Source organism: Adiantum capillus-veneris, chromosome 17, assembly GCF_014529385.1.
Source record: "Adiantum capillus-veneris isolate H3 chromosome 17, ASM1452938v2, whole genome shotgun sequence".
NCBI lineage: Eukaryota > Viridiplantae > Streptophyta > Polypodiopsida > Polypodiales > Pteridaceae > Adiantum > Adiantum capillus-veneris.
Window position 1 is genome coordinate 88,879,508 of NC_140947.1, and position 71,921 is coordinate 88,951,428.

General features: G+C 43.1%; 2 protein-coding genes across 5 annotated transcripts; one reads left to right on the top strand and one right to left on the bottom strand.

The window, feature by feature from the left end:
• The first annotated feature begins 4,973 nt into the window (after positions 1–4,973).
• Positions 4,974–56,412, top strand: LOC147437666 (uncharacterized). 2 transcript variants are annotated; one of them, XM_086487161.1, is made up of 8 exons: positions 4,974–5,144; positions 53,223–53,268; positions 53,338–53,391; positions 53,477–53,622; positions 53,753–53,893; positions 54,593–54,845; positions 54,925–55,084; positions 56,100–56,412. In XM_086487161.1, the coding sequence occupies exons 1-8, from the start codon at positions 5,107–5,109 to the stop codon at positions 56,237–56,239; spliced, it is 978 nt and encodes a 325-aa protein (XP_086343287.1). In that variant the 5' UTR covers positions 4,974–5,106; the 3' UTR covers positions 56,240–56,412. The 2 variants fall into 2 exon arrangements, with proteins under 2 accessions (XP_086343287.1, XP_086343286.1); XM_086487160.1 differs by lacking the exon at positions 4,974–5,144 and adding an exon at positions 42,326–42,418.
• Positions 56,413–68,716: 12,304 nt separating this feature from the next.
• On the bottom strand, positions 68,717–70,857 carry LOC147437667 (F-box protein At1g10780-like). Of its 3 annotated transcripts, XM_086487164.1 has the most exons (4): positions 70,525–70,857; positions 70,376–70,451; positions 69,597–70,277; positions 68,717–69,163 (listed from the first exon to the last, which is right to left on the bottom strand). In XM_086487164.1, the coding sequence occupies exons 1-4, from the start codon at positions 70,602–70,604 to the stop codon at positions 68,885–68,887; spliced, it is 1,116 nt and encodes a 371-aa protein (XP_086343290.1). In that variant the 5' UTR covers positions 70,605–70,857; the 3' UTR covers positions 68,717–68,884. The 3 variants fall into 3 exon arrangements, with proteins under 3 accessions (XP_086343290.1, XP_086343288.1, XP_086343289.1); XM_086487162.1 differs by having other exon boundaries at positions 69,597–70,851; XM_086487163.1 differs by having other exon boundaries at positions 68,976–69,168; positions 69,597–70,855.
• Between the last annotated feature and the right edge of the window lie 1,064 nt (positions 70,858–71,921).

The following is a 71,921-nucleotide window of genomic DNA, read 5'->3' on the forward strand; positions in this document are numbered from 1 at the left end:
AAATCCAATGCACTTTTGACAATTTTATTGATGCGTCATTTGTGGTTTGTGGCCCATGTTGCTCCATACGAACAATATTCCTTAGGTAAACCCTAGCGGTAATCATATCTTTCTCTTTTATGAGATGGTCCGGGACCACAATAAAACTGCCCATATTCTTGAATATGTGCATCGGATCAAGTAAGTGATTTATTCTCAATCTTGTCCAAAAAGGCAACTCATACCATATTGAGAATCTCTTCATCCCTGGTGGAAGGCACCCTTCATACATCTCCTTTTGCTACCATTCTTGAGCAGACATCCTTACTAGCTCTCTTCTGAAAAAAAACCCTTGCATCTCATGGTTCCCTAGAAGATGCGTTTGATGACCTTTGTAATTTTTTTTCTTCAATGCTATCAAACAACGTGCAATGAGCCTTTGATCACACATGACACATGCATTGCAACTGCTACATTTATGTCCTATACATATCACAAATTATTTTACACACCGTAAACTGACAATCCTAAACCATGATTCATGGTTATCATGTGTTTCATGCCTACCTAAGCATTATCCAAAAACCAGGATAATCATGCATCGTCCACATTAGAATGCCTCTAATGAATGCATTACACCAACCTACATGTTGACTCATGTCAACTGTTTTTGTGTCTGTCTACAATTGTTGTAGCTCTTGAAGAAAGGAACAAAGATATACATTCATATTCTTCACTTTGTACCAACCCAACATAATCAAGCTTAAGAATAAATGTCCTTTCTTAGCTCCTAGCCATGGTGGAATATTTGTTGACAATGACAACTGGCCATACATTGTGAGATGTTGATCAATGTTTGAATGGGTTTACACCATCCATAGCCAAGCTGAGGCACAAATTCCTCAAATCTTGTGCAAAATCCAGCCACATGTCATCAATGTTCTTCCAAGCTACACTATCTTAGGAGTCCTTAGCGCACCACCTGAAGATTTATTCTCTTTATGGCATGATGCTAGAGCGATCATTAATTTGCATTGGAAGAAGTTCTTGATACGAGGTAAAAGAAAAAAATTCATGAGCGTCATTTGCTGCACTTTTGTTCCTTGAAAACTTTTCGATATCTATCTGCTTCACACTTAGGATATTTCTCCATGTCTGCATACTCTCCTCTAATTAGAATGCAATCATTAGGGCAAGCATGAATGGAATTATACTCCATCCCTAAAAATTTGTAGAAAATTTCTTGTATCATCTCTCAAGACTGGCATCACATTATTACATGGAAATATCTGCTCCCTTTAAGTAGCCTATATATAAAGAAGCATAAATGTACTTTTAAAAAAATCTTCACTACGTAAGTGTAGTTAACTTAGTGTAGACAATCACTTGAAAAGTTTTGTAACACTCGTGTCGCTCCATCCAACATTTTATTACATGTTGAGAAGAAGCTCCGTTATGCAATGGTATGTCAGCCTCATGTTTCATATCATCATCAACAAGTATTTATGAGTCCATAATTGTTTCGATCATCTCTTCAATTTTTGGCTCATACATCTCTTGGTCGGGGTGATGCTCTATGTTGTCACCCTCTGAGCTTGATGAAGCTTTAGGCATAGCCGTCACGTTTTTTGGTTGGGCGAATGGTATGCAAACACGCCTTGTGGGTTGCAAGATTGTTGCATGATGTCCATCGTTTGATTCCTTAAGAATTGAGGACTTACAATTTTCAATACAATGTAAGTGTAGTAAGTCAGAAAAACTGTTTACTACTATCTTCACACATATCGATGAATTGTAATTGGCAATGACTACTCAAACTTGCTATATTTGTGAATATGCGATTGTGCAATACATCGTGTTCAATCCATAGCCCATTTGTATTGATTGCAAGATAATGAACCATGGAGGAGAGAGAGGCATCTCAAGCGGACTGTCCCACAACGTCATCACTACTAATAATGCTTTTGTACACAACCCTAAACTGAAAGATAATTCCAAACATGTACTCAATTTGATAAACAGAACCCTAAATCTAAGCTAACCTTACAAAACACGCAAACGGACTTCAGAAACGACTTGTTCTTTATGTTTACCACTTCGCAAACGACTTGCTCAAATAATCAATAGGCACAAGGCTATGCCGTATATGAAGCAACAAGCACAATGGAAAGAGGGCAAGACGTTTATGAAATTTGTTTGTGTTTTTAGGATAAAAATGTAAGCGAAATTAAAAAATGGCTTGCACTGACGCTTCAAACACAACATACCTTTGTGACTATTAATGGTTACAACAAACCGTGTACAATGTGACAAGGAAAAAGGGCAAGTGGACAAGCTATTTCCAAAGTTCATTTGCATTTTTATATATACGAGGGTAAGCCGTGTGTGAAGTGGCAAGCACAAATGGCAAGAGGGCAAGCTGTTTTTGAAGTTCATTTGCATTTTTAGAGATAAGGGCAGCTAAAAAATGCAAACAAATTTCATAAACGACTTGCCCTCTTGCTGTTTGTGCTTGTCACTTCACACACGATTGATTGTATGTATTAATAGGTACAAGGGTAAGCCGTTTCTAAAGTCCGTGCAGGGACTTTAGAAACAGATTGCCCTCTTGCTTTTTATCCTTGCTGCTTCACACATGGCTTGCCCTTGTATCTATTCATGGTAACGACAAGCTGTATGCAAAGCTCCAAGTAGAAACGATAAGAGGGCAAGACGTTTCTAAAGTTTGTTTTGCATTTTTAGGATAAAAAACTCAAAAGGACTTCAAAAACAGCTTGCCCTCTTGGTGTTTGTGCTTGCCACTTCACACACGACATGCTGTAACCATTAATAGGCACAAGGGTAAACCGTTATTGAAGTCCCTTTGCATTTTTTAAGCCTTCTCTCTTGCCATTTGTCCTTGTCGCTTTGCAGATGGCTTGCCCTTGTGCCTGTTGAAGGTTATGACAATCCAATTGTAAAGCAGCAAGCACAAATGACAAGAGAGCAAAACGTTTTTGAAGTTTGTTTGCGTATTTTGGCAATTGGACTTTAGAAAAAACTTGCCCTCTAGTTGTTTGTGCTTGCCCCTTTGCACACGACTTACCCATGTATCTATTGATGGTTACTCAAAAAATGCAAACGGACTTTAGAAACGGCTTGTCCACTTGCCATCTGTGCTGTCGCTTGGCATACGGCTTGCCCAAACCGTTAATAGGGAAGTAGGCAAGCCATGTACAAAGAGGCATGCATATATTGAGAGTGGGTAAGCTATTTAGAAGACCACAAGCAGACTTCAAAACGGCTTACCTGCTTACCGCTTCGCACACAGCTGATGATTATGGCAAGCCGAACGTGAAGCGGCAAGCACAAATGACAAGAGGGAAAACCATTTTTGGAGCGAGTTTGCATTTTTACCCAAAACCTAAACTTTGAATCTGTTTGCGTTTTTACCCAAAACCTAAACCCAAATCTTAAATTTAAACTTAATCCCAAACCCAAATCTAAATGTAAATCTAATTCTAAATTTTTAATCCAAACTTTAAATCTAAATCTACACCTAAATGCAAACCATAAATTTAAACATAACTTTCAACTTAAATCCAAACCTTATATTTAAACATAAATCCAAAACTTTAAATCTAAATCTAAATTCAAAACCTAAATTTGAACTCAAAGATAAATTGAAATCCAAACTCAAATTTAAACCTAAATTTAAACTTACATCTTAGATATAAATCTAAATCCAAACTTTAAATTTAAACATTAACACGAAATCTAAACTTAAACCCAAACCCTAAATCTAAACATAAACATAAACCTTAAATGTAAATTCAAATATAACATTAAACTTAAACTTATCATTTAAACATAATCTTAAACTATAAACATAAATTTAAAATTACTATTTAAATTAAATCTTAAAATGTAAACTTAAATCTTTAAATTCAAATAATAACACAATTCGTAACATACATTTAAACCTTAGGTTTAAAATCTATAATTTAGATGTAAATAAAAAATTGAATCCTATATTGATACTTTAAATAGATATAACAATTAATATTTTTTTTCAAATTTATGAAATTTAAATTAATTTCACTAATTTAACAATTAATTGATTTAGTGTTGTGTCATGGGCCACCCGTGTTGAAAGTGCTTCTCGTTCCATGCAAGAACGATTCTACCAAACGTTTTTTTTCCCCATTTTAATTCTAAAGGGCTCTTGGGATTGCTTTTATGATAGTTAAAATTTGAAGTTGTACCTTGTGATGGTTTCCCCTAATGGAAGTATAGTGGCGCCTTCTTGAGCTAGAGGTCTTGATTTTAGGTTTTGCAATGCATTTTGAGCATAAAAGTACAGTGTGCAAATGCAATTGTTGTCAAATGTCATGAAGTGTGGAAGGTCTTACTAATTTTATGTTGTTTTTGGTAAATTTGAGTGTGTGGGCTCCAAAGATTCCCGAACTGTTTTAGAAACCCGTAGAAAAATGAGTTTTGGGAGTGGAAAAACATGGAGTTTTTGGTGAAGAAAAAGATGGCAAATCAACCCTAGCTGTAATGTAGAGTGGATGATTTGGGAAGCAGAGCAAACTTTGTGGTTATTTATAGAACTTGTAGAATTTTAATGGGGTGTGTCTGTCGTCTATGAGCTGATGGGTACATGTCCTTGCCTCTGCATATGGACCTCTCTTTTGCATGGCTTGCTTTGTGGAAGACATGTTGTGGAGTGCACTCTTTGCGCACCTTGTTGGAATGCAAAATTTTAAGTATAAACCTCTTTCTTTTGTCAGTATGAAAGAGTTTTCGTCCCCCATCTTTTGAATTTGAGTTTCCCTCTTGAAGCCCACGAGTTGTAGCTTCAAAAAATCAAAATTTCCGACTTTTTCTACTCTTTTATGTCTCCTTTAATAATTTGCAATCAATTTAGCTACCATGGTGTGTTGAGCGGTGCAGAGGGTAGCTACGAAATCGTTAGCGAGGGATGAGAAAAGATTACATATTTTCTTCATTGGTTGGGTAAATTCATCAAAACTTAATTCCTTGCTTTTGAAGCCGTTTTGAAACTTTACCTTTAGGCCTAGTGACAAACGCTCAACGTTTACACGTGTAAGAAATGTTGTGTGTGTGCTCCATGGAGCTTGAACGATGATGGACGCTCGCGATGGAATGACCACCCTGCACAGGTATTTCTCTCTTCTGATTCTTCACAGAGAGCGTGTGTGTGTGTGTGTGAGAGAGAGAGAGAGAGAGTGAGAGTTCTGTCCACGTCCTTTGGGGACCAAAGTGGACCCATAGAACCGGGTATCATGCCGTACATCCCATACAGGCATATATAAAGACGAAGAGGGTCAAAACATGCTACACTCGCTCTTAAGACTCATAAGAGTTATAGGTACAATGATTGCAAGGGAGAAAGGTAGCTGTTATATCAAGTCATGGGATATGTGTTCACTCCTTGGGGAAAGGCCATTCCATAAGAGAGAGGATTGCAAAAGGCCATTCACACCCATCAGACAAAGCCATGTGTAACGCTCATACAAGGGAGAAAAGTAGCTATTATATCAAGTCATGGGAAGTGTGTTCACTTCTTGGGGAGAGACCGTTCCATGAGAGAGAGGATTGCAAAGGCCAGTCCCACCCATCTGACAAAGCCGTGTGTAATGGTACCCATGACACATACTTGCATGTATGATGGTTGAAAGAGGAAAAACATACAAATTGTACACTGTATATACTGAGTCTGTAGCTTCGTCCCATGTCTCATGCATCCTAACCTGTAGCATGCTACATATATGTATATGAGCACACAACTATGGGGAAGCTATTGCACTGCCTTAAAGAGAAGCTAGGCTTCAGGATGAATAGCATCATAGGCAGAGATAGGGCCTTTATCAAGAGTGCTGAGAAAGGCATGTGATATCGAAGCTCCTCTCTATGTGGCACAAATCCCCCCCTCCCCCGGTGAGTGCAATGTGGGTCGTGATATCTATGGCCTTTGACGTGCTCTCATTGTTGTTGCTCCTGGTGTATCAAAGGCGAGTTTCATTGGTATTAGAGCGGAGACCTTCCTTACCATCAAGGTGATTGAAGGCGGTTTTGCTTCCATAAAGATGTCAAGCCACTTAGAGAAAATCAAAGCATAGTCAAGGGGATGCCCATTTTTGGGCTTCTCGTCAGAGTTACCGGGGAACGCCCCTACCAAGGCCTGGAACGCCGGAACGGCGTTCCGGTCGGTTGCAGGTGCCCGGAACGGCCAGGCGTTTCGACAGACCAGGGAATACCGGAACGGCAAGGGGGAACGGGGCCGGAACGTCTCGGAACGGCCCGGAACGGCCCGGAACGGCAGCAATGGTAAGAAAGCATAAAGGGGTAGATTTTGGGTGTGTGTTTCTCCTTATAAATTGCTCCCCCCTCACCCCTTTCCTTCCCAAATGCAACAAGCCTCAAGGCTCTCTCTCTCTTCCTCTACCCTCGCGCTCGGGCCTCAAGCTCTCAAGCTCTCTCTCTTGGGCTTGCCCTCAATTTTCAAGGCTTCAAGCTCTCTCTCCCTTCATCTCAAGAAGTGAAGCCTCTCTCAAGCTCTCTATCTCAAGCATGCATTGTGTCTGTTGTGAACGTACTATGACCGCGCATCACCACACGATGCAATCAAGCCATAATAAGGTGGAATGGTATGTTTTTTGTGAGTATTAGAGTCAAAGGACTCTAACACTACTTGTATTCAAAGTTCAAACACATAACGCTAAAAATTGCATTATTTGGGTGTTTTTTAATGCCTCCCGTTCCGCGCCGTTCCCGTTTCGGACCCCTTGCCGTTCCCCCGTTTCGCAGGGAGGCCTGTTGCCGTTCGCGTTCCGCGTTCCTGGTAACTATGCTTCTCGTCCCCACTTGCCGTCCGGCCCTCTTTTTTACACTAAAAATCCATTTGAGCCCCGTCCCCAATCCACGGAACATGTCCCTTGTGACTATGGATCAAAGTCAATGACGCACTCCAGTACTCGAAGGATTTCTCTTCCTAAAGAGGAGAATCCTCCTTCAAAAGTAGCAACGTGAGAAATCAACCCGCCAACAAAGAGAAAAGACTTCATCATCATCTCATGCTCACAACCATAGAGAAGATGGATCGATAAGAAGCTTCTTGAATGTATGAAAGAGATGGAGAAATTAGTGCCAGTTGAAGATTTTATTAAAAGTTCTGATCTTGGTGACCCAATTGTCTTTGCCAAAGAACATCTATTAAGGAAGGGCATCATCGACCTGGACTCATCCGGAAATTCCTTTTCCTTGGAGCCCTACACAATGTGACAAATTGTTTACGTGTCGACCTACTAAAGAACGGAGCTACTGTCCGAGGGGCCTAAACCCTAAGAAGAACAAGCAACAGAGGAAGTGTCACAGAGTGATGACGTGGTTGCCCGAGTGCAGAAAACCCTAACCCTAATTTCTGCCAGAAACCCTAATTCTGAAAACCCTAACTACTGAAACCCTAATTCTGGAAACCCTAACCCTAAAACCTGCAAACCCTAATTTTTGCAAGAAACCCTAATTATTGCAAACCCTAACCCTAAAACCTGCAACCCTAATTTCTGCCAAAAACCCTAACCCTAACCCTAAGGCAGCAGACAAATTCCGAAAATTGCGCTGACATGATGACGTGGCAGGCTGTACGGATTTCCGTAAATTGCGCTGGCAACTTTATCATTGCTTTTTGGACCAGAAGTTTTTGAAAACTTTTTATGTTTTTTTGGATGAGAAGCTTTTGAGTTTGAAAGCTGTTCATATAAACTGCTTTTCTGGCCAAGGGCCTTTAAATATGAGGCTAGGGCTCATTCTCTGGCATGCTTCAGTACGAAGGTGCAGAGTCTGGAGTACCGGCTTGTACTTTGATGATGCAATATAAAGAAATACCGAAAGGGGCGCCAAGGTTTGGGGCCAATACTCTCTGGGGTGGAATTCCGCCACTCCGTGTCGCGTGTCGTCTTTCTCTCTCTCTCTCTCTCTCTCAGTTCAGTTGTTATTGAAGTGCGAAGAGTTTGTTCAGTCTGTTCTTTTCTATTGGCACGTGGTGCCCGTCTTGTGACAGTGGTATCAGAGCATCAGGCGTGTGCTTTTCTGAAAGCATACCGGTCCTACAAAAGAGCAGACAGAGCTTTATTCGAGGATATCTTCGCCCTCCAACCCGGATTAAAGAGCAGACAGAGCTTTATTCGAGGATATCTGCGCCCCCCAACCCGGACTTATTAGCCACTCCCACCCTTACTTCATCGCGCATCGGGCGCGCTCCCGTCTTCACCGCAGTGTCTTACAGGGCATAAGCCAATTAAGATCACTTGCAAGAGAAGGATCCAGATTTGTTTCAAGTCACTGTTTTTCTCAGAAGCAGTGCTATGCAGATGTTGATTTCTACAGCTACCAAGCAGCATACTCCAAGTACTTGGGCAAGCTTTCAAGAAATTTTTTTTGCCCGAAGTTATATGGTTTCTGACATCTTCCTTCAGAGTGCAACTTCTGGCAGAGTCGGGTATCCTGAAATGCTTGCCATGGAAACCCTAGCAGATTATAACTTGAAGTTTCTCGACATCTCCCAGTAGATGTCTCTTCACGAGTAGATGAACTTGGAGAGCGAGTGCGATTGCTATCATGGGACTACCATCACTGCCAAAGAAACACTGTTTGTCCAAGAGCTGATGGACCATGCTGTGCTCGGCTATGACCTTATGGAAGAAACCTAACCCTAATTTTTGGTGCAGGTTTCAGGATGGAAAGTCAGTCGACTTTTCGAGCTCGATTGATGTCGAGATTGCTTTTTAAGTTTGAGTTCTGTTTGAGCTTGTTTGGTGATCCTGTTTGGAATTTGTTTGAAATGGATGGTATCTGTTTTGAACCTGTTTTGGTGCCGATTTGAATTGTTTGACTCTGGTTTGATACTGGTTTCAATGATTGGTGATTTTACTCTTGGGTGGAGAAGTGAGAAATACTGTTTTGGTATTGTTTGAACCTCGGAACGACGCAGGCCGATGCCTTGGGAGCGTTTCGTTGTATGTTTGAAAAACCTCGGAACGACGCAGGCCGATGCCTAGGGAGCGTTTGGTTGTATGCTTGTAAAATAATTGTTGTTGTGACTCTCGGCCCGGACCTGGATGGTTATGCGGGAGGAGTATTAAGAAGTCTGAGCAGTGGTTACTCTCAGCACCTCCAAACGACGCAGGCTGCGGTCTGGGGGGCGTTTGGTTGTAAAAGGCCTCTATATCTCCCGGCCCGGACCTTTTTAGGTTATGCGGGAGGAGTGATGAGGGAGTCGTTGAATATCTCCCGGCCCGGACCTTGTTAGGTTATGCGGGAGGAGTGTTCATCGGTGGCTTTATGTTTCTATGTCTTGTAACATGCATATGTGAGCATTTGTGTTGCATTGTGATGTGCCAACCAGTGAATATTCCTAATTGGATGAGATTGCCTGGGTATGTAATTTTAGTACATCAAGACACCCGAGGAAGATCAGTATACGGTCTGGGTGTGATGGCTAATTTTACTACGCCGGAATATCAAGAGTTCCGATCTGGACGAAAGGAGACGCTAACTCCTTGATCAAAACAGCCGATAGGAGCAACTAACTCCTTGATCAAAAGAGCAGAAAGGAGAACTAACTCCTTGATCAAAAGAGCAGAAAGGAGAAGCTAACTCCTTAATAAAAAGAGCAAATTGATTGTCCCTCTGAATGACCCTCGGAAATTTTTGAACTAACTTGAGTTGTTTTGCAGATATGCCGTAATCGCGGACGATTACTCTCTTTCAAGAAGGGGAGATGTGACAAATTGTTGACGTGCCGACCTACTAAAGAACGGAGCTACCGGCCGAGGGGCCTAAACCCTAAGAAGAACAAGCAACAGAGGAAGTGTCACAGAGTGATGACGTGGTTGCCCGAGTGCAGAAAACCCTAACCCTAATTTCTGCCAGAAACCCTAATTCTGAAAACCCTAACTGCTGAAACCCTAATTCTGGAAACCCTAACCCTAAAACCTGCAAACCCTAATTTCTGCAAGAAACCCTAATTGCTGCAAACCCTAATTCTGAAAACCCTAACCCTAAAACCTGCAACCCTAATTTCTGCCAAAAACCCTAACCCTAACCCTAAGGCAGCAGACAAATTCCGAAAATTGCGCTGACATGATGACGTGGCAGGCTGTACGGATTTCCGTAAATTGCGCTGGCAGCTTTTGGCATTGCTTTTTGGACCAGAAGTTTTTGAAAACTTTTTATGTTTTTTTGGACGAGAAGCTTTTGAGTTTGAAAGCTTTTCATATAAACTGCTTTTCAGGCCAAGGGCCTTTAAATATGAGGCTAGGGCTCATTCTCTGGCATGCTTCAATACGAAGGTGCAGAGTCTGGAGTACCGGCTTGTACTTTGATGATGCAATATAAAGAAATACCGAAAGGGGCGCCAAGGTTTGGGGCCAATACTCTCTGGGGTGGAATTCCGCCACTCCGTGTCGCGTGTCGTCTTTCTCTCTCTCTCTCTCTCTCTCAGTTCAGTTGTTATTGAAGTGCGAAGAGTTTGTTCAGTCTGTTCTTTTCTATTGGCACGTGGTGCCCGTCTTGTGACACACAACACTTTCTTCTCATCGAGTCATCGATCATCAATGGAGCCACGTACAAAGGAGAAGCTACTAGACGAATTGGAGGAGGAGAAGAATAAGAAAGGAGGAATTTAAGGAGATATTTACAACTCAATTTTTGCAAACGAAGTTCAAGAAGGTGTGCACAGACCAGGCTAAGCTGCCCAGAAAGAGGGAAATGTGCAAGGGTATATTGACCACGCTTGGAATACATATCTCAAGGCTGATCAATATATCAATGTGAGTGATCACGAAGTTATCCGCAAGTTTGAAGGTGGTCTACATCCACTTTTGAAGCCTCTTATACATGTCTCACGAAAGGAAACTTTGAAGGATTGCATGGAGTTAGTATTGAATGCAGAAGCTCGTGATATGAAATGGATGCTGAAGAGTTTTTCAACGGATGAAGGTTCATCAAAGAGAGCAAAGATTGACAAGTCTCAAGGAAAGAAGCCTTCAACGTCTTATAAACCATCAAGTTTAAAAATTAGCCCAAGCAAGAAAGATCGACCGACAACAACCTGTCAAAGGAAGAATTGGAAGACGAATCAAGGAAGGAAGGTGTTTTGAATGTGATGGTAGAGGACACACGGCATAGGAGTGCATGAAGAAGAAAGGCAACAAGAAGATTTCAAAGGAGCCAACCAAACGGAAGGTTGCTACCATCACTAACATCCAAGTTTCTGAGTGCATTATTGACGCTAAAGTAAGGCAACCATGGAAAGCTTAGAGATCTACCTTTTGTAGTTATGATTGATTCTGAATCAACTCATAAATTCATCTTTGAAGAAGCAACCGGATATATTGGCCTCACTAATGAAGAAAAAGGTAATTTGACAATAGTTGACACTCTTTGGACAACAAGCACAAGTGGCATATATGAAGGATCCATTGAGGATTCACATTGGCGGATATTTGGAGCATGTGGACTTTCTTTTAGGTCCTACATAAATATTCACACTACATTTAGTTTGTATGAATCCTTGGTTATGCCATTTGGTCTAACCAACGCACTAGCTACGTTCAACCAATTGATGGATTGCTTTTTTGTCCTCATAAAAAGTTTTTTGGAACTTTCTTTGATGACATCATCATGTTCTTATCCAATGAAGAAGAGCATGAGAAGCATTTGGCGATTGTGTTTCAAGACTTTTGGACTCACTTCTATTAGTTTGTATGAATTCTTGGTTATGCCAGTCAACCGATTGATGGATTGCATTTTTGTCCTCATAATTTTTTTTTTGGAACTTTCTTTGATGAAATCATTATCTTCTTATCCAATGAAGAAGAGCATGAGAAGAAAATTTGGTGATTGTGTTTCCATTTTGGACTCACAAACTTTATTTGCATGAAATAAAGTATTTTTGATACATCATCTATGATTTGAGTAGGTGTAAGGATCATGGATCTTGCCAAAGTTGAAGTCATCATGGACAACTCGGAAGGATGTTTATGAAGTAAGAAGTTTTCTTGGATTTTGTTCTTACTACAGGCAATACAATCGTGTAAGGTGCAGCGGAAGTGAACGTTGAGCTTTGCTCAAGATGAGTGCTCCGAACTGTGCTCAAGGGTTCCTTTTACTTACGGAAGGGAGAGCCTTTCGTTCCTTTAGTGAGAGAGTGCAAATGATCACAAACAAAATGGTAAACACTGTGAATGAAGGTGTTGAGATTGAGAGATAGAGAGAGAAGAATATGACACCAGAATATTGTCAAACCCTCCTCCAAAGGCCCCACTCTCTATGGCGAGAGCGGTCTACTATTGATTGCACAAATCTCTACAATGGTCTGAATGCAATGGTCTTGCCGATGATGTCGACGACGATGAGGACGACGACGAGACGCCGGGCTGAAAACTGAAAACGCTAAGGGCTGAAATTTGCAAATCTTGTATCTGCTGAATTCTGACTCTATGTCGGTGACGACGGCGATGACGACGATGCGCTGAAAAACGCAAATGCTGAAATCTGCGAATAGCGGGCTGAATCTGCAAACGCTGGCTGATCTGACCGTGTGGCAAGGATCTGCAGCGGGAAGGTGAGATCTGCGAGGTTCGGGACTTAATCTGCGGTGTCTTAAGTGCTGAAAACTGAAAACGTTGATGTTGTGGGCTGAACTGTCGCCAAGGAACTGCAAAACGCTAGATGATCTGCAACTCCAAAAACGCTAGGGCTGATGCCATATCTGCTGCAAAAACGCTATTGATTCTGTTGTCGCCAGGCTGATCTGCAACTTGCAAAACGCTGGGGCTGATCTGCATATGAAGAAAAACACTGGTCTTCGGTGGCTGAAAACGCTAGGTTGCCTGCCGGGGAGTCTTGTTGAGAAGGTGCACTGTTGGACACTCGGTCCCTGCTGCCTCTTCTGCCAGAAAGTGCTAGCGCTAGGTTTTCTTATATATCGCCTGAGTCAAATTGCCCTACCCAGTTTCCCAACAAACTCACTTTTTAATAATAAGTGAAAAATGGCTAAAATAGGGAATATAGGTCCATGCACTGTAAAAATGCTCCTGATGGGTTCTGATGGTAATTTGATGATCATGCTATGTGCAACCAGAGGATATGCATCTACTCTAAGTGCTTGGATATGCACGGTTTGCGGACAGACTCACAAAAGTGCCAGAACACTTCCTAAGCTAGGCTAACTAAATTGAACCATAGTCATTAAGTAGCTTGTCCACGTACTCATAGGGTTAGATGTGCACGTGACATCCCCTCCTTTTCAAAGTGAGGTACTAGTACCGAACTGTATGGCGTCCAGGGAGATCGCCAACAGCGTCTGGATGAATCCTAATCCTGGGAAGGACTCTTCGCCGGCCCACTCTGATGTGTGGGTCGTGCGATACTTGAGCTTCAGAAAGGTCTACAATGCTTGCTTCTTTGGGCTGCGGTGAAAGCGACAAAAGTCATATGTGGCTCCTTCAATGCTTCAACTTCGTCTACAGTCATGCGTCTACCTTCTTCAAGAATCTCCTAGGATAAAATTCCTGAAACCACTTTCAACACAAAAACATGAACATACCCATTCCATTTAAAGTGACTGGAAAAAAACTATTCTTTCAAAAAAACTGTGCATGCAATGTAGATGAACAAAGTGACGGAGTGCCAAACCGTTCATCAAACACACGCAAACCGTGAGATCGAATCTTGACTTTCTGATTTAAATCTATCAACTGTGGCAAATCACAATGGAAATGCCGATGCTTGATACTCAATCCTTCTTGTGCTCTTTTGGATACTGTGTCATGCCAAGGAAGAGACATGGAATGTTAATTCCTTGGGTGCAAACATTTCATCTTTTCATGAGTAATCCGCATACATCCGTGCTCATTCATGAGTGAATCGTGTTCATCGTACCATATGGCATGCCTATGAAAAGGGATCACATAAGGATGGCGACTAAAATACAGGAAACCATCACGAATGAAACACTCGAACAATGCGTGCTGACTAATCATGCGCACACATAATACTTCCTTTGTGGGGGTTCTTTGGACCTTGACTCGAGAGCCAAGATCGGTTCTTCGTGATTGATTGAATCTGCAATGAGGAGACAAAGTATCAACTAAACCATCATCCTTGTGAACAATCACATGCAAATCATCATGTTTGTGAATAATCACATCTTTATCATGCAAACCATGTGTGTCGTGCTTTGGAGAAGACAAGACTAAGAGAGTCTCCTTCTCCTGATTCTTTTCAATCTTCGCCTGCACATTAGAAATGAGAGATGAAGAATGAACAACTTGCTCCCCACGAATGACAATGGGAGAGTCACTCTTGGCATTGAAAGTGAAAGTATTAGCTGCCCAATCAATGAGAGGGCTATGCTCACGAAACCATCGAATGCCTAAAAGCATATCACATCCTGAAAGAGGAGAGACTACAAATTTTCTGCGGAAGGACGCTTGTTGAGCAGTGAACAAAACATCAAGGCACTCTTGCGTGACGAGAGAGTCCATACCGGGAGCAAAGCCCAACACCTTGAAAGGAGATGTCTTGCTAACCTCCAAGCGGGCTCTTTCGACAAGAGAGTCACTAATCACATCATGCATACTGCCTGGGTCGAACAATATGACAAAACGAATACCCTTCACATGACCATAACACTTAATGAGAGACTCATCAATGGGAGGATCATGAGAAACTTGGGTCACACTCCTGTTCTCATTTATTGTATTGATAAATGATGTGGGTTTTGTGGGTTCTTTAGATTCATTAGAGTCAAGCTTAGGACATGTTCTTTTTATGTGACCCTTGATGTGACAATGATAACATTGACCTTCCTTAGAATAAATGCTTTGTTCTTCCGACGTGATGTATCCTCCTAAAATTCCTTGTTCTACCTTTTCATATGGAGTGAGCTTAGGTTTAGCAATTGTGTTAGCTTTACCCTTAGGTTCATTTGGAGAGTTCTTTTCTGAGAGACTAGGGGAAGATTGGTTAGAAGAGTTACCATTCTTATCGTTTCTTACCATTCTGAGGATTCTGGGAGGTACTTTGAGACGACTTGTTCTCCTTAGGCTTTCCCTTGTTGTGCTTCATCTCTTGGGAGAGAGCAATTGCTACCGCCTTGTTGAGATCCGCGAGGTCGAAGACTTCTACATCAAACTTGATATATTCGTCCAACCCAAAAGGAAAGCCTCTTTGCGCTCATCATTAGTTTTGCGTAATTGGGTGCCGAGCTGCAAAACACGGTTAGAAAAAGACATGATTGGCATACCATTCTGCTTGAGATTGCGCCAATCTTCTTTCAACCGTGCTAGGTACTGAGGAGGCATAAACCGCGCATTGAGCTTGTCTTGGAAGTCTGCCCAATTGAAGGAAAAGGGCGCGTCTCCGTCGGCTTCCTCTAGGTGCACGACCAAGTGTGCCTCTTGCCATGCGTGGTACCAATTAATGGCATCACCGGCAAGGTACATGGATGCCGTTAAAACCTTGCTATTCCCCGTCTTCTTAGTTGTCGCAAAATAAGCATTAAATTGATGCAACCAAGAGGGAATAACACTAGCATCCATCTTATCGTCATACTTACTGAATGTGATCTTCTCAGTGACGGGGTTGTTGGAGTTTGAGCCTCTGCTACTTGATGAACTACCAACATCTTTGACCGGCTCAGGCTTCGAGGTAAGTACCTGTAGGACCAACTCTTGTATGCATTGATCCCTCTGCGCCTCACACTCTAACTCCAATGTCGCTCGTCTGTCTTCGGCCGCTATTCGTTGTGCTTCGCGTGCTTGCTTAGGCTCCAACTCAATAGCTGCCTTTCTTTCTTCGGCTGCCAAGCGCGCTTGCTCACACTCACGCTTCAAGGCTGCCCTTTTCTCTTCGGCCGCCAAGCGCGCTTGCTCGCGCTCACGCTCCAAGGGTAACCTTTGCTCTTCGGCTGCCAAGCGCGCTTGCAAGCGCTCACGCTCCAAGTCGGCCTTTCTTTCTTCTTTTCTTTCTTCGCGTTCGCGATCCAATTCTGCTTTTCTTTCTTCGCGCTCACGCTCCAAGGCAGCGCATTGCGCTTCTTGTTGTAACATCATGTCCATCATCGTCTTGACCAAAGCCTCCATAGGATTTGGTGCAATCCTTGGCATAGATGGGGAGGGTCAGAAAAACCTTCTGGTGGGGAAAATTCTTCTTTGCCACTTCCATGCTCATCACCTCCATGCGAAGTATCCATTCCGCTTCGGGTGATGACCATACACTGAAGTCTTGGGTTCTTAAGTTCATGAGGAACTTGGGTTCTTGAGGGTCTTGGGTTCTTGGGTTCTTAAGTCCTTGAGTTCTTGAGTTCTTGAGGTTCTTCTTTCGCTTGCAATCTGTGTTAGAGAAGGATCTTCTCTTACCCGAGCTCTACTCTTTCCTGCGGGCGCACCCCTTGGTGGCCTTGCGCTCACACCAAGGTTGCTTTTTCCTACCTCACGTCGATTGACTGGCCGCTAAGTGCACGGTCCGCTCTTAATGAGTGAAAAAAGAAACAAGGGGAGGCTGGACAAGCCCTTCTTTCTTGGGTTTCCTGTCACTCTTCAAAAACACGAATAGGAATCGACAAGCCCAAGAGGACTTGGGTTACGTGCGACCGCAACAAGCAAAAAAAATTCTTGTGGTTCTTTCCTTGAGTGATACAGAACACTGCCAAAGCACTGATACCAATGTAAGGTGCAGTGGAAGTGAATGTTGAACTTTGCTCAAGATGAGTGCTCCGAACTGTGCTCAAGGGTTCGTTTTACTTACGGAAGGGAGAGCCTTCTGTTCCTTTAGTGAGAGAGTGCAAATGATCACAAACAAAGTGGTAAACACTATGAATAAAGGTGCTGAGATTGAGAGATAGGGAGAGAAGAATACGACACCAGAGTGTTGTCAAACCCTCCTCCAAAGGCCCCACTCTCTATGGCGAGAGCGGTCTACTATTGATTGCACAAATCTCTACAATGGTCTGAATGCAATGGTCTTGTCGACGATGTCGACGACGACGAGATGCCGGGCTGAAAATTGAAAACGCTAAGGGCTGAAATTTGCAAATCTTGTATCTGCTGAATTTTGACTCTATGTCGGTGACGACGGCGATGACGACGACGTGACAACGATGCGCTGAAAAACGCAAATGCTGAAATCTGCGAATGGCGGGCTGAATCTGCAAACGTTGGCTGATCTGACCGTGTGGCAAGGATATGCTCTGGGAAGGTGAGATCTGCGAGGTTCAGGCTTGATCTGCGGTGTCTTAAGTGCTGAAAACTGAAAACTTTGATGTTGTGGGCTGGGCTGTTGCCAAGGAAATGCAAAACTCTAGATGATCTGCAGACTGCAACTCCAAAAATGCTAGGGCTGATGGGACATCTGCTGCAAAAACGCTATTGATTCTGCTGTCTCCAGGCTGATCTGCAAGTTGCAAAACGCTGGGGCTGATCTGCATCTGAAGAAAAACGCTGGTCTTCGGTGGCTGAAAACGCTAGGTTGCCTGCCGGGGAGTCTTGTTGAGAAGGTGCAGTGTTGGACACTCGGTCCTTGCTGCCTCTTCTGCCAGAAAGTGCTAATGCTAGGTTTTCTTATATCGCCTGAGTCAAATTGCCCTACCCAGTTTCCCAACAAAGTCACTTATTAATAATAAGTGAAAACTGGCTAAAATAGGGAAAATAGATCCGTGCACTGTAAAAATGCTCTTGATGGGTTCTGATTGTACTTTGATGATCATGTTGTGTGCAACCAGAGGATATGCCTCCTCTAAGTGCCTAGACATGCACGGTCTGCGAACACTCACAAAAGTGCCAGAACACTTCCTAAGCTAGGCTAACTGAACTGAACCCTAGTCATGAAGTAGCTTGTACACGTACACATAGGGTTAGATGTGCACGTGACAAATCGCTACTTTGCACACACTACAACACCTTTGCATGACTCGTGCAAAAAAAGAGCTATCTTATGTGGACACAGAAGAAAGAGTGAGCCTTCCAATGTTCGAAGGAAGAAGCTAGCAGGAATATTGTTCTTTATCCTCCCGATTTGAACAAAGATTTTGTAGTAAATTGTGATGTTTCAGATGTAGACATTGGTGTTGCCTTGGTGTCAGATGGAAGATCGATTGCCTTGCGAGAGTCGGAAGTTGTGGGATGGAGAGAAGGACTACTCCACCTACCAAAAGGAATTGCTTGCTGTGGTTCATGCATTAATCATGTGGAAAGTACTATTTTTTGGGCACTAAATTTGTGCTCAAAACCTATCACCAAAGTTTGAAGTATTTTCTCACAAAGAAGAAAGTTGTGGGGTGGAGAGAAGAACTACTCCGCCTTCCAGACGAAATTGCTTGCTGTGGTTCATGCATTAACCTATGGAAGCACTATCTTTAGGGCACTACATCTGTGGTCTAAATCGATCTTCAAAGCTTGAAGTATTTCCTCACATAGAAGAAGCTGTCACCTATGCAAAGCGGTGGACACATTTCTTGTCCATGTTTACTCTTGAAAACATGAAGGGTAAAGACAACATGGTGGTCGATGCTTTGTCAAGGAGACCTTAAATTGGAGCCATCACCATCAGATATGACTTCACAACCATGCGTGATTTATACAACAAAGATGAAGACTTGTTCACGTATGGTAGTGTTGGCCTTACTCAAATAAGAGAAGGTTTCTTGATGATGGAGGATTAGCTTTGTGCTGTAAAGCAATTAAGGCACTGAGTTATAGAGGAATGTCACGTGCCTCCATTTTATTCTTCTAACCACACAAATGGTCGAGAGATTTCTATTTGCCAATCTTGCGGAAGGACATTGACGCATTTGTTTGACAATGCATCACATGTTAGAAGGTAAAGTTTAACTGAGGAAAGTCACAAGGCTTGCTATAGCCATTGGCTACGGACCATTGTGGATAGGCTTAGCAAGATGACACACTTCATTCCAGTGAAGAAGACAACGGGAGCAAAGCAAATGGCGACCGTTTATCTCTCCCTAGTATTCAAGCACCATTGACTTCCCAAGTCTATTGTAGGGGATAAGGATTCGATAATCCCGAGCCTATTTTGGAGAGCCCTCTTTGGGAATGTCAGCATTAAGTTGAATTTCTCTTCTTATCATCCTCAAACTGATGGACAAAGTGAAAATGTCAAGCTTCAAATCTTGGATTTGTTGAAGTGCTTTTGTGCTGAGCAGACGACCACTTGGAAAAAGTTTCTACCTCTTTAAGACTTTGCATACAACAAAAGTGTACATTCTTCTACAGGAAAAGAACATTTTGAAGTGATCTATGGCAACCACATTAATTGCCTATTATGCAAACCAAAGAACAAATCTTTGCAGCAGATAGGATTTTTGAAGATATGGACCGGATGCTAACTTAAGTGCATCAAGCCATAGCAAAGTCTGAAGCTAAGTAAAAGAAAGCTGCCGACAAGCGAAGATGAGAAGTTGTTGAGGAGGAACTGCAGGTACTCTATATAATCAAGAAGCGCCATCTTGTCCTGTCTGTTCGGGAAAGGATTTGTGTGCTCTCATAAGAGCAAATGCCTGAAGCTTTGATACCATTGTAACGGGAGGGCACCATGTGCCACCTAAAAAGAATTGGAATAGACGTTTAGTACTTCAAAACAATTGAACAAAGAGAGAGAATCCATGCGGTAGACACATGTTGGCGGTTTCCACTCTTAGAAAACACTGGCACCAAACCTTGGTGCCCCTGCGGTATTTCTTTCGTATTGCTTTAGTCAAGTTTTAAGTGTCGGGTTTAAGGAGAGAGAGAGAGAGAGAGAGAGAGAGAGAGAGAGAGAGAGAGAGAGAGAGAGAGAGAGAGAGAGAGAGAGAGAGAGAGAGAGAGAGAGAGAGAGAGAGAGAGAGAGAGAGAGCCCCAATTATATATTTAAAGGCCCTTGGCCTTGAAAAGTAGTTCTCATGAAAAGCTACTATCCCCAAAAGCAACTGATAAAAAAATTGGCGCCAAAATCTGGTTCCGGATTTTCGGATGTCCATACAGTGCTACGTCAGCACCTTCTGCAAATGGCAGGGCTGTCTGTACGATGTTGCTACGTCATCAATTATTGTAATTGCACTGCTGTCCGTACAGGTGTCCATGTCAGCCTTGTTCTAGGGTTTTTAATTCCCCTAGGCCGGTTGTCCTCTGTTAGGGTGCCCTAACCCCCATGGGGCCTTTCCATGCCACCAACTTGTGACAAGTAGGAACAAAGCCGAGAGTTGAGCAAGAAGGGAGAGGAGCATAGAATATCAGCCCGCTCCTCACATTAGTCAATCACAAAGTAGAATTGCCGAGTAGTCCACGTTGCGATCGTGCTACAAAGCTGATCAATAGAAGTGGCTTCCTAGGCTCACTGCTGAAGGCCCTTGGTTGAAAAGCAATAGATACGAAAAGCTAGCGCTATTTGAAAAGCAAGTGCTAAAACGTTGGCGTCCCAAAAAGCTCACACTTGTAAAATCTACCATGCCAATAGTTGTACCGACAACCCTTAATTTCCGTTGCAAATTACGAAAGCCACGTCATTAAGCCATATGATGTGCCTTGTTATCGTCTAGCAACTCTCTCTCTCTCTCTCTCTCTCTCTCTCTTTCTCTCTCCTCTTATGCCCGCTAATATGCCACATCATCACTTGTGACATATATCCCCCCCCCCCCCCCCCAATAAGAGTAATCGTCCTCGATTATGCGTGCAAAACATGCAATGGACACTAAACTAGCTCAATCACTTTCCTCGTTGAGATCTTGACATGAACCGTGATCATTTTGACTTTAGCCATCACATCGAGACTGCACTGATCACTCATGGATGAACTAAATCTTGTCACTCTAGATTCACATTAACAAGAGAAAATGCTGCAACGTTTTATCTTTCACACATACTCAAACAAAACAACAATTGTAAGAGTACATGATCATCCAGTTATTAAGGAATTCCAAACCATAGTCCCACAAATTATGGCTAACTTTCTATATACATATCATAAAGTCACTGTAACAGACTTGGACACTCCAAGTCAAGAATCAACCGCGACAGCACCAAATAACCACTTCAAAACAATTCACAGATCACAATAGATTTGCACTGGCCTGGCGGAGTTCCGTGCCTAGAGATATTGGCCCCAAAGACTGGCGCCCCTTTCGGTATTTCTTTTTATATTAATCAATCATCAAAGTACAAGAGAGCGGTTAGGGTTTCACTCTCAGACTCTGCGTCCAAATGCCCTTGAGAAGTGAGGCCCTTACCACTAATTTAAAGGTTACAAGGGATGCCCAAAAGCAGAGCCCCAAAAGCTTCAAATCAAAAGCAATTGCTCTCTCTCTCTCACAGAGAGTCAAAACATGAAAGCAAAAGCATTCTCTCTCTCTCTTTCTCATTTAAGTAGAGAAAAAGCGAAATTTGCGTCGCTCATTATTTTCCTTTTTTTTTTTTTAATAATCCGCCTCTGCGATTTTCGGAATTTAGGGTTTCTGGCAAAAATTAGGGTTTGCAGGAATTTTAGGGTTTCTAGCAGAAATTAGGGTTTCTGCTGTCCGCCACGTCATCACTTTGTGACATACCCCCCTCTTGAAAGCATTGTAATCGACCGCGATTACGCCTGCAAAACCGACAAAAGCCATAAACCGTCTTAGCAGACACTGACTGTTAGTACCTACGTACTAGGAACGTACATCTAGCACATGTACAAAATCGACAGTCACATCACACGACATCACAGGACATCACCAGACATCACAGGACATCACATGACATTCAACATTCATTCGGATCTTAGACCATGATTTATCGGCAATGTAGGTAGCAATCACATCTAGGTCCAATTGGGACCTCAACGATGTCCGATTGACTAACCCCTATTGCAACCATGTCTATACGAGATCAATCAGACCAAAATGCTGCAGTCATTTCGGCTATCAGTTCATGCACTCACAAGAAGTCAAGAACAAATCAGTATCATAATCAGGAATTCCATTTCATAAAGTCATCCAGCAGAATACTGTCAGCTCTCAGTATCCCTGAAGCTCAAAGAGACATCAGTGACTTTAGTATCAAAATCGAGGCATCTGTTGACAAGGGAGCGGAGTGACTCCCCTCTTGTGCATCCCAATGCACAAGATCTCCGGCCAAGCTGAATTCTGGGTTCCGTTTGGAGTAGACTATGCTAAACCAAAACATCGAGGTAAAGTTTCACAATCCGAGGAGTATCTGCTAGGTCCTCCTCCTCCATCCACTTCGCATCAAATGCAGGAAAGTTCTTGAACTTAACCAAGAACCGCCTTCGGACTTTACCTTTCTTCGTATCATTATGTGCCAAAATCTGTTCAGGAACAAGGATCTCCTCGTTTTCTTCCACTTTGGGTTGCTCATCAGGCTCCCCATCATCAGGCACATCACCCTTAACAGGTTTCAAGAGACTCACATGCAATGCATTGTGAATCCTCCAAGTATTTGGCAGTTTCAATCGGAAGGAGACATCATTTATCTTGTCAGTAATCTGGAAAGGTCCGTAGTATCACATACTAAGCTTTGGAAAAAGCCTCTCCTTTCCCTTTTTCTTTCTTAGGCGTGCCTTCTCAAAAGTAAGAGCACCCAATCATCCTCCTTCAGTTTCCAGTCGCGACGATGGCGATCCGCTGCCTTTTTCTGTCGTTCTTGAGACTCCTGCAAAGTCTCGCGAACCTTGGCAAAAGCCGTATCCAAATCTCGCGAATATTCATCCGCTTCAAATATCTAATCTTTCGTGCTCAGGAAGGATGGAACCTTCGCAGCAGTTTCAACAATCTCACATGGCGTCTTCCCTGTCGAAGAGTGTATCGTGTTATTGTAGGCAAATTCCACCAAAGGTAAGTTCTTTTCCCATTGAGTCTTCTAATGCGAGATACAAGACTTCAATAAATCTAAAATCACTGAATTGGCAATCTCAAATTGCCCGTCAGTCTGCAAGTGGAACGATGACGAGAACTGCAACCGCGTGCCAATGTTCTCCCAAATTGCCTTCCAAAACAAACTCATAAATCTGGGGTCTCTGTCGGAGACAATCGTCTCAGGCGTGCCATGTAATCGGAAAATCATCGTGATTATTCTGTATTCTCGGGAGATTAAAAAAAATGAAATCCATTTCAATATTTTCCCAGGGGCGGGTGGGTATGGGTAAAGGCTGTAACAATCCCTGTGCCTTATGCCTGTCAAACTTGACCTTCTGGCATACCAAGCAACTGCGCACAAACTCTTCCACATCCTTCTTCAGTCTCCGCCAAAAGAAATCTCTCTCTACCCCTTTCATGGTGGTAGCAATGCCGCGGTGACCCGTAAAAGGTGGACAGTGGCAATCAGTCATAACCTTTTCCCTCAACGGCTGTGTAACGCACAACATAGTCTTTTTCATCAAGTAGCCTTCCCGAAGGGAGTATCCAGCTACTGTCTCCCCATCCCGTATCCGTGTGAAAATATCTGCAAAATCTGTATTCGTGGCACACTGATCGACCGTATCCTCGAAGCTTCTATGATGTATCGCGGAAATAGCCAGAACCAACGGTTTTCGAGACAAAGCATCTGCCACCACATTCTTCTGTCCCTGCACATGGACAATCTGGAAGTGGAACTGTGACAAGATGTTCGCCCACCGCATCTGTTTTTCCGAAAGCTGCTTTTGTGACAAGAAGTAGCGCAAACTCTGATGGTCTGTAAAGAGAGTAAAATCCGCTCCGAGTAGGTAATGCCGCCACTGAGTAAGAGCGTGGATAACCGCCAAAAGCTCTTTCTAATAGATCTGTGCTGTCATCTCCGGCCTAGAGAACAAATGGCTCTCGTAAGCTATGACATGGCCTTCTTGCATCAAGACCGCACCCAGACTACGACCACAAGCATCACAAAATACTTCAAATGACTTCTGCAAGTCCGGCAAAGTCAAATCTGGTCCTGTAGTGAATTTCTCTTTCAATGTCCGAAAGGCAGTCACCTCTGTGGGTCCCCACGAAAAAGGTACTCCTTTCTGTGTCAAGGTATGCAAAGGGGAAGCAACCTCTGCAAACTTTCGTATGAACCCCCTGTAGTACGAACATAGTCCCAAGAAGCTTCTAACTTCATGGACATTCCTCAAATCGGGCCAATCACGGATAGTCTCTATCTTGGCCGGGTTCATTTGCACTCCTGCTGTTGACACAATGTGTCCCAAAAAATGTATCTCTGGTAGGAAAAATTCACTTTTCTTAGCATTAATCACTAATGTGTGATCTCGTAATGCCTGAAAGACTTGAAGCAGATGATCTCTGTGTTCTGCCTCATTCTTGGAGAAAACAATGATGTTGTCAAAGAAAGTGCCAACAAATAGCCTGTACTCTCGAAAAATCCTATCCATCATCCGGTTAAATGTCGCAGGAGCATTGGTTAAGCCAAAAGGCATCACCAAAAACTCAAATAACCCAAAAGTCGTCCGAAAATCTGTCTTGTAGACATCTCCTGGCGCTATCCTGATCTGATGATATCCACTCTTCAAGTCAATCCTGCTAAAGCACGAGGATCCCTGTAACCTGTCGAGTATATCATCGATCCTAGGAATCGGAAATCTGTTCTTGATGGTGATTTCGTTGAGAGTGCTATAATCGATGCACATTCTCCAAGATCCGTCTTTCTTCAAAACCAACAACACTGGAGAGCAATACGGTGAAGTACTAGGCTGGACAAGACCCTTTTCCAAGGGGTCTTTCACTGAGTTCATAATCTTTTCATTCTGTACTCAACTCACACGATAAGGTGGCCGATTCGGTGGCGTGCTTCCAGATATCAGATTTCAGGCCCTCTCAAAAGCAATCGGCATGAGCGTGGAGAAAAAAAATCTTGGCGTTCTTTTCTTCAGGTCAAAAGATATTCAACCTTTATCCATCGTTCAGTTCTCCCAAAAGAATGAGTAAGAAAACTGAAGTTCATCAAGTACAATCTCTAAGCCCTTCATTTATCAAAGTCGCTTTCTCTGCCCGGTAGTCAACCACGGCGTAGTTCTTGTGGTACCAAGGGATCCCGAGTAGAACGTCACTCGCGTGCCTTGAACACCCCTGTCATTGCAAACGAAGTTTGCCAATGCTCGGTGTAATGGCAACATCCCATCCGGGTGCCAGTTGAACTACCTCCGCCTGTGGCGTCAGTCTGTCGGGCGTAGTTCCAAATCGAGCCGCCAATTTCAAGTGAAAAGAAGTTGACCTTCAAAAGAGCTTCCTGATCCTTCACTTTGCCTCGAAAGCGGCAAAGTTTGTACTTTCATTCATTAGATTCGGTGCAGGTCCCACGCCATGTGGTACCAGTTCTGCTTTTCTATCTGCCTTTCCTGCCACGTTCCTCAGCTGCGCTTGATTGAACTCTCAGGCCTGTCGTCGTCTTTATCACTCTGTTCTTTTTGCGCCTTTTTAGGGCACTTCGCGGAGATATGTCCATGTTCCCCGCATCCAAAGCACTTCCCCTCTCTGATGAAGCGAGCTCTCTCCTCAGGAGTAAGCTTGGGTCGTGCATCCTTTTTCTCTTGATTGCCCTTTTTCTTTCTACTTTCATTCCCAGAAGTCTGTTCGGCTCGTTGTGTCATGGCCTCATCTGTGGGGTAGGTCAGACTGCCAGAGTGAATGGCAAAGCCTCGCTTCGCATGACTCATCAACTCCTGAACAGAAGCTGACTTCTGTTCGAAGCAGTGATTTCGGATCTCTATAGGTAGACCCAAGGTAAACCGCTCAATCTGTTCTCTGAACGAGATCTTCTTGAATGAAGAGGCGGGTAGAAAAGAGTTCCAGAATCTTTCACAATAAGCATTGATTGTATCTTTCTTGGTCATCCGAAGATGGTTCCAAGCACCTCGTACATCTCGTTCATATTCTTGCGTCAACCAAGAAGAAATAAAAAGCTTCTTAAATTTCAGCCATTTAACTCGCGCACTCTTGTTAAAAGAAGCGTGGACCACCAAGTACGAGCATTCCCCTTAAGGTAATAGGTAGCTCTCTGAATCTTGGAGTGCTCTGAATAGCGTCCTTCCGCGAAAGCGATGTCAAACTGCTGAATAAAAGACAAAGCCTTCGAAGCATCTGAGTATCCTGAAAAGTATCAAACTTGATCGAGTGGCCACCTTCCTTAAACTCTCGGACTTTCTTGCTTTTTTCTTCGAGAAAGTCATACTGGTTGGCTTTGTAAAAATTCTTCTTGTTCGCATAAAACTTTCCGTCATCGGAATCTGAGTTGTCTGTAGACGAGTCCTCAGAAGAACTGTCAGTCTCTGGGCGAGATGTAGCCTTCTTCTTGACCTTTCCGAAGCTTTGTTTCTTGCTTCGCTTTTTACCTTTTCTGTCTTCTTCGCTCGAATCTGAAGAGCTAGAAGAACTGTCAGAAGAAGAAGAAGAAGAACTGGGTACTCCTTCAAATCGAACACGCTTCTTCCGTTTCTTTGCCTTGTCAAATGTCAACCGACGACCCAAATATCCCGGGAAGTCAGTGCCTTTCTTTTGCTTTTTGCCGTGCTTTTTGTCTTTCTTTTGCACGTCGAAAAGCTGAGCAATCCGTGCATCAACCACGTTCTCCAGTTCCTTCTCCGTATATTTCTTGGAGGCAGAAGGTTTCTTGAGAGTGGGTTTCGGGAGTGGTGTTGTGGTTCTCTGCCACTCCATCTGTACCTCTTTCAAAGAGGTCTGGTTCATATATTTTGCCATCTTCGGGTCCTTGGCAAAATTGAGTATCATCTTTGTTGCATCGCCAATCAATTGACGACGCTCCATCTCTCTTTGCTCCGCCTGAGTAGGCCGAGGCGGGCCATACTCTCTGTTTGAATCTTCGTTGTGATCCCAGCCCGCATCTCCAGATGCAGAGGGAGTCGACTGATCATTGCTTGAAGCCATAGGTGCCGCGGAAAAAAATTTCGGGGATCGGATTTCCCGTTGAAGAGAAATCGGCCGTGCTCTGATACGACTGTAACAGACTTGGACACTCCAAGTCAAGAATCAACCGCGACAACACCAAATAACCACTTCAAAACAATTCACAGATCACAATAGATTTGCACTGGCCCGGCGGAGTTCCGTGCCTAGAGATATTGGCCCCAAAGACTCTCGCCCCTTTCGGTATTTCTTTTTATATTAATCAATCATCAAAGTACAAGAGAGCGGTTAGGGTTTCACTCTCAGACTCTGCGTCCAGATGCCCTTGAGAAGTGAGGCCCTTACCACTAATTTAAAGGTTACAAGGGATGCCCAAAAGCAGAGCCCCAAAAGCTTCAAATCAAGCAATTGCTCTCTCTCTCACAGAGAGTCAAAACATGAAAGCAAAAGCATTCTCTCTCTCTTTCTCATTTAAGTAGAGAAAAAGCGAAATTTGCGTCGCTCATTATTTTCCATTTTTTTTTTTAATAATCCGCCTCCGCGATTTCCGGAATTTAGGGTTTCTGGCAAAAATTAGGGTTTGCAGGAATTTTAGGGTTTCTGTCAGAAATTAGGGTTTCTGCTGTCCGCCACGTCATCACTTTGTGACAGTCACTCAGTAGAGTAAGGTCAGCTATCAACACCCCCAAAATCTTAGAGAGAAATCAGTTGACTCTATTCTCTTCTGGGCAATCTATAGCATGCATTCTCTACTCTCTTCTCTAGCATGCATTACACCATACAGTTTCACAATCAGCCAATCATCTCATCCTCATTAGAACTCTTGATATTCCGATGCAAGATTCGGTAGCTCCAGAAGAAACTAAGATGGAAATAAGTGCAGTACAGCTTGAAAGCATGGTTCTTTTCCCTTTGAGCATTTGTTGAAAGCATTGAATCTTGGCAGGCGTGTGAAGAATCTTCTTATCACATGTGCTGCTGTGTTATTTTCAAGAAAAGATGGAGGTTGCAGAGCTAGCTGCAAGATCTTCATAAATCGGCGTCTGTGTTTAGAGATCGGTGTCATGAACGCGGTCTTGTATACATCTCCAAGAGCGATCCTAATTTGATGATAGCCACTTTTTATCATCGATCTTGGGTATAGGAGACTTGTTCTTGATGGTAATCTTATTGAGAGCCGTGTAATCGATACACATCCTCCACCAAGATTTGCCTTTCTTCAGAACAACAATATCGGAGAACAAAAGGTGAGGTATTGTGTTGAATCAACCAGTGGTTATCTTTTTCGGTACCAACTTCTTGGATTTCTTCTTTCCTTTTGATGCTTCTTTCTTTGCAATTTTGGTTGCTAGCTTATCCGAGGCATAAGTCAACGATCGTGACTGCATCAGAAAACTGCCCAGAGCATGCTCAATAAGTCGTTGGATACTTGAAGATTTCTGCTTCAGACAGTATCATTGGATTGCTTTGCATAGACCGCTGTCACCAGGAGGTGTATTTTTCCTGTTGCCTTCCGTAAATAAGTACTAGATATTTTTATTTATTTTATTTTTACTTGTTTTCCCCGGAACCCTTGAAAAGGTGCAAGTGGACATTGTATGGCCAGTGTGAAACGGCTGCAGCCGAATAGGTTTCTCACAGTGGGAGTCTGGGTCGGTCAGTCTGGGACTGGTCGGGCCAGTTAGCACTGAATTCTGATGAGTATGGAAGCCTATGTGCGCCAAATGAAGTCTTGGCCACTCGGAAAGTCACTTATAACTTTATAAGTCAGTGGGAACTAGAAAATTAACTCAAAAGGGGCAAACTGGACACATGACGGCTTCTAGGGAGTTTGCTACTTCCAGCTGAAGAGGGGGCGCCCAATTTGAGAGAGGAGGCTGATTTTTGATCATAAGTGAGCTACAGTGTGTGTGTGAGTAGTGGGTGCAGGTCTACAGCTTTAATGGAAAGCTTGCCTTCTCCTCTGTCTCATGTAGCGCGATGATTTGCTCTCGTGCATTTCTCTCTCCCTTTTGGCACATATGGTAATGCCCCACTAGTTGGGCTACTCAGATGAACATGTGCAGTTATGGGGGTTTATGCGCGTTTGCCAAGGCAAGAGCCTTCTAAACAGGAACCGGATTAGCTAATTGCTAATCCCCCACAGGTATGCACAGTTCCATCGCAAAAGATTGCGAGTTCGGAGAGTTTTCTCGCGTGAAAACTTGTCCAATTCACAGGGGAACTGTCCCATTGCGTGCGGGAGCCCTTGGGACACGTGTAGGTGTGTTCGCTCCGCTAAAAACGATCCGAAACAGCGAATTACAGCCTGCTGTGTTTTTCTGCAGGTTTAGGGTTTCGCACCTAAATTGCAAGGGAACCCCGGGGGAGCCTCGTGAGAGCCTTGGGATGCGTGTACAGGCTTTTGGGCACCCGGCAATGAAAAACAGGGAATTACAGCCCGCTGAATTTCTGTGACAGCTCACTAGAAAGCTTCCAGATAGCGAGGGAATCCGTCCTAAACAGGTGCTTTTGACCTACAGGGGTTTTTGCGTCGTCATGCTGCCAAAATCAGGTCGAAAACCTGCATTTTCAGCCCTCGCCAGGTTTGGACAGCTTTGTGAAAGCTTGTGCTAAGTGGTCGGATCGTCTACCTTAATTTGAATAAAGAAATACCGAAAGGGGCGCCAGTCTTTGGGGCCTAGAGGGTGTCGGTCTCGTGTGCGCAGTGACATTCTAGTCGCTGCACGCAACTGTGTTCTCTTCCCTTCTCAGTGCTCTGTGTAAAGTTAACAGGTAATTGAAATAGTACCGCCCTCTATGTTGTACATGCCGGTTATATGGTTCCATCGACGGGAGAGTCACTTTTTCTTCAAAGAGTGCAGCGTGGATTGTTGTGGGTGAAAGCAACACAGAGCTTGTCGTTATGGTAGAGAAGAGAGACCAAGTACCTGAAGAGGGATCTTCCTCACATGGCACGGAGAAAGTTCCTTCAACTCTTCAAGAAGAGGACAGGTTGTTTAGAACTCAACTGCGTTGCTGCATGGACATGTTTCAGCAGTTGGCTAACAACCCAAGGATGCAGGAGTTCTTATAGGCTCCGACACAGGGTTTTCAGCCTCCTACACAGGGCATGACTGAGCCGTTGCAGGAAAAGGAGATTTCCAATGCGCAGAGGACTCATGATGCTCGAGGGAAAGCCCATGTGGTTGAGCAACTAGCGGTGTCCAATGATCCAAAGCAGCTTGCTTTAGCTGGACAGGAACCGTTTGTGAATGGTCAAGGGAGTAATGAACACGCTATGCGTCAGACCCTTCCATTACCTAATACTTATCTTGGTTATTTTGGAGGTGGTTCAGTGTTTCAAGCTATGGCTGGACCTTCCACAGGTTATATGCCAGGGAATGTGTTCGGCACAATGCAAACAGGCATGGGTAACCCTATGTACGCGAACATGGGTGTCCAACCAGGTTTTCAGGGTGCCTACGGCCAGTTTCGAGTGCCTGGAACACAATTTGGTATGGCTGGTTTTTCGCAGCCATACGTACAAAATGTAGATATGACAGGTAAAACAGTTGATGTGAGTGCTGGAATGAACAATCATGGAGCACCAATGTTACAGGCACCTGTTTATGATAATGTGGCTCCTTTGAGTCAGCTGAAGGATTACAAGGAAGGTGGGCAGGGAGTGAAGTTTGAAACTTTCAGAGGAACTGAGGATCAATTGAAGGCTTTGACCTTCATACAACAGTTCGATGCAACTTATGCTGGAGGAAACTTCACGGAATCTTCAAAGATACGCAAGGTTGCCACTTTCTTGAAAGGGAATGCGCTTCAATGGTGGACCGCATTGTTGAACCAGGGTCCAATTCAAACAGCTTTTTGCGCTTGCATGGTTGACGAACACTTTTGAAGTGGATGTGATGACAGAATGGCACGAGTTGAATACTAAACAGTGTGCGAATCTAGAAGAGTACAATAAACAGTTTGGGCCGCACTGTTGCCAGTCACCTCTTACAGGTTTGTGCCATTGTCAGAACAAATTGAGAAGTACTGTTGCGGATTGCCCAAGAAAATCAGGGACTATTGCACAAAGACTACTGTCATGAATATGTTTCAGTTGATAGAGAATGCAAGAGTGGCCAGCAATCTATCGAAGGGAGATTCCGATGGATTTAATAACCACAAGAAAAGGTCCCAGGGCAAACAATTTTCAGCCAAGGGCAATGTTGCAGCAAAGCCTTCTGAGCCTCCCACAAAGAAGCCCTCCACTGAAGAAGGTGATACGTCCAAGAAGTAGTCTAAGTCTTCTTCGGGACGAGGACAAGGACAAAAAAGGCATTTTTCTTGCAAAACTTTTGAAGAACGGAAAGCTCTTAGGGAGGCCAAGAAATGCTATATTTGTGAACAGGAAGGACATTTTGCAAATGAATGCCCACTGAAGAAGTCACAGGACAAGGATGACAAGTCAGACCATAAAGGGAAGAAGCCAAAGCCAAGTGCAAGACTTGTTCCAGATTTGGTTGGAGACCAGCCAAACACAGATGCCACGGAGCTGTGCAGAGCTTGGGGCAAAGTTAGAGACCAGACAGTGCTCGTTTTCTTTGATCCAGGAGCCCGTGCAAGTTTCATATCACCAGAATTGGCATCAAAGTTGGGCATTCGTGCAGAGGAGATGGGTATGACAGGGGAAGTAGGTTTGGCATGCCCAGGTCATTCAGAGCCCGTTACTCCCATTTTGGGGAAGCTTCGTCTGCACATTCAGAGCTATGTGGATGCGGAAGAATTTCATATTATGCTACTTGAGGGCTGTGATGTGTTAATGGGTATCCCATGGTGTTACAGGTTGCATGCTATGGTGGATACTTACAACAAAAAGATTACCCTTGTACATAGAGGAAAGACTCATGTCCTTGATGTAAAGCTTAAAGGCAAGTCTGTTCCAGTTGTTTCTGCTTCTGCTATTTCATCTGTAATAAAGAATCATCTTTCTGCGTACTTGATCTTTCCAAAAGAAGTACCTCAAGTTGTATCTAATTTGTCTACCTTAGATAAAGACAGGTCAACTTTTTTGAGTGGTTTCAGTGATTGTTTTTCTGACTCTTTGCCAGGGGAGTTACCTCCTGAGAGACCTGAGGATCATACCATAGATCTTGTGCCAGGTTCTAGTCCACCGAATAGACCACCATACAGGGGTAGTGCAGCCCAGCAGAAAGAGATTATAAGTCAGGTCAACGAGCTTTTAGAGAAGGGGCTGATTCAGCCCAGTTCATCCCCTTTTTGTTCGCCTGTACTTTTAGTGCAGAAGAAGGATGGTTCATGGCGCATGTGCATTGACTATCGCGCCTTGAATAAGAATACTATCAAGAACAGGTTCCCATACCGAGGATAGATGACATTCTTGATCGGCTTGAGGGAGCGTCATTGTTTACAAGAATAGACCTAAAGAGTGGGTATCATCAGATACGCATTAGGCCAGAAGATGTCCATAAGACTGCGTTCAGGACAACATTTGGTCTCTATGAGTTTCTTGTTATGCCATTTGGTCTCACCAATGCTCTTGCCACGTTTAATAGAATGATGGACATAATTTTTAGACCACATAGAAACTTTGTGGGTACCTTCTTTGATGACATGATTGTCTATTCGAAGTCTGAAGAGGAGCATAGGGATCACTTGACTGCAGTTTTCAACGAGTTACGTAAGAACAGGCTACTCATTAATCTGAAGAAGAGTGAATTCTTTTTGCAAGAAATTCACTTGGGCACATTGTTTCAAAGGATGGGGCACGCATGGATCCCGCTAAAGTGGAAGCAATTAGGTCATGGCCAGACTTGAAGTCCGTACATGACATTCGAAGCTTTCTAGGCTTATGTTATAGTCTTGTACGCTTTGTGCTATATAGCACAGGTTGTTCTCGCTCCGTTTCTCCTATTTTCGGGCAGTTTTCACATCAGGTGCATCATTTACAATGGCTGACAACAACAACACAGATGTGTTCAAGATGTTTGCTGCTGAGGACAGGTTGGATGGGAACAACTACCCTATGTTGGCTTATATGATGCAACATATTCTTGTGTCAAAGGGTGTTTGGAACATTGTGCAGGGCATTGATGTATGTCCTGGTTCTAAGGATGTAGGCGATGTTGAGGATGTTGCAGGTCTTGTTGCAAGGATTGCAGCTGTTAGAGTTGTTTTGCCTACGGTAGAACAAGCTCGTTGGGATGTTAAGGATGCGCAGGCTCATGCATTGATTGCGTTGTCTGTGAAGCGCACCATGTTCCTCACATCCGTTTAGCAAAATCTGCAAAACAGGCTTGGGATATTCTAGTAGGTCTTTATGCAAGCCGTAATGAGACTAAAATTGCTTTGCTGCGTAAAGAGCTGGAGTCGAAGATTATGCATGAGGAAGATGATATGGACACTTTCCTTGCTAGTGTCAAGGATATCAATGAGCAACTTATTTCTGTAGGTGAAGTTATTTCAGACAGTTCCCTTGTGCAGACTGTTCTTGATGCCTTACCAGATTCTTACCAGACTTTTGCTAGTACTTGGAGACTTATGACCCAAGGAAATCCAGAAGTTGTCAAGTTTGATGCATTATGCACATTGCTGTTGCAAGAGTCACTTTCCAGAAAAAACAGGACTAGACAGCGTGCAGTTGAACAGGCTTTTATTGCTTCTCAAAGAAAGGGTGGTAACAGCAATGCAGCCACTTCTTATGGTTCTGTTGCGAGTGGCAAAAATTCTGTTTCTAATGCTTCTGTTGGCAGCAATTCGTCTGGGAATTCTGGTGATAAGGGCAAAAAGAAGATGCGTTGCCATTATTGTAAAGCCAATGATCACTTGATCAAGTCGTGTCCTAAGTTGAAGGCCAAAGAGGATAAGAAGAAAGAGGGCGGTTCCACTGCAAATGCTGGTTCCACTACAAATGCAGCCATTGTTGAGTCTTCTGTGAAAGGAGACTGTGTTGCGGACGTTGATGCAGAATGGGTTTTTAGCGCAGAGTGCACTTACAATCCTGCTGTCCATGATGCATGCTTGTCAGTTGCTGCAGATTCACATGTGTGGTATTTCGACAGTGTTGCTACAAAGCACATTACCTCACATCGTGAATTGTTTACCTCTCTCGAGTCTGTCCCTCATGGGAATTCAGTCACTTGTGCCAACAACGCCTCTTATCCAGTTCGGGGAGTTGGAAAGATCGTACTCACTGCTGCTAATGGCAATTCCTTCACACTTGTTGATGCACTTTATGTACCTGGGATCAAGAAGAATCTCTTGTCTGTATCCGCACTTGCTGGACTTGGACTTGTAGTCAAATTTGTGGATGACAGATGTACAGTTCATGATCTCAGTTTTGGTGATGAAATTGTTGCATCTGGGCTTTTGTGCCGTGGGCTGTATAAGCTCACTTTGTATGACAAGTGTGGACAAAATTTTGCAAATGCTGTTGTAGATTCAAGGGCTATTTCAGATGCAAAACTTTGGCATGCTCGTTTTGGCCATCTGAATTTTGCCAGTTTGCTGCGTTTGCAGAAATTTGATATGGTTGCTTCTTTGCCGCCTCTTGAAGCACCTGTCAAACATGTTTGTGAAGGCTGTATTTTGGGTAAGATGCAGCGTTCTAAATTTCCAAAGGATGGTTCAGTTCGGGCCACATGCAGGTTGCAGCTTGTGCATAGTGATGTTTGTGGGCCCATGCAAACTCCGTCCTTGGGCAATTACCTGTACTTCGTGACTTTCATTGATGATTACTCCAGGCATGCATGGGTATTTCCGCTTAAAGCAAAGTCCGAAGTTTTTATGTGCTTCAAACAATCTCTGGCTATGGCTGAAAATGTCTCGAAATGTACTATGGACACCCTCCGTTCCGATCGAGGGGGGGAGTATATGTCTCATGAATTTAATGCATTTCTGGCTAGTCGTGGGATAAAACACCAATGTACAGTGCCTTATACACCTCAGCAAAATGGTGTTGCTGAGAGGAAAAACAGGTCACTGATGGAAATGGCACGATGTATGGTCAAAAGTCAAGCTTTGCCGCATTCTTTTTGGCTTGAGGCCATCACGTGTGCCACTTATGTACTTAACAGGTGTCCTACGAAAGCTTTGCAGTCTATTACTCCATATGAAGCATGGCATGATAGAAAGCCTTCTATTGAGCATGTGTGTGTTTTTGGTTGTTTGGCATATGCTTTGGTGCCACAAGTGCAGCGCAGAAAATTGGATGATAAGGCTGTCAAATGTATTTTTGTTGGTTATAGTGCTGAAAGCAAAGGTTACAGGTTGTATCATCCGCAAACAAAACGTATTTTGATTTCTCAGAATGTAGTGTTTGTGGAAGATTGCGTTCAACCCTTGCTGTCATGTACTAGAGACAATAATGTAAGCTCACAGGATATTTATGACACTTTGTTGCCTCTTTTCAGTGGTGGAAATACGAATGTAAGTTCCAATGAGGCAAATGTACAGCCTATGGGGGTTTTTGAAAATGTTTTAGATCAGCCTATTACTGATGCAGATGTACATGATGTACTTGATGAGGAAAAGGGCTGAAAATGAGCAGGCTAGAGGTATGCCAAAATGGCTGGTGCACACTTTGCGTGACAGTAAATTGGATGCACCTTTGTCTAGTCGTACTCGTTCAGGCTCTCGCCATGCATCTTATGCATCAGATTGTTATGCTTTGGTTGTGTCTAGCTTACATGATGTTGAGGAGCCTCTATCTTTTGATGAAGCACAGAATTCAGAAAATTGGATGGCTGCCATGCAATCAGAATATGATGCACTTATAGAAAATGACACATGGACTTTATGTGATTTGCCTCCTGGCAAAAAGGCCATTGGTACGAAGTGGGTTTACGAGTTGAAACGCAAGCCGGATGGTGAGATCGATCGCCATAAGGCTCGACTTGTTGCAAAAGGTTATGCACAGCAAAAAGGCATAGATTATGAAGAGACTTTTGCTCCCACTTGTCGTATGACTACTGTACGTTTTCTATGTGCATTGGCAGCTCATTTTGGTTGGGATGTACATCAATCAGACATTGTTATTGCTTTCTTGAATGGTGACATATTTGAGGAAGTTTATGTAATGCAGCCTCGCGGTTTTGTCATAAAAGGACAAGAGGACAAAGTGTGCAGATGTAAGAAGGCTTTGTATGGGTTGAAGCAATCTCCTCGTGCTTGGTACGAGAAAGCTGACACTCATTTGGTTAAACGAGGCTTTCGTAACAGTCCAACAAAAAGCACATTGTATGTAAAGCGTGAGGGTGATGTACTTCTCATTGTGTTCTTTATGTTGATGATTTGTTGATCACTGGACCAAATGAGAGACATATTGCTGAATTTAAGGCTGATTTGAATGCTACTTTCAAGATGAAAGATTTGGGGCTGTTACATCATTACTTGGGTATACAGTTTAAGCAGTGTGATGGTGGTATTGCCTTGTGTCAGAAAAGTTACATCGAGACATTGCTATGTAAGTTTGGACTTGAGGATTGCAAACCTATTGCCACTCCCATGTAAACAGGTTTGAAGTTGAGTCTACATGATGCTGGCGATCCTGTTGATGTCACTCTTTACCAAACTGCTGTTGGCTGCCTCATTTATGTATGCAACACGAGGCCGGATATTCAGTTTGCAGTCTCACAGGTCAGCAGATTTATGCATAGCCCAGGGTCTAAGCATTGGCAGGCTATCAAGAGGATTTTCCACTACCTTAGTGGCACTTTACATCTTGGCTTGTTTTATCCCAAGGGGGGATCATTGCCGCCAGACTTACATGCTTTTTCGGACTCAGATTGGGCTGGTTGTTTTGACACGCGAGTGTCCACAAGTGGTTTTTGTTTCATGCTTGGCAGTTCATGTATATCATGGTTGAGCAAGAAGCAACCTACTGTGGCCACTTCGAGTTGTGAGGCTGAGTACAGGGTAGTCTTCACAGCTACGGTTGAGTGTGTATGGCTCAGACGCCTTATGGCGATTTGGGTGTTGGACAGGACACTGCCAACACTATCTACACTGACAGTCAGAGCGCATTGGCAGTTGTGAGGAACCCAGTTTTTCATGCTCGCACAAAGCACATTGAGGTGCATTACCACTATGTCAGGGAGAGGCTCTTAGCAGGAGAGATGAGGTTGGCTTATGTGCCAACACAGGACAACCTTGCAGATCTTTTCACAAAGGCATTGTCTCGTGAGAAGCTTGAAGATTTCCGCAAAGCTTTGGGCTTACTCCCCTTTGTGGACTGATCTTGTCCTCAGGGCATGGCACTTCCCTTTACTCATGTGCAAGCTCTCGTTCACCGCATCACTCCAGGGGGGATTTGTTACCATATACATGTGGTAGTGATGTATGTGAACACACTAGGACCGTCGAGGCATTTTTTCCTTCTTTAGGAGGTTTTTTCCCCGTGCATTGTATATACGCCCATCACTCTAGGGCTATCTATCTTTCCATTGCACACTAAGTAACACACTCTCTATTGTGTGCCTTGAGCTTCCTTCGTCTTCTCCAAGCTATGTGTGTTTCTCTGCAACCCTAATTCCAACAGCAATGCTCCTATTGCCTCATCTGCCAGAAAGTGCTAGCTTTGGTTTGCTTATATATTATCTTAGCCCTACCTAGTTCCCAACAAAAGTCACTTAATAAATAAGTGAAAAATGTCAAAAATAGGGAAAATAGGTTTAATGCACTGGAAAATTCCCCGGACGGATTCTGATGAATTCTGATGGGAATGCTGATGATCATGCTGTGTGCAACCGGAGGATATGCGTCTAATCTAAGTGACTAGTCATGCACGGTCTGCGAACAGACTCATAAAAGTGCCAGATCACTTCCTATTCTAGTCTGACTTGACTGAACTGAACCCTGGTCATGTTGTAGCTTGTCCATGGACACATAGGGTTGGATGTGTCACGTGACAAGCATTGCGAGGAATCCGGTGTTTCATGCCCGGACCAAGCATATAGAGATACAATACCATTTTGTTAGTGAGAAGGCCCTATTGGACTAGAGTACATTCCGATGTTAGATAACCCTACTGATATCTTCATCAAGGCGACATTATCCTCTCATGCCAGCTCCCTTGGACTTGTTTCAACTTCCCCGTCTAGGAGATGAGAGGGGGTGTTAGAGTTGAGATTCCTGTTCGCCTGTGGTGGCTCCAATATCTCCTAGGAGTAGATTAGGGAGTGGGGGCCGTTTTGTGGCTGTGCCCAACGGTATTTGAGGTAGACGTACCTGTCTTGGCGATGCACTCCACAATGTTGCCATACGATAGGCTGGCATGAGATGAGACGCCCGTTCCTAGGATTTCCCAGGCTCAAGTCTTCTACAGTTCTGCTACTAAATATGTGTGTCAGGTCACTTTTAGTGAGTTTACATATTTATCATCATTCTATGCCATTTATGAGGATTATGGAGTTTCTGGGTAGGTAGGGCAATTCTACTCTCTCTCTCTCTCTCTCTCTCTCTCTCTCTCTCTCTCTCTCTCTCTCTCTTTCTCTCTCTCTCTCTCTCTCTCTCTCTCTCTCTCTCTTTCTCTCTCTCTCTCTCTCTCTCTAGTGTTTTCTCTCAACGATCTCTCTTCCTCTTGCCGTGTAGACATCCTACACATTGTGCCGTTGCTTGCAAGTTGTTCTTGTGCATGTACAGTGTGCAGTTCGCGATAGGAGCTTGAGTACGAGGAGATCTATCACAATAGATGCAAGATCTATTGGCTGCACGGTCCCGAGAGGAGAATTGGGTCATACAATGTCTTCTTGTCCTCTTGCCCTGGCCTGCTTATGGAAGATGGATGCAGTGATCTGGGTCTGGTTGATTAGCTTTGATCCGTGCTTCAAATAGTATCTCAGACATTTCTCTGAACTGAGGTTCTAAACTTGATTTGCTGGCACTCATGTTCAAGGATTTTCGAAGCCTCTACTTTCAGCTAAAGTAGTTCATTTTTGTACCTTATCAATCGGCTGACCTGAGATTTCCATGGGGTCATCATGCCTTTGAAGTTGATAAGGTCATCTTTGAGCTCTAATACCGGGTCCTCCTTTTTAGGTCATTGAGTACTGACTTCCATGCCACCCATAAGGCAGTGCTTTGTTCATACCATTCTCTGATCTGATCTACAATCTGGATATATCTCATTTTATCTGTTGGTTCATTGTAGATCGGATTTAGAGGTGGATAAAACCTTGGTAGCTCATCCTCCTTGTTGGGTAGGGCATACATCATAACAGGAGAATATGGCCCAGCCTCAATATTATTCAGTACAATCCGAATCTCCTGCTGCATCATTTTTCTTAGGACTTTGACCGGGTGGAATAAGCTTTACAGGGCTTGTTCTTGCTCTCGGCGGATGGCCATTTTGGTGAGCTTGTCTTCGTTGCTGCATTTTTTTCGAGCAGGGCAGCTACTCTGTGGTCCAAGACCCTTCTGGCAATCTGTAATTTCAGCAGAGTCCCTTTGACTTTTGCCCGAATATCCCTTGTAAGCTAGTCTAATGCCTAGCAGGACTCCTAGCTGAATTCCCAGACTTTGTACATTTATCATTGTCGACTTCCATGTCTGAGGATTTCCATTAGTGTCACCCTGTGTTAGCAAATATTCAGGTATTCAGTCGAGCACTTGGATCACATTTGGATGAGGAGGCAACTGGCAAATTTGTTGCTCATGGTAGTTAATAGCCTTCCACTGCTTCACCATCCTCTCGGCGCCGACAAATAGCATTTGTTACCTCTCTAGATCCGAATAAGCATCGTCATCATGTGGGTGGTATGATCTGAGTGTGGTTCTACGTGATTGCTTTCTCCTAGTTTTTGTGTGAAAAGACTATCTGCTGCTGACTGACATCAGTCTATTGGTATGGGGTTTAGTTCGCTTGGCTGCCAAGTGTTTGGTCTGGCTTATTGTCTGGCGTTTGATGAGGAGGCTGCTGAGATTGGTCAGGCGTTTGATCACCTAGGCGTTTGATCAGCTCCACCTGCTCCCTGGCTCTGATCTGGAGGATTTGTCGGATCATCATTGAAACCAGCCTGTACTTTCAAAAAGGGCGGTAGACCTTAGACTTAAACCTTAATTGCTTTCACCCATTTAATTTGTCGCCCACTTTACCTGTACTTTCAAGACACAACAAAGGGGAAAGGGATATAGGTTGCTAGAATGCACCTGTATGAGAAGACCGACACCAGATTGGCCCCTAACTTAGGCGCCCCTTTCGGTATTTCTTTATTCTTAAACAGAGGGAATAAACGTTGTGGTTCCCTACAAGCCGCCCCGCACAATCTGGGCTGAATTTCTTCTGTTCTGGCGCAATTTCGGCAGCATAACTGTACTAGGACCCTTCACAGTCAGTATCCCCACGCATTAGATGACTTTCCCGACGCATACGGACACTTTGCAAAACTTGGCGAGAATCTGCAGCACGCTGAATTCTCTGTTTTCTGCCCCGAAAATGTGCCAGATCACCTGTACAGCGGTCCCCTCGTGTCCGAACCTCTTGGGGGTATTAGGGTCCGTTTAGGGCCAAAAACCCTAAACCTGCTGTAATTCACTGTTTCGGGCTCCGTTTTGCGTGTCGGTTGCATCCGTAGCAAGCCCTCGAGCTCCCGCACCTGTAGGGCTACTTGCCCTTTGAATCGGACGAGATTTCTGACGTGAAACCTCTCCGAATTCACCTGTACCTGTGGGGGATTAGCCGCTAGCTAATCCAATACCTGTGCAAGAGGCTCTTGCCTCGGCAATCGCGCATGAACCCACATAACTGTACATTGGTCAATTGAAAAGCCCACTAACGGGGCATAACATACTGCCATAGGGGAGAGAGAGGGAAAGGAAGCACTCCATAGCTCTCAACTTGTGACAAAAACTGCAAATCAGCCTCCTCTCTCATTTTAGGCGTCCCCTTCTCTGGCCAGGAGTAGTAGAAATGCTCACAGAGTGACACCTCGCCCAGTTTTCGATTTTGGCCAACTGGGCTAAAAATATCTCAACTGGTGCGTCAGTTGACTTGGCAGCAGAGCAATAAAATGTTCCTCTTGTCATTCCGGAGGTAATGACGCGAACACATTTTCAGGTCCCAAAATAGCAATTCCCTAAATTTTAGGAGATGCTGCCATTGTATCTTTCTAGGTCATCTGACCCTCTTTGTACACTGCAGCCACACCAAGAACTGAAATGTAGCTCCTGTAGCAAAGGATTCCACTTTGGCTAGTCAATGACTCCCCTTTGGCTAACCATAGTCCTTGTCCAACCTTAGTGCTCTCTTGCCCTCAGGCCTGGACTCCCTCTGAACAGTTCCACACTAGCTATGCAATGCAGGGCAGTTAGATTTCCCGAGGGGTGCTTCCAAAAAGTGAAAATGAATAAATAATAAGAAAGAAATCAACAAAAAGGATAGATAGTAGTCACACGCTAGTGACAATCATCATCGTCATCATCATCTTTCTTTGAATTTGGCTTAACCTTTGTGGTGTCATCCTCCTCCTCTTCCTCCTGGCTCGCCTGAATGTGCTCTAGTAGTGCTTGATTAGCTAGAGCACTTGTATTTTTGGTGGCTTTTTCCTCCAGGTCTTCTTTTGTGTTGGTGACCAGATTCTGTTGATCCTCCACATTCAGGGTTAGGTTACCTTCAGATTCTGTGATGTCTACCAAAGACTAGTAGATATTCTAATGGAGTGCTTCATTACAGTGTGGACCTCCTTTAAGCTTTCCATTGCTGCCTGCTTTTGGTCCATGAGAGACTTGTGCCCTTTCAGTTCTTTGCTGTATTCCATTTCTCATCATTGAGATTAGAATTAATCATCTTCAGGTGTCCATTTTGGTGCTACAACTCTTTAATGGCCGTTGTGTGTTGTTCTCTTTCGACCTCTTCCTCTATCAGAATCTCTTTTGCGTTTGAGGACTTCAGTCCTCCACTTGTTGGCATTCAGGGTCTCTTGTTCCAGCCTTTGCTTGTGCCGGTCGATATCAGAATTTTGGATGCTGACCTGGACTTCCATCATTTGGCCTACAACATTTACTATTGTATTTAGCCCTGTCTAAATCATGGTTATACTGATCATCGATAATACAAATCGGATGGCTGTGCCATACAATGTTCCAGTGATCAAATATGAAACTACAAGCACTGATCTCAATACCATTATAGATGGTTGTATAACCACGATTTTTGTTTTCCTGAGGATCTTTTTCTCGGGAAAAAAAAAAATCGTGGTTATATAACCATCTATAATGGTATTGAGATCGGTGCTTGTAGTTTCATATTTGGTCACTGGAACATTGTATGGCACAGCCATCCGATTTGTATTATCGATGATCAGAGTGCCCACCAATTGGTGTCTGTGTAAAGCCTTGAGTCTATTTGGGAAGCGTTGAACCACTTTGGTAGAAATTGGATGGACTTGTGACATATTGGTGGTGGCCTAGATGTTTCTGGCTTCTCACATGTCTTGAGTGGGCTTCTTCGTGAATTGATTGCAGTGGTGCCCGGTAGTGCCAAGTACTGTTCCCATGCTTTCTAATGTTCCTCCAGCCAGTTCAGTGGTTGCTTCTGTCTTCTCATCTTCAAAGGTGCGCCCTGTTTGCTTTGTTGTGGTGCTGAGCTTGTCCCAATACTCTTTTGAGAGTCTTTGTTTCTTTGTGGGCTTTTCAGATGTCTCTGTTGTATTACCACTATTGGGCACTGACGACGTTAGTGGGGATGTCGTGGTATTTACTCAATACTATGCATGATGGAGCTGATGGTCATATTGTCTTGTGGGTGACTACCATGGGTCTATACCTTGCACTTTCCTTTTAAGGGTGATTCTAGGGTTATCCTGGATTCGTCTAGGTATATATATAGATGCTAAGCTATGCTTCTTTGTAGCTGGTTTTGTCTGTTCCGACTCTCCCTCTGGTCCTGTTATGGCCAATGTCTGAGCCTTTGGTTGCTTTGGCTTCGGGACCGTCTGGACTGTCTGGCTCACATGTCCATTAAAACAACTGCCATATATACCCGGAAAAGTTGTTGGTTTTTCGCTTTGGCCGTTTGGGCAGCCACACTGCTACGCAAGATTGAGCTTAAATTGACTGGACACTGGCTGTCCAGAGCTCTGGCTAAAAGCATACTGAAGAGCTTCTCAGAGACTTATGTAAGTTTATCTTTCAGGTTAATGGCTTCAACAGCGAACTTGTATGCCGGTTTCTGCTCTAAAGCTGAAACTGGAATACCCTAACGACTTGATTCATGGTTTAGCCTTCTGATTGAATGGCAGTTTGAAGATCTGTGAGATGATTGCAGCAGTCAACCGAAGCTGCCTTCCCTTGATTGTCACTGTTGCTCTGTCTGTGTTGAAAGTTTCCACTACCTACTCAATCAATGACATATCAATGAGGATTAGTAATCCCTCTAGCAGAAGTGGCATACCCTAGATGCTCATTAGTTGCTTCTCTTCATCTTTGAAGGCGGCCTATGGCCTGAGAAGAGATAGTGGGTGCTGTTTTGCCACTACTGTAGTTTGGAGTACTTTTGCGAGCTCCAACTGATGTGCTGCCAATTCTGTCTGCATAGCCGCGGCACTCTTGGTAGCTCTCTTCACCATATTTGGAGTCTAAGAAGTGTCTTGCATGGAGAATGAGAACTCACTGGAAGAGCTTGGCAATGAAAACCAGGCGTGAACCGGGTTGCTCAATCGCGAAGCGGTTGTAGGTGAAGACTCTTGTGCAGAGGGATGTGTGTGCACAGGAGGCGATGAAATGGTGCTAGGTTCGCATGGTAACTCTAATTCAAGCCATGAATGCTCCACTCCTCTGGTGCCTCAGGGATATAACAGCTGTTATTGACGTGTTGTGCATGCATTCGCCAATCCTTGTAATCATTATTGGCTTGAGTCTCAAAAAGATTTGGCCTTTAATACTCTGCTAGTTACCGTTAAACACTTAAGATATTGGTCCCCTTTCCAGATGATTTCTTTGAGTTTGATGCGTGATAAGTTTCCGATCAGCATCATTCTGAAAGTCCATGCTGCTTTTATTGAGGTTTGGTGAAGATATTAGCAGGGTTATTTGACGTAGAATAGCTTTCAAGAAGATGAGCCATATAGTGCCATCCAAGGTCTTCTCTAGAACAAAGGTATACCCCGAGCATGAAATGTCGGAGCTCCGGGCAATAGCTATACAAATTTGGTTGTCCAAATAAATTGTGGTTGTGTGCCTCGAAAAACCAATCTCCGAAAGCAACCTTATCAACCAAACATACTCACATTTAGCACTGCAAGCAGCAGAATGCTCTGCCTCTGCGGAAGACAAGGCAACTGTGGGCTGCTACCGCTCCATGAAATCATTCCTTAACTAAAAGAAAAGGTGTAGCATGAATTTGGATCTTCGCCCCAATCTGAATCACTCCATCCTTGAATAGTAATTTTGGAGCGTGTACCTCCAGCGGCATACCATATGCTCAACGATTTTGACTGCTTCAAATACTACAAGATTCGGAGAGCCTGCTCAAGATGTCAAAATGGGTGTTCAGCAGCCAAATAAGAGAGCAGACCAGTTTGCGATACTTCGTAGCATCAACTACATCCAAAGGATCATACAGGGACAATTTTGGTCGGGATCCATTGGAGTAAAGATCTGCTTGCAATCGGTCATACCAAAGTCTCTCTCTCTCTCTCTCTCTCTCTCTCTCTCTCTCTCTCTCTCTCTCTCTCTCTCTCTCTCTCTCTCTCTCTCTCTCTCTCTCTCAGAAGAACTGGGTACTTCCTCAAATCGAACACGCTTCTTCTGTTTCTTTGCCTTTTCAAATATCGACTGACGACCCAAATAGTACGGAAGTCAGTGCCTTTCTTTTGCTTTTTGCCGTGCTTTTCAGCTTTGTTTTGCGCGTCAAAAAGCTGAGCAATTCGTGCATCAACCACCTCTTCTAATTCCTTCTCTGTATACTTCTTGGGAGCAGGAGGTTTCTTGAGAGCAGGTTTTGGGGGTGGTCTTGTGGTTTTCTGCCACTACGCGTGCACTTCCTCCAAAGAGGTCTTGCTCATATATTTTGCCATTTTCGGGTCCTTGGCAAAGTTAAGCATCATCTTTGTTGCGTCGCCGATCAATCGTTGACGCTCCATCTCTCGACGCTCTGCCTGAGTAGGCCGAGGCGGGCCATACTCCTTGCCGGAATCTTTGTTGTGATCCCTTCCCGCATCTCCGGATGCAGAGGGAGTTGACTGATCTTTGCCTGAAGCCATAGGTGCCGCGGAAAAAAATCGGATTTCCCGTAGAAGAGAAATTGGCTGTGCTCTGATACCACTGTAATAGACTTGGACACTCCAAGTCAAGAATCTACCACGACAGCACCAAATAACCACTTCAAAATAGTTTACAGTTCACAATTGATTCAACATTGGCCTGGCGGAGTTCCATGCCTAGAGATATTGGCCCCAAAGACTGGCGCCCCTTTCGGTATCTCTTTTTGTATTAATCTGAGTTCAAAGTACAAGAGTGCGGGCAGGCGCTCACACTCAGACTCTGCGTCCAGATGCTCTGAGTTGTGAGAAGCCCTGCCAGCTTATTTATAGGTACAAGGGATGCCAAAAGCAGAGCCCCAAAAACTGAAAATTGAAAGCTCAAAAGCTTTGTAAAAATAAAGCAGAGGGAATTTCTCTCTTCTCAAGTCCTTATGCTTTAATTAAATAAATAAAGCAACTCCTCAAAAGCTCTCTAACTCTTTTGCGTAGAAATCAGCAGCCAGCAAAAGCGTAGCAAAAAAGCATCGCCCAAAAGCTGCCAAAAAATCCCGCAATTTGCGTCGCGAATCCCGGGCCTACTGTACCAGCTTGCCACGTTAGCATTTTGCGCAGTTCAGCCACGTCAGCAATTTGGGTTTGCTCGTTGGGGTGTATGTGTGGATGTGTATTGGCATGCCACGTCACCACTTTGTGACATCTTCAACTCACAGGGGATGGGTTTGTGATTCATCCCAGCTATATGGATACACATCTATCTCATGGGTTACGGTGTGCCATTGGTCAGATACGGACATCTTCACATCAGCTTGAGATTGAGACTGGTAGCTTCAGAGGGATACCATCAGCTAGCAGGATATGCTGCCTATGCCATAGAGAGCCAGAGCCAGAGACACATTATATATGTTAGTGCACAATGTATTACGAGATACGGGGTCGCTTCCACTGTCTATTCAGAGAAGGCTTCGGACCCTTCTCGAGAGTCATGAGCTATCAGGACCAGAGATGTGTTGGCCTGTATCACAATAGATTTGCACTGGCCCGGCGGAGTTCCGTGCCTAGAGATATTGGCCCCAAAGACTGGCGCCCCGTTCGGTATTTCTTTATGTATTAAATCAATGTCAAAGTACAAAGAGTGGTTAGGGTTTCACTCTCAAACTCTGCGTCCAGATGCTCTGAGAAGTTAGCCCTAAATCACCAATTTAAATGTTACAAGGGATGCCCAAAAGCAGAGCCCCAAAAGCTTCAGAACAAAAGCAATCTCTCTCTCTCTCTCTCTCTCTCTCTCTCTCTCTCTCTCTCTCTCTCTCTCTCTCTCTCGCCAAGGCGTAAAGGAAAAAGCAAGAATTGCGTCGCTGGCTTTTTCCCCTCTTCCGTGAATCACACCGCAAATCCCGGAACTGCTGCCACGTGGCATTTCCCGCCAGATTAGGGTTTCCAGCCAGCAGTTAGGGTTAGGGTTTCCAGAAATTAGGGTTTTCTGAAAATTAGGGTTTCTGGCAGAAATTAGGGTTTCTTCTGTCGGTAGCCACGTCATCACTTTGTGACATACCCCCCTCTTGAAAGCATTGTAATCGACCGCGATTACGCCTGCAAAACCGACAAGCCATAAACCGTCTTAGCAGACACTTACTGTTAGTACCTACGTACTAACACACATCTAGCACATGTACCAAATCGACAGTCACATCACATGACATCACAAGACATCACTAGACATCACAGGACATCACATGACATTCAACATTCATTCGGATCTTAGACCATGATTTATCGGCAATGTAGCTAGCAATCACATCTAGGTCCAATCGGGACCTCATCGATGTCTGATTGACTAACCCCTATTGCAACCATGTCTATTCGAGATCAATCAGACAAAAATGCTGTAGTCATTTTGTCTATCAGTTCCTGCACTCAAAAGAAGTCAAGAACAAATCAGTATCATTATCAGGAATTCCATTTCATTAAGTCATCCAAGAGAATACTGTCAGCTCTCAGTATCACTGAAGCTCAAAGAGACATCAGTGACTTTAGTATCAAAATCAAGGCATTTGTTGACAAAGGAGCGGAGTAACTCCCCTCTTGTGCATCCCACTGCACCAGATCTCCGGCCAAGCTGAATTTCTGGGTTTCGTTTGGAGTAGACGATGCTAAACCAAAACATTGAGGTAAAGTTTCACAATCCGAGGAGTATCTACTTGGTCCTCCTCCTCCATCCGCTTCGCATCAAATGCAGGAAAGTTCTTGAACTTAACCAAGAACCGCCTTCGGACTTTACCTTTCTTCGTATCATTATGTGCCAAAATCTGTTCAGGAACAAGGGTCTCCTCGTTTTCTTCCACTTCGTATCCCTATGTGCCAAAATCTGTTTAGGAACAAGGGTCTCCTCGTTTTCTTCCACTTCGGGTTGCTCATCAGGCTCCCCATCATCAGGCACATCACCCTTAAAAGGTTTCAAGAGACCCACATGGAATGCATTGTGAATCCTCCAAGTATCTGGCAGTTTCAATCGGAAGGAGACATCATTTATCTTTTCAGTAATCTGGAAAGGTCCGTAGTATCACATACTAAGCTTTGGAAAAGCCTCTCCTTTCCCTTTTTCTTTCTTAGGCGTGCCTTCTCAAAACGTAAGAGCACCCAATCATCCTCCTTCAATTTCAAGTTGCGATGATGGCGATCCGCTGCCTTTTTCTATCGTTCTTGAGACTTCTGCAAAGTCTCGCGAACCTTGGCAAAATCCGTATCCAAATCTCGCGAATATTCATCCGCTTCAAATATCTAATCTTTCGTGCTCAGGAAGGATGGAACCTTCACAGCACTTTCAACAATCTCAAATGGCGTCTTCCCCTTCGAAGAGTGTATCATGTTATTGTAGGCAAATTCCACCAAAGGTAAGTTCTTTTTCCATTGAGTCTTCTGATCTGAGATAGAAGACTTCAATAAATCTAAAACCACTGAATTGGCAATCTCAGATTGCCCGTCAATCTGCAAGTGGAACGATGACGAGAACTGCAACCGTGTGCCAATGTTCTCCCAAATTGCCTTCCAAAACAAACTCATAAATCTGGGGTCTCTGTCGGAGACAATCGTCTCAGACGTGCCATGTAATTGGAAAATCATCGTGATCATATTGTGTTCTCGGGAGATCAAAAATGAAATCCATTGCAATACTTTCCCAGGGGTGGGTGGGTATGGGTAAAGGCTGTAACAATCCCTATGCCTTATGCCTGTCAAACTTGACCTTCTGGCATACTGCGCACGATGACGAGAACTGCAACCGCGTGCCAATGTTCTCCCAAATTGCCTTCCAAAACAAACTCATAAATCTGGGGTCTCTGTCGGAGACAATTGTCTCAGACGTGCCATGTAATTGGAAAATCATCGTGATCATACTGTGTTCTCGGGAGATCAAAAATGAAATCCATTGCAATACTTTCCCAGGGGTGGGTGGGTTTGGGTAAAGGCTGTAACAATCCCTATGCCTTATGCCTGTCAAACTTGACCTTCTGGCATACTGCGCACAAACTCTTCCACATCCTTTTTGAGTCTCGGCCAAAAGAAGTATCTCTCTACCCCTTTCATGGTGGTAGCAATGCCGTGGTGACCCGTAAAAGGTGGACAGTGGCATTCAGTCATAACCTTTTCCCTCAATGGCTGTGTAACGCACAACATGGTTTTTCTCATCAAGTAGCCTTCCCGAATGGAGTATCTTGCTACTGTCTCCCCATCCCGTATTCGTGTGAAAAAAAATCTACAAAATCTGTATCTGTGGCATACTGATCGACCATATCCTCGAAGCTCCTATGGTGTATTGTGGAAATAGCCAGAACCAACGGCTTCCGAGACAAAGCATCTGCCACCACATTCTTCTGTCCCTGCTCATGGACAATCTGGAAGTGAAACTGTGTCAAGATGTTCGCCCACGGCATCTGCTTTTCCGAAAGCTGCTTCTGTGACAAGTAGCGCAAACTCTGATGGTCTGTAAAGACAGTAAAATCTGCTCCGAGTAGTTAATGCCGCCACTGAGTAAGAGCATGGATAAACGCCAAAAGCTCTTTCTCATAAATCTGTGATGTTATCTCCGGCCTAGAGAACAATCGGCTCTCGTAAGCAATGACATGGCCTTCTTGCATTAAGACTGTACCCAGACTACGACCACAAGCATCACAAATACATCAAATGACTTTTGCAAGTCCGGCAAAGTCAAATCTGGTTCTGTAGTCAATTTCTCTTTCAATGTCTGAAAGGCAGTCAGCTCTGTGGATCCCCATGAGAAAAGAGACTCCTTTCTGTATCAAGATATGCAAAGGGGAAGCAACCTCTGCAAACTTTCGAATGAACCGTCTGTAGTACGAAGACAGTCCCAAGAAGCTTTCAACTTCATCAAATCGGGCCAATCACGGATAGTCTCTATCTTGGCCGGATCCATTTACACTCCTGTTGCTGCTGAGACAAAGTGTCCCAAAAAAAATGTATCTCTTAAGCATATGATCTCTGTGTTCTGCTTCATTCTTGGAGAAAACAATGATATCATCAAAGAAAGTGCCAACAAATAGCCTGTACTCTTGAAAATCTTGTCCATCATCCGGTTAAATGTTGCAGGAGCATTGGTTAAGCCAAAAGGCATCACCAAAAACTCAAATAATCCAAAAAGTAGTTCGGAAGGCTATCTTGTAGACGTCTCCCGTCGCGATTCGGATCTGATGATATCCACTCTTCAGATCCGAGGATCCCTGTAACCTGTCGAGTATATCATCGATTCTAGGAATCGGAAATCTGTTCTTGATGGTGATTTTGTTGAGAGCTCTATAATCGATGCACATTCTCCAAGATCCATCTTTCTTCAAATCCAACAACAGTGGAGAGCAATACGGTGAAGTACTATGCTGGACAAGACTCTTTTCCAAGAGGTCTTTCATTGGGTTCATAATCTTTTCATTCTGTACTCGGCTCACACGATAAGGTGGCCGGTTCGGTGGCGTGCTTCCAGGTATCAGGTCAATGGTCTGATCTTCAGGCCCTCTGAAAAGCAATCGGCATGAGTGTGGAGAAAAATCTTGGCGTTCTTTTGATCAGGTCAAAACATATTCAATCTTTATCCATCGTTCAGTTCTCTCCAAAAGAATGAGTAAGGAAACTGAAGTTCATCAAGTACAATCTCTGAGCCCTTCATTTATCAAAGTCGCTTTCTCGGCCCGGTAGTCAACCATGGCGTAGTTCTTGTGGTACCAAGGGATCTTGAGTAGAACGTCACTCGCGTGCCCTGAACACCCCTGTCATTGCAAACGAAGTTTGTCAATGCTCGGTGTAATGGCAACATCCCATCCGGGTGCCAGTCGAACTACCTCCGCCTGTGGCGTCAGTCTGTCGGGCGTAATTCCAAGCGGCAAAGTTAGTACTTTCATTCATTTGATTCGGTGCAGGTCCCATGCCATGTGGTACCCGTTCTGCTTTTCTATCTGCCTTTCCTGCCACGTTCCTCAGCTGCGCTTGATTGAACTCTCAGGCCTGTCGTCGTCTTTATCACTCTGTTCTTTTTGTGCCTTTTTAGGGCACTTCGCGGAGATATGTCCATGTTCCCCGCATCCAAAGCACTTCCCCTCTCTGATGAAGCGAGCTCTCTCCTCAGGAGTAAGCTTGGGTCGTGCATCCTTTTTCTCTTGATTGCCCTTTTTCTTTCTACTTTCATTCCCAGAAGTCTGTTCGGCTCGTTGTGTCATGGCCTCATCTGTGGGGTAGGTCAGACTGCCAGAGTGAATGGCAAAGCCCCACTTCGCATGACTCATCAACTAGAAGCTGACTTCTGTTCCAAGCAGGGATCTCAGATCTCTGTAGGTAGACCCAAGGTGAACCACTCAATCTGTTCTCTGAACGAGATCTTCTTGAATGAAGAGGCGGGTAGAAAAGAGCTCCAGAATCTTTCACAGTAAGCATTGATTGTATCTTTCTTGGTCATCCGAAGATGGTTCCAAGCATCTCGTACATCTCGTTCATATTCTTGCGTCAACCAAGAAGAAATAAAAAACTTCTTAAATTTCAGCCATCTAATTGGCGCAGTCTTGTTTAAAAGAAGCGTGGACCACCAAGTACGAGCATTCCCCTTAAAGTAAGAGGTAGCTCTCCGAATCTTGGAGTGCTCTGAATAGCGTCCTCCCGCGAAAGGGATGTCAAACTGCTGTATAAAAGACAGCCTTCGAAGCATCTGAGTATCTTGAAAAAGTATCAAACTTGATCGAGTGGCCACCTTCCTTAAACTCTCGGACTTTCTTGCTTTTATCTTCGAGAAAGTCATACTGGTTGGCTTGGTAGAAATTCTTCTTGTTCGCATAAAAGTTTCCGTCATCGGAATCTGAGTTGTCTGTAGACGAGTCCTCAGTAGAACTGTCAGTCTCTGGGCGAGATTTAGCCTTCTTTGCCTTTTTCTTGCCCTTCCCGAAGCTTTGTTCTTGCTTCGCTTTTTACCTTTTCTGTCTCTTCGCTCGAATCTGAAGAGCTAGAAGAACTGTCAGAAGAAGAAGAAGAAGAAGAAGAACTGGGTACTCCTTCAAATCGAACACGCTTCTTCTGTTTCTTTGCCTTGTCAAATGTCGACTGACGACCCAAATATCCGAGGAAGTCAGTGCCTTTCTTCTGCTTTTTGCCGTGCTTTTTGGCTTTCTTCTGCGCGTTAAAAAGCTGAGCAATCCGTGCATCAACCACCTCTTGTAATTCCTTCTCTGAATACTGATTGTGATCATAAGGTTTCTTGAGAGCGGGTTTCAGGGGTGGTGTAGTGGTTTTCTGCCACTACACATGCACTTCCTGAAAAGAAGTCTCGCTCATATATTTTGCCAATTTCGGATCCTTCGCAAAATTGAGCATCATCTTTGTTGCATCGCCAATCAATTGACAACGCTTCATCTCTCTTTGCTCTGCCTGAGTAGGCCGAGGCGGGCCATACTCTCTGTCGGAATCTTCGTTGTGATCCTTGCCTGCATCTCCAGATGCAGAGGGAGTCGACTAATCCTTGCGTGAAGCCATAGGTGTGGCGGAGAAAAAAAAATTTGGGGATCGGATTTCCCGTAGAAGAGAAATCGGCCATGCTTTGATACCATTGTAACAGACTTGGACACTCCAAGTCAAGAATCAATCGGGACAGCACCAAATAACCACTTCAAAACAATTCACAAATCACAATAGATTTGCACTGGTCTGGCGGAGTTCCGTGCCTAGAGATATTGGCCCCAAAGACTGGCGCCCCTTTCGGTATTTCTTTATGTATTAAATCAATGTCAAAGTACAAAGAGCGGTTAGGGTTTCACTCTCAAACTCTGCATCCAGATGCTCTGAGAAGTTAGCCCTAAACCACCAATTTAAATGTTACAAGGGATGTCCAAAAGCAGAGCCCCAAAGCTTCAGAACAAAAGCAATCTCTCTCTCTCTCTCTCTCTCTCTCTCTCTCTCTCTCTCTCAAGAGAGAGCCAAAATAAAGCAATTGATCTCTCTCTCTCTCTCTCTCTCTCTCTCTCTCTCTCTCTCTCTCTCTCTCTCTCGCCAAGGCGTAAAGGAAAAAAGCAAGAATTGCGTCGCTGGTTTTTTCCCCTCTTCCGTGAATCACGCCGCAAATCCCGGAACTGCTGCCACATGGCATTTCCCACCAGATTAGGGTTTCCAGCCAGCAGTTAGGGTTAGGGTTTTCTGAAAATTAGGGTTTCTGGCAGAAATTAGGGTTTCTGCTGTCGGTAGCCACGTCATCACTTTGTGACAGCATACGCCCACAAATGAGGAGAGGAGCTTCACAGTATTGACGGAGACTACAACACAGGATTCGAGCCATACTATCTCGACAACTAGAGTACAGCTGAGGATGGATCCATCACCCATTGCATCTTTCTCTTGTATTGGGCACCCATTGTATCAATGATCACACATACGCCACATAGTTTGAGCTAGTAGCACTTCTAGATTCATTTTAGTATTTCTTTTTTTGTACTCAGACACGGTACCAGATTCACAAGTTTGTAACGGATTGGTCTCATAGGTCATTTTTCCCTTTTGAGACGTTAATATATCATTTCATCTCTCTCTCTCTCTCTGTATATGTGTGTGGCGCCCTCGTGCTTATATTTTCTGCTGCATTCTGACATTAATGAGGACTAATTTAGTTTTTCTACAAACAGAGCTGCAAGAGAGGGAAATTATGATGATGTCCTCCATCTACTTGAGGTTAGTCATCTTAGCTTTGGATGTTTCAAGCATCAACAGACCTACAATGAACTCTCTTCGGTTTTGTAGCTTGGCATCAACCCTAATATACGGGACAGGAAGGCTAAAACTCCACTCCATGAGGTTTGAGACATCTCAACTACATAATAAAACACCTCAGGGCCAATGCAATTTGCAGGGTGTTGATTAAGTTAATGTATGTCACCAGGCATGTGCACATGGCCACGAAGATTGTGCCACGTTATTGTTAGAGAATGGGGCTTTGATATCAGCTCATAAAACGAATGGTTTCACACCCCTTCATTATGCTGCAGCAGGTGGCCATGAGCGAATTGTTCAACTACTGATGTCCAGGTTGATGACTTTTGAAACCCATAAAGTTTAATGTGCAGGTGAAATGATTTAGTGTTCATAGTATTTGTCTCGATGATTATCAATGTCAAGAGTCATCCACAAACCAATTCCTAACTTTTAATGAAAACAGGGGTACTGACCTCAATGAAGGGGATTATAAAGGTGAGAGACCACTTGATTTGGCAGCCCGCATTGGTGCAGTTGGAGTAATTCGTATCCTACTACTAAATGGTGCCGATGTTTCAAAGAGAACACGAAATGGTCGAAGCAGGTGAATAGAAGATACATGACAAATGGTTTGCAAAGTCTGGATCTTTTATGACTGTCTTTTAGTTTCCAGCTAGCACTTCATCAGGTTCGAATTCTTTTTAACTTTCTGTTGATTGCTTGATGGGATTGGATACTTGTGATGGGATAAATAAAACCCCTATTCTACTAAACTTCATACACCTTGATGGATACTGTACTCGTTATCTGGACTTGATCTTTTGGTTAGTCCACCACGGACACTTTTGGAATAATGTGAGTATATTATGCGGGGTTTTTATGTTTTCAACATCAGATAAGGATATGGTAGGTGTTTGCTGCTACACATGTAATTACCTTAATTTGAAATATGGTTCTCTCAACACCAAATAATCAATGTTTTAACACGCTTTTAATACTTTGCAAATACTACATGTGGTGATGACGATGGTGTATTGCTGTATTCAAATACACCATTTTGACTGCCTTAAGATGTTTTTGCTTCGGCGATTAAGGTTAGCCTTGCATCTTTGAAGCTGATTTCTGTGCAACATGAAGTCTCAGAAGCACCATGTAGATTCAAGAAAAATGACCACATATCTTTGCTCAGCTTTTAGTTTGCTGATGGCTTTGCCCGGGGAGGGCTAAAAGAGTTAGCTATGTCATTTCTCTTCAGGATTTTCATGGATGTTTATGGTGATGAGTTATGTTGACTCTCAACCAGTGCTCATACTGCAGCTTTGAATGGCCATGTCCAAGCTTTGCAGCTTTTGTTATTGGCTGGGGCAGATCCATTGGTTACCGATAATGGAGGCAGCCTTCCTATACACGAGGCTGCTACGGGGGGAAGTGTGGAATGCATGGACTTGCTGTGGAGTGCTGGTGTGCACCTCGATGTGCAAGATAGTTGTGGCTGCACTTCTCTCCATTATGCAGCTAGAGGTGGGCATTTGGCTGTGGTGAAGTGGTTGGTGGAGGTAAGAATGCAAAATTTCCAGTCTTTTCGTGGTAAACTCAGTCGTAATCGAAGGTGATGTCTTGTGTACCATATTTTAGAGAGGAGTGGATGTGGAAGGAAGGGACTTGAATGGGTCGACAGCACTCTATTGGGCAGCAAGCAAGGGCCAATTAGATGTTGTGAAGTATCTAGTGCGTGCAGCAGGTGTTGATGCATGCACGAGGAATAACCATCGAAGCGTGCTTCATGTGTCTGCAGGTTTGTCTACTAGATGATCAAGTTGATGCACGTGAGTTTTTGGGCCTTTTGAGACTTGATTTAGCTTCCTTAGGTTTTTTGCCTGCCAATTTATGACCTATAAGTGGGGCCTAACTATGAGGCTTACATAAATTGGCTAGATCAGAGATTTTTAACACCTTAAGGTTTTGGTTTCAAGATGGATAATGCAATGCATGACTCTTGTTATATCCTGTGATCATTTGGGTTGCTGGCATGGCATGATCGTTGAAGTTAGTTGATCCATTTGCATGTTTGTGTGGATCTGTGTAAGAGCATATATTGATCATAGTTCGACAGGCTACAATCACTATCTATTGGGTAATGAAGTTAGTGTGAGCGTCACAATGTTTGGATAGTACTCTGCATGATGGAGCCAATGGGGACATCAGAGTGTTTAGTCAATACCATGCATGATGGAGCTAATCGTTACATGACTAATAATTAGATGATAACTTCCTGTTATAGTAGCCATGGATTTGTGAAATGGGTTTTAGAGGTTTTGGGAGGTTCAAGTCCGAGAGGTTTCGCAGAAAAAATCACTATAATTGTTGACATACATACCTGGACACTAAGTGATCATGCACATCGCACAGCATACCAAAGTAAGAAATGAAGTAGGTGCATCCTGTGGCAAAGAACTCATGGCTTACTTGAATCTTCACACAACAGTAGACTAGGCGGGAACCACACGAGCAAAATTTTGGTCTTCAAAGAAACACAAGTTTCAGAAACAGGAGGTTTCCCCAAGATCTTTTGTGGAAGTGACAATGCTTGCAATTCAGCTTTTTTGGGTGATAATGGCCATTTGCTTATTCAGCTTGATCTATACATGTATAGCTATTTCAGTATGGTGCTATGACACCGACACTTTCATTTCGATCATTTTTTCTTCCAAGAGATATGCAAGGTGTATTTCTCAAGAGCTCGAAGATAGAGATAAATTTGAATGAAATCGTTGTAATATGTTCTGACTCATTTACTGTCGTCTTGTTAGGATGGGGACATCTGGCTATATGTGAAGAACTACTTGCAGGAGGTGCTGATTTGAAGGCCAAAGACAAGGATGGGTTAGAACCTGCTGATGTAGCACGAATGTGTGGTCATCTTACCATCTCAAAGCTCTTAACAGAATAACCAGTTGTATTCGTTTCTACCATCTTTTGTTTGCTCAAAATCTAAATGTTTCAGTTTTGCTATGAACTATCTAAAACTGTCCAAGCATTTTAAAAAGGGTTACAAACATTGGCTTGTTTACGTGATGTACCCATGAAGTACAGTAAAATTGTTCCATAACCCATAAATGTTTATTATGGGTTTGTTCTTCGGATAGATCTTTAAGGTCCTCTTGGGATTGTTCCTACGACGTAAAAAATCTCTCCTCTTCTAGCACCTCCGGTTTTGTATTGGATGGATCTAGCTAGTCTTTTGCATGCCATGGTTGGACTCCCCTACGTAGATAGTTTCACATCCATCAGAATTAGAGCTCTGTCCATCTTCTTCTGCCTATGCATGCGTGTATACACACCTCCCCACCGGTCTTTGATCTTGTAGCATGTTTATTCCAAGTACTTTTGTCCCTTTTCTTTTGACACCTAGAAGACACATGTACATCGTTTTGTCTCATGGGCCTTCGGTCTTTAGAAGGGGTTAATAAGGCGTTCTTTCTTTCTCCCCCCCTCGCACACAATTTTTGCAGACTTTAATTGCAAAGAGTCTCCTTTATTGGAGGATCTCCCATGTTATAGTACCCTTGCATAGAGCTAGGGATGTTCTGGGTGCGGCCAATCTGACAACTAATATGATCAATAACACTACCTCATATATATGCGGCCTTAGGATGACCACTTCATTTATATCAGAGCAACTTCGATGATTCATCCATGGCAGAGAGTCTTCAGATCATTGATATTCTCCATGGAGTTGAAATTTTTGCAATTATGAGTAAAGGATGAGAGAGTTTGGTATGCTCTTGTCATTGTGGCTAGGAGCTGGTGGATAAGATATGGATAGGCTACCCTCCTTGGTATCAATCATGATATAGATGCTCATCACCACTTGGTCTCCCATAAAAAGAAACGCAAAGCACCAAGATCAGCTTGAACATTATAGAACAAAGTAATTGTACCCCTCAAGGCTCTACCTTTAACTAATAATGGATTTGTCCCTTTGTTGAAAGAGAAGGATCCAATTTTGTTGTTGAAGGATGCTATCACTTTGAGGGGAGGAGGAGCTTTGAGTTACCAAAGAAAGGACCTTGCATAGGAGAAGCTCTAGCTATCATCTCCCTCAACTCCATTCCCAAGCCTAATATAGCAGCACAATGGGGGTGTTAAGGCTCAATAGTGCATGGAGAGTGCTATGAGACGGTGCACTAGACTCTAGGCCAAGAGAGACTAATAATTCGACTACAACCTATGGAAAAATTGTACAAGAGAAAAATTTCTACTAGAGGGATAAGTTGTATAGAACTGTGCTGCATAATTGTTTATGTATATGATGGCTTGGCTCAATTGTCTCCCACCAAAGTGGCAAAGTCCTTCAGTAGTAGGTGACTAGGATGGATCCAAGGCTAGGACTATGCCCATGTCTCATTCACGAGTAGGTATGCAACTAGAAATTGGAGCACGATAGCTTTATTAATTGTGACCATTGAAATGCAAGTGTTTGTGTTTGGTTGTTTTCTAGGTGTATCATGTATGTGTTTAAAAAAAAACCTAGATTCAAGTTCTAATCTTTATAAAAGATTAGGAGATCGGTGACATCAAGAAGTTCCTTGATGCGACCTTCCTAGAAGTCTAGTTCCCCCACCTATGTCTCCAAATGGCATGGATGATTTAATCGCAATCTATTGTTGAGATTAGACATTATGGATTGGGGGCAATCTCAGTTGTTGCACCAAATGGGTGAATTTGGGGTGACAATTATCCAATGCTAGTTCACCAACTTGATTGGATGGCTAGTATTTTTCTCGATCAACGATGCCAGATCTCAACCATAGATCCCTCATGAAGGGTGTGCAAAAAGAGCAACCATGGGGCTTCGCACTTATTAAAAACACACAAGAAAGACATGTATTTGAATTTTGAATACATTATATCATGAAAGGTGATGTTTTCAATAAGATTGAGATTTTTCATATATAGACAAGAAATTTACATACAATTGACCATTAGTTCTAGGCATGACCCATCTTTTTATGTTCTAACTCTATGATGCAAATACCAAATCTTTGGATTCAAAAATTCCTACTTTACGCAATTGTATACAGCTCCTTTTTATAAAGGAATTGCATGAAATTCACCAAATAATTAAGGAAAAAGTCAAGCAATTGTAAGAAGTAAATGATTTTTCTTTGCCACTTATCTTAGCACTATAAAAATATCAAGAGTGTTTGTGAATAAATAATGAAAAACAGTAATAACCTCCTAATACTATATAATCATTTTACAATAAATGTAGTAATGCATAAATGTATCAAAATATGCCCTGCATTTAGTTATGTGTATCCTAATTGCAAAACTCTCTATATTGGGGGGTGTACACTAGTTACTTTAGGTGTGTGTGTCAAGTTTGTCATTGACACACAATATGATATGTGGATCTTTTCTGCAATCAATTCTCTGTGTGTGTGTGTGTGTGTGTGTGTGTGTGTGTGTGTGAGAGAGAGAGAGAGAGAGAGAGAGAGAGAGAGAGAGAGAGAGAAGTGTGGGGATGAGTGTGAGGTGCAATAGGTCATAAGAAGTTGAGCCGCATGTCGTGAACCCTTACGGTCATAAGTCGTGTATATGTGGTGAACCCTTCCCAACGCTTATGGCCAGGTGAGATAGTGAAGCCTTATCAAATTGTGAGGCATCTTGGATACCCACTGGCTTGGCCAGTGAATAGTGCCAAATTATTGGATTGTGTTGAGAATAAACTTAGGTCTAAATTGCACTATTGGAAATTGTCTACTTGGCCGTTGCATGTAAGACTCACAATAGTGCAGTCCATCTTGGTGGCATATATGAAATTTTCCTTCCATTGTTGCATTGGCCACCCCGTTGTCTTCGAGCCTTCATGCCTCGAATTTTAGGGCATTTTTGGTCTACTTGCTCCCATAAAAAGGCCTACAATTGCTCGTGAGATGGATAAGTTGTGTACTCGAAAGCGTTGTGGTGGTGTGAATATTCTACAATTGTGTTTTCATTTTACAGCAAGAAAGGCCACCTTGTTATTGCTACAGGTAGAGCAAAAACAGCCCTGGACGCAGATGGTTGTGTTTTTGTGTTCTCGTGCGGTTTCTACACCAACTTTTGGCCATTGGGGGCCTTTATACTCGGATGTAGTTTTTGGTAAATTTGAAGCCACAATACCTGGTTGCCCTCTTGCTTCCAGTCTTGTAGCTGATTGGAAAATAGCCACACATGAATTGTTGTGGCATGGTAGAGATAACAGTGGTCTCCCAAATATGCTTATTTTCTCTCTCAGAAAGGTATTGAAAGGATATCATATGTGATTGGCGTTGATGGACGGGTGCTCTTGTTTAGACAGACTTCTTTTACTTTTGGGCTTGGAATGCACTACAAGCACATGTGAAACATCATTAAGGATCTGGTTGATTCCACATCTCCCATTTCGGAGGATCATTATGTTGGTTCTTTGATCCACTCTATAGTTGCAAAGAAGGGGTATTGTCATTTGCAATCATCTTCCTGGATACAAGAACATTGTAATAAGGTATGTAATATCAATAAGGGTGCTACATGGTGGCGAAGTGAAGTTATGAAAGTGTGGCATGCTAAGCTTCCTCTAAAGGAGTGGTTATTTATGTAGAGATGCATCATTGGGGTTCGAAGTTATGAAAGTGTGGCATGCTAAGCTTCCTCTAAAGGAGCGATTATTTATGTGGAGATGCATCATTGGGGTTCTCCCAACTGGCCAATTATTGTACTCTAGAAGATTGGCCTCCTCACGATGTGCTTGTTGTGGTGCAAGCATTGGGAATATTCCACATTTACTGTGGTTTTGATCTAATACGCAGTAGTTTGTGGATTGCATCTCTACAACTCTCCGCATGCATTTCCCTGGGATACATTTTGGTCGATTTTTCTGGCTTTCTTGAGTGCTTCCACCATTACTTCAACCGTATGCATACTTTTTCAAATGGGTTAGATTTAGGGTGCTATGGACAGTGTGGAGAGCACGTAATTTCCTCATGTTTCAGTAGATCAAGTGGAGTATGTATCCTTCTTCAAAACATCTCTTTGACAGTCTCTTCAAGTTGCCTATGACTTGGATGAGCTTAGTCATTACGAGCTCTACTTTGATTGTTTCTGATTTACCCCTTGTAATATTTTCTATGCGTTTTCCTCGTTTTGAGGTTTCCTCATTGGTAATTCAATCTGACATTACTAAAAAAAAGTGTGTGTGCGTGTGCATGCGCGTGCATGTGCACGTGCACACACAAATTTTTCATTGACACACAATAAATGATATGAGGATCTTTGCCGCAATCAATTGTGTATGTGTGCGCATGTGCACGCGCACATGCACACATACACACACACACACACAATATGCACACAAGCCATTGAGCCTTTTGGGTATTATAATGCATGTATTTTTCCTCAAAAGCTACGTATTTCAATAATTTTATTTTCATTGCACGTGTAATGGTTTTTTCTTGTGCTTTCTAGCTAGGTTCAATGCATATGTTCATAGAGGCTCCATGTAGGTTTCTTTGTTTCAACGAATGACGCATTTTTTGCTAAGAGATTAGAGGCAAGTACCATAGCCACTGACAAGGATAAAAAATGAGATTCAAGGTTTGGAACCTCTTTTGTCCTCCTTTGTTGAACATATTCTATAGAGAGAGAGAGACAGAGAGAGAGAGAGAGAGAGAGAGAGAGCATATAAAGATCATAATCACACTAGACTTGAATCACAAGTACATGAATGGGATATCAAGATGAGTGTGCTTACAATGAGAGGGGCTTATATAGCCAAAGACATGCAAAGTGACCCTCACTCCTACAAGTGTGTAAACTTGTAGGAGTAAACTTGTTAACATCCCCCCTTTAGCTCATAGTGAAGAGAACATATGAGATGACACCATATATAGAAAATCCAATGCTCTAAGAAAGAATAATGGACAAAGAGCTCGCATGGCTAAATTTTTTCAATGACTACCCAAAAACCCAAAGGCTAAATATTCCCCCTTGAAGAGAAAATCCTTAGGGATGAAAGAGAAAATCCTCAAGGATCACACATGCATAGGGAGATGCAATGGGTGGTCTTACCTCGTGCAAAATGGCATGGGTAATGTCTACAACCGATTCACATGTTGTATATGCATGCCAAATGAAAAAAAATATGTTTAAAATCATTTGTTAGTGCAAGAAAAAAATAACTAACTTGATTTTAATGGGATTAAAAACTAAGAGAATTTTTCTTTGCAATATCTAGTCTCTTGAGTAAAACTTCTTTGTTTGCACCTTGATTTGAAGTTAGTTGTTCCAATCGAAAAGAGGATCATGCTTGGTCATGTTCATCGATTGGACATAAATTTATGGAAGTTCTTCTAGTATAGACAAGTTTGACAAGGCAACTATGGAATCTTTCGGCATTGAAGAAAATAGAGACTTGAGAAAGTTCTTAATGAGTAGAATCTAAGCTGATGCTCCATGACCTTTGTGTTAAATCTTGCGGCACAAATGCTACCATAAATATGGCACAAATCTATGATAAAAGAAAAGCATCTTGGCCTTGAAAAACCATAGTTTGTTTTGTTGATCTTTTGAGCTCAAAGACCATAAGCGCCATTGAAATTGATAGATTGTGGCTTAGACAAAGAAAATGCCTCAAAAGTTTTGTAGAGATGGCCTTTGGCAGCATTAGAGATAGCTAGATGGGAACATCCACTTGAGTACTAATAAATATTGAGGAAATTAGCTTTCTTAAAAACATTGTTGAGCTAGTTTTTTTGTGTAGCACACACAAACATGTGCCTAGAATTATCAGTGAAGCCAAACCACACTAATAATATTGACAAAAGTGAATTGAGTAAAACCAATAAGGCCCATATACACACAAAGAAATGTCCCTTTGGAATCTGTGGGGGTGAATATTGGCGTAGCGTAGGGGAAGCCTTTGGTCTTGCTGAAAGCTACTTGTTTGAGCCATTTGTCACTTTTCAAACCATAGCATGCAAATATATACAAGGGAATTGAGCTAACTTAATCAAAATTTAGTGTGTTACTCACCAAAACTAAATCTGACATTGTTGTTGAGATGTGGTTTACTTTGACTATAAGGTCACAAGGAAAGAATGATTCAATGGTCAATCCTTCAATTTTAAGCTCACATGCTTGGAGCCCAAGCTATGTTTAATTTTGATGGCAACCCCTGTAAGAAAGGGGAGGCATTACAAAAATATCTTTCAAAAAACTTATTTTCCAAGATCATAGTAGTAAAACCTTAATCTAGAAAAAGGCTCGCTTGATGATTGTGTTGAGAATGCTAGAAGCAACATGAGATGAGAGTAGACAATGGATATGTATGCAACAGAGAATGAGCTCTATGTGTTGAAGCTCATGAAGATAGATACTAAAATACACTAACCTATAAGTGGTAGACCACTAGATTGGTAGAGGAAAAAAACCTGTAGAACAAAGTGCCCCCACATGAGCACATAAACACTAGCACCACACATGGATATCCAACAAATCCCCATGAAGTCATAGTGTAGAAAAAAGTGACCCCACATGAGCACATAAACACTAGCACCACACATGGATATTCAACAAATCCCCCATGAAGTCATAGTGTAACAGGGTATGTGGAGAAGAGCCTAGATCCAGGGAAAATTTTGCTTGATGATTGTGTAGAATGCTAGAAGCAAGAGAATATGTGAGTAGACGATGGATGTGTACGCAACAAAGAATGAGCTCTATGCATTGAAGCTCATGGAGATAGATGTACAAGATGATAGACGTGCATACTAGAGTACACTATTCTACAATTGGCTATGGCAAACCACTACATAGGTGGGGTAAAAAACCTGTAGGAAAATCAAACGTGGGTTGAGGTACAACCTTTGTGAATATGTCTATCACAATGTCCTACATAGGGTTGCATGCCAAGTGCATCTTCCCTACTGAAATGCGCTCTTGCATATAGTGATAGTGGACCTCGATATGCTTCTTTTGTGCATGAATACTTGGTTTTGTGCCACCTCAATAGTTGTCGACTATGTGTGTCAAATATAGTAGCACCATCTTGATGCATCGAGAGATCATGTAGCATGTGTGTCCATTTGCAATCTACAATTGTCATGAAAGTTGCTCTGTATTTAGATTCAGATGTAGATGTAGTCATAGTGGGTTGTTTCTTGTTGAGCCAAGAAACACAAGCATCACCCAAGCATAAGAAATTTCCAATGGTGGACCATCATGTATCATAGTCACAAACCCAATTTGAATCACTAAATGCAACAAGCTAAAAGGTCCTTTCCCTTTAGGAGGGAAAAATCTATAATCCACATATGCTATAGATATTTCATATTAATGCTCTTCACAACTTTCAAATGTTGCGTCTAAGGTTATCTATAAATCTACTAGTGACTAAATGTGCACACTAAATATTTGGACACAAAGTGATCGCCAGGAAGACAAGACAATCAATTGCTACAAAATAGGTTTGAATATCAAAAGTATATGAACAATCATGAAGTGAGAGATGTAAACTGGGCTCCATGGGAGTGGCAAAAGGCTTACATGTCTCCATGCCAAAATGTTGAATCATCTTGTGTACATATAATCAATGCAACTTGTAAATTCCCTGATCGAATGGCATAATCAACTGTGTTTCCAAACAACCCATGTTTGACATCACATCATTCTTATGACATGCATAGAGTGTACTCTCAATCAAAGACTACACAAGACCCTTTGAGATCAACCATGCATGAATCTTCTCATTCCATGTAGAGGAGCTTGTTTGAGACCATAAATGATTTTTTCAGACAACACATCATAAGCCCATTACCCGAAACCTCAAAGCTAGTAGGTTGTGTAGCATAAACTTCTTCATGAAAATGGCCATTGAGAAAATCAGTATTATGTCCAACGATACATTTTCCAAAACACAAGCTTCACAAGCTAACTAGGATCACATTGGGCATACAGTTAAGATGCATAAACTTTGATACTCTCTTTGTAGCTCATAGTGGACATATGTAGGAAGACCAAGTCAATGACAAAGCTACCATGGACACCCCAATAGTAGTCGGCTATTGGATACACCTTGAATTTGTAGCGACCTACTTGTCACCTATTTAAAAAAAGCCATCTCGAGTATCGATTGCATCGTAGAAAGTTGAACTGTAGACCTCACTACATCCAAGAATCCCCGTTCGTGAACTATGAGCACATCACGACCAAGATATTACAAGATAATGAGCTTTGGAACACACTCTATACATAATCTTGCCAACAACAAAGGATCGTCTGTAACACATCCATAGTGTTTGTATACGTCATGTTGGTTCCTTGCCAAATGCAATGTGCTTTGAACTTTGACACACGGGTTCAAACACGGATGGGAGCTTCATTTGCCCCTCCTTGACGCTCACATACCTCTCTCTTGTTGAAGCATGTTGTGGAAAACATCACTAGGCTAGGAATTGAATCAAAGGCCAGTTGGCTGCTGACATGTGTGCCATTCTGTCGTTCTTGATGGAACCATTGTCATTGATGTCCTCGTGAAGCTTGCCTTCGCCTTTGTGCCTTCTCTTGGGAGATTGAGACATCTTCCACATCACCATCTTGTACTCTTTAGGCAACTTTGCAAGTACCAAGAGAGCTAACCAGGTACTAGTCATTGCATCATCCATAACCGAGAGTTGATCATGGATCATCTTTTCCGTTGGAGGTACCGAGGTAGTTATTGAGCATAGGTCCAAGCACTTTCCATCGTCGATGGTTGAACTTGGTTCACCTTAGGGTTTATCAATAGTGAGGGCAATGGTATTGCATCTAGGTGGGAAAGTCTACTACAGTTTTCAACATGTTTCCCAAAACAAGCTGGACATACTATGATAGAGCCCCACCCCAAAGGATGCATTTTGAAAAGTAACCCCAAAGTGCCTCTTCTGGTTTGGCAGCGTCTCAAGACGCAAGCCACAAGCTAGCCAGGAACTATCGTCGTTGATGCCTAGTCCTCATTGTATTTCAAAATGCTTTGTAAATACTGCGGTCAATGAAGGTGTCCCCTTATGCAATGTTTCAAAACGTTCTATTGCTGAGAGCTGTCAATTGAGCCCCATCCGCTTGCGTTTCAACCAAACCGTCATAGGTGTATGCCTTGCCAAGAACTTCAACACACTATAGGAAAGTTGCTACCATGTGAGCCCTGCTTGCTGAAGCGTTTTAAAACGCTACATGAGATGCCTCTTGATAGAGCCAAAAATGCTACCGATCAAAATGCCACTGAAAACACCGTTTCAAAATGTCTGAGCTTCATCCACCATTGCCCATCGCCACTCCTCTTCTTTGTGCATTGTTCTTCCCATGATCAAAGAGCATGACGTTCTGATACTATCACAAGAAGACTTAGAAATATTCTCATGTAGGAAAACGGAGTCTTTTTCAATGTTTTTCATACAATGCATAACATCATGAGCTTCTGCTCGAGAGGCACCACATACCTAGCTCGAGAGGTCCCCTGCCCCCCCACCGGGCCGGCGGTCCCCTGCCCCCAATCGTACCTAGCTAGGTATGCGGTACCTCCCTCGTAGAAGCTCATGATGTTGAGGTAAGTCACAATGTGGGAATTATTGTGAGAATTTGTCCAAAACTTCTTGTGTATGTCAAAGTTGACAATGCGGGAGTGTAGAGTTAGGGAGAGAATGCACAACAGAGAAAGAAAAGAGAGAAAAAACTATGCATGACAACACTATATTGGACCTAATTATTGACGAGTCTTGTCTTAAACTTGGACACGATGGTTGTTTGGGGTTAACTAATGTTGTGCCTAGGAGCCTTGGTTGTAATTTCATATCCGAGTTTGTGGTGTGAATTTCCCTATTGAAAAAAACCCTCGGTTGTAATTCCATCGGACCTTGATTCTCAAGGTTAAAAATTGGGCATTTTAGTTACAAATACCCTAGATTTTCTCATAAATCTTGGTTGTGTGATTGCTTTGTCCCTTAAAAAAACATGGCCAAGAAAATGGTTATTTTCGAGTAGTGGGGCCCTCAACTATGTCTTCATGGGCGTGGGAGATGGAATCAAAGGCCTGCATCAATCTAGGGCCCTGACATCAATCAAGCACCGTAGATCTTGTCACAAAAAGTACCCAGGTTTACTTTTGTACTTGAGATTACTTTTTCTTTGCATTACATTTGCACGTCAAAAGTTGAGGGGATGCCTACATTCCAACGAAGATGTGTATGGGTGATGTGGTTAGGGCACACATCTCTCATCCCCCAAGTGGTGGGTTCAATCCTCCGAGGAAGGAGGGCAAAGGGGGCAAAGTAATCTTGAGTATTCGATATTATTTTGCCTAAGATCTACGATGCTCAATCATAGATAGAAGTAGCTAAGGGGAACCTTGGAGCACCCTCAACTTTATTCTATACGAGGTGGGATGCATGAGATTGATGATGCAGGTTAAATCTGGGGGGTGCAAAGGATCTCCAACATCCTGCAATAAAAATTTGATCTCCGGATCCCGAGATTAGTGCAAGGAAAACTATTCTCAGGATGCGGCTCCCCATGAGATGATGGCCCCATCTCTTAATATCTTGCATAAACCTAAAAACTAATATCGGAATCCAAGATTAGTTGTTATTTTGAGATTGGCATTCATAGATTTATAACCTTGTGACCCCACATATAAAACAAGATGATGGGTGTGATAATTAAGGCACTAGCGTGAGAGCTCAAATCCGGGGTGGGCATCCCGAGATTAGTTTTTACCGCACGACGGTGGAGATCCTCCTCATCCCCCAAATTCAACCTTCATTGTCAATCCCACGCCTCCCACCCCGTGCCAAGTAAAGCTAAGGTTGGAACACTTGGAACTTGGAAGCCATGTCAATTTGTGCCATGTGGCAAAGCTAATGATGACTAAAATTTTTCTGTGAATGGATATTAAAAGTGGTGGTCGTGAGCTTTAGGTTGTATGAGTTTGTCTGTAAGCCGTGTGTGTAGAATCATGCCTCTATACTCTTAGACTGCTGATTCAATGATTGAATATCGTGTTTTTGGGTTGTCATTTGCGGTCTGGTTCGGACAAAGAAAATCCAAAAGACTTATACCTGATCAATCACTTCAAACTCGTATTTGTTTGAGCTAAAGCCAAGCACATGAACATCTTCTTAGCACACACATACACACCATGTCTCACAACATTCCCTAATGCCACCATCTGAGCCACACCTTAATGCACCTCAAAGCATTGAGGTTCCTTGCATGTTCAGTTTAATAAGGACCATACCATGCTTACAATTCACAAGAGTAACAACCCAAACTTGCAAAATGCTCATTCTCATGATCATGAACCAAACATCAAATGATAATTTCCTTTTAGTGCAAAGCCTTGTCCAATGTCACCATCAACACTCGGGCACAACTTGGTCGATCGAATCCTAATATGACCACCACAATTTCTACTTCACATTTCATGTTGGCCATCTTACTTTCAAAGGCTAATAAGCATAATGGTGCCTAGGACTTCACTATTATCAATCAATCTAATGTTACCACCTTATCAAACTCAGAAATTTATTCTGGTATTCAAATGATTAAGGCATCTATAATCTATCCTACAAACGCCGTTTTGAGGCCAGACGGCACACAGTCCTTCATTCCCCTAGCTTCTAGAATCTTGACCATCCACTTGCCCTTTCTCTACTTATGCATTTGTCCAATATGGTTTATCACCATCTCTTCATGCCCTAACAGCACTCCACCCACCATCGTGAATGATCTGAATCATTCATCCCTATGCCACCGAAATTTGCATGTTTAAAGACCAAAAAACAAATGTAAAATTTACTGACGCATGGTCTTTGGTTTCTCCTTGGAGCACTCCCTTGCCTCATTGCAACTTGAATATCCACATTTTCTTGTTTGAGGTCCTGTTTCTTGACATGAACACAATCATGCAATTCTGTCATCCATTCTCTGTGCTACTTCTCCTGCAAGATATGGACCATGTCTCAGACTATGTACCTTCAGCTGCAACTAACTCTGAGAAAAAATACATAAGGTACTTGATTTGATTTTGGGTCTCCTAGAAAGGCAAGAAAAATCATGACAGAGAACTACAAGGACAGTAATAACTGCCCCCCCTCCAACATCCCTCGAGACTATGGTCAATAATCAAGCATACACATAGAAATGCCAAGACAAGAAATAAATGTGTACACATTGCCCATTTCAGCATGCCACTGACAATTATCTCTAGGTAGCGGTCTATATTATATTTACCATTTATCAATTATCGGTCTAAAACCACAACACCTAGGCAGAGGCTTTTGTCACTAGCTTCAACTACTCCTGGCGACATCACCCTGACTATCTAGGTGATTCCTCTGCAAATAAAAATTGAGCAATTAAAATTACCAGCTTCTAGCATCCTTGATGAAACAATCAACCACTTTATAAGAAACACATTCCCACTTTTCTTGATCTGATGAGCCTTTCAACTCAATAGCTATTTACAATTACAAGGCTTTGGGTAAAAGAATTATTTGTCTGGATACGTTATTGACTCTGTAGCCCATGTTGCGGCTATTTACAGCAAGCTACTTGGACAAGTTAACAGAATCTCTACGTGCACATAAATCCTCTGTAAAGCAAGCACGCACGTAAAAAATGCAGCATTCTCAGTGCTGTTCTCCAATGACTCTGCATTTATCTGCAGTTTCTTCAAGGAACTCGAACACCGAAGAACCATACTCAGGATTGTAATACAATGTGGGTCACCACGCGTCACTGCGACCGTAATCTCCTCCAATGAAGGCAAGCTCACCTTTCGCATTGTGGAGGAGAGCTTTGCCCCTGCTTGCAAGCACTGCACTAGAAAAAATGGACCGCATCAGACCACAGCCTCTACTGTCTATGTATGTATGACATTCACACTTCAAACTGTGTGTGGCAAGCCGTCTTCTTAGTGTGCGTCTATGTGCATGCGCGCACATGGCAGGCATATATATGTGTGTTCATATCGGTATTTGTGTATAAAGCATGTCTGCACAATATATGCATGCATCTATTCACATATGTATATGTAAACATGTAATACACACATACAAACAGGGTTCCACAGGCCTTCTATTCGCAAAGTTACCCATAAATAGCCCACATGCCAAATGCACCACCTGCAGCATGCAATACACCAACTCAATAGCAATAATTCACATAATCTCCATGTAATCGACCTCAAACACGGATGCCATTGTGCCCTATTAAAACCTTGTTATGAGAGAGATCATGCACAAACCGACCTCAAAGAACTCAGACCCTATATACATGGTTTTCAAGTTCTGCAAATGCCCGAAGAATTGGTCGATCTTGACAGGTTTCTTTTCCTCCAGCTTGACATCAATGTACAGCACTTGCACACTAGGTCCGAGGCGAATATACTCTGATATGCTGTCCAAATTCCACATGGGTCCATGCATGGAAAGGCTGCTAAGCAAAGGCAGCAGCTGTAGTGAAGGCTTCACATGGCACATTAAATCAAGCTCTAAAAGACCTTCACCCTCTGTTCTCAGCTCCTCAACATAACTCAGAAAAACATGCTGGAGATTGGGAGCATCTGCACATATCCTTTGGATAGGTTCGACACATCCCAAATTACTCACAAACTCCAGACATCTCAAACTTGGGGCCCTTATATGGGGGCTTTGCAGTCCTGTACAAGAGTTGAGCCTTAAACATTCCAGGAACGGGCAAAGTTGTACAAATGATGTGAGTGCAGAGTCCGTGATGACGACAAGGTCGAGCGAGCAGGATGTTAACATGTCAAACGCCTCGCATTGTGGAGGCAAAGAGGGTATAAATGCATAACAGAGGTTAAGCCATTGAAGTTTTTTACAATTAGAGAGGTAAACAAGCCTGTTACGCTGAGGAGTCGCCAGGTTTGGGTCCACAAGAGTGAGGCGCTCGAGCGACGTACGTACATGCTGTAGCCACATACACACCTTCTCCTCTGCAAAATGGTCATTGTGTATCCATGGCCACACGACAGGATGGTATGCTATCTTCAAGTTTCTCACTCCACCTGTTCTAATAAGCATGTTTGAGACCACATCTTCAATGCAAGAAGCTTTCCTCCTATCTGCCCTGTTCTCAAACAGCTGAAAAGATTCAAAGGTGAGGGTATCAACCGTGGCACACACAAAGCGCCAGCGACGGCAAACGGTGGAGCACCTTGCGACAGCCTGCGCCAAGCAAAGCTTTGAGAAAATGAAACAGAGAAGCCCATCGGGGAGGCTATCGAAGTTAGCCATGGAGCGGCACAGAACGCAGAAAATAGAAGACCGAGGGCGATTGGGGTGCGCCCATCATGATGAGAACCCTCCCAGTCTTCCGGGAAATGTCCTTTCAACTCTGCAGAGCATCAAGCGAAGGTAGACAACTAACCTGGCGAAGAATTGTGCATTGGAGAGCCAAGGTCATCCTTGCGCGTTTTACGTGCAGAGAGAGGCATACGGACAGGGATATGCTAAACTTAACTGGTTTGAGTATGCTTGGTTACTTTGATGCACCTGCTAATGTTGTTATCTCAAGTTGCAAATAACATGGTACTGTTATGCTAAGTTGCAAATAAATTCAATTTTGTAAATTTAAACTCGTGCTTTGACCCCATCTCGACTTGTCGTGTCATTAGGGTTGAGGTGGGCTGTTCTCTCATGCTCCATGTGTGCTTAGAGGCAACCATGCTTCTCAAAGAGAAATCTAGCTTCCCCGGTGCCTTAAGAGCGAAGCCATTGCATATAGCAATTTTGCCATGCCCATCTCCATCTTTGGCTATCTGTGAGCTAATATAGCGGTTTCCTTTATATTCAAACAGCATTTAGCTCCCTAAGCACTTCACAAAAGCACAATGCCAAGATGCAAGTTGTCTCGTGTTGCATGTCTTATTTTCATTTATTAAGCAGTGGTGGTAGTCTTCTTCTCAATTCTATGACACTCTTCTGATTGTCAAGCTTGCTCTCTTGCCTCTTAGCTCTTGCTTTCCATTTGTCACTATTGCACACTGTGGGCTAATCCTTTCCACCAAGCATTCACTACCTAAAAACTCACACTAGCTACACACCCACAATGTTCTCATAAGCTATTGCCAAGGTGGTTTCCACTGGGTATAAAGGCCTTTGTGCCTTCTTGATTGTTGATATTGGTCAACCACTAGCTCACTAAGCTTCAACTCATTCTATCATTATTTTAAAGATGATACAATAGGTGCTCAGGCATCACCGTGCTAACATTGCTATAGGAAATGTCATAATAACTAATATCTAATTCTCCTAAATGATTTTCTCATGTTGAACTGATCATTTAATATGGGGAAATACCAGGGGAGAAAAAGCTAGAATATTGGTTAAGCTGGCAGACCGGCCACAGTAGGGATCCAAAGGAGGGAAAATAGGGATCCAAAGGGGGGCTATCTGCAAAAGAGCAATGTGCATTAATGGGCTTCAAAGACCCTAAGGTTCAGCCCATTAAGACTTCCAAAATGCTAAGGTTCCAAAATTCAACGTAAAGTCCAATGGTCAAACCTTAGGGAAATTGGATGCCTTTGTGGTGACCTAAAAGTCTTTGCAAAT

What these genes read in the sequence shown, in the direction of transcription:
- LOC147437666 (XM_086487160.1), top strand. Translation starts at nt 42,369, where the DNA reads ATGTTCCTCCAGCCAGTTCAGTGGTTGCTTCTGTCTTCTCATCTTCAA. An exon ending in CTGTCTTCTCATCTTCAAAG is followed by an intron (nt 42,419 to 53,222) that starts GTGCGCCCTGTT and finishes TTCTACAAACAG; the next exon opens with AGCTGCAAGAGAGGGAAATT. An exon ending in CTAAAACTCCACTCCATGAG is followed by an intron (nt 53,392 to 53,476) that starts GTTTGAGACATC and finishes GTATGTCACCAG; the next exon opens with GCATGTGCACATGGCCACGA.
- LOC147437667 (XM_086487162.1), bottom strand. Translation starts at nt 70,604, where the DNA reads ATGGCTAACTTCGATAGCCTCCCCGATGGGCTTCTCTGTTTCATTTTC. An exon ending in TAGGGTCTGAGTTCTTTGAG is followed by an intron (nt 69,164 to 69,596) that starts GTCGGTTTGTGC and finishes TTTCTAGTGCAG; the next exon opens with TGCTTGCAAGCAGGGGCAAA.